This window comes from Apium graveolens, chromosome 7, assembly GCF_009905375.1.
Source record: "Apium graveolens cultivar Ventura chromosome 7, ASM990537v1, whole genome shotgun sequence".
Classification (NCBI taxonomy): domain Eukaryota; kingdom Viridiplantae; phylum Streptophyta; class Magnoliopsida; order Apiales; family Apiaceae; genus Apium; species Apium graveolens.
The window spans coordinates 14179788-14240735 of NC_133653.1; the positions used below are offsets into that span (position 1 = coordinate 14179788).

At 34.8% G+C, this 60948-nt stretch overlaps 4 protein-coding genes across 9 annotated transcripts in view; 2 read left to right on the plus strand and 2 right to left on the minus strand.

Moving 5' to 3' along the window:
- LOC141672208 (LRR receptor-like serine/threonine-protein kinase ER1) overlaps nucleotides 1–3412 on the plus strand; it is a 7806-nt gene extending 4394 nt beyond the window's left edge. The window contains exons 19-27 of the mRNA XM_074478746.1: nucleotides 1–53; nucleotides 145–216; nucleotides 390–458; nucleotides 532–603; nucleotides 752–825; nucleotides 1237–1365; nucleotides 1684–2031; nucleotides 2197–2567; nucleotides 2842–3412. The exon at nucleotides 1–53 is cut by the window's left edge and continues 19 nt beyond it. Coding sequence (XP_074334847.1) covers nucleotides 1–53; nucleotides 145–216; nucleotides 390–458; nucleotides 532–603; nucleotides 752–825; nucleotides 1237–1365; nucleotides 1684–2031; nucleotides 2197–2567; nucleotides 2842–3213 — 1560 coding nt within the window. The 3' untranslated portion in view covers nucleotides 3214–3412. The remainder of the gene's footprint in view (nucleotides 54–144; nucleotides 217–389; nucleotides 459–531; nucleotides 604–751; nucleotides 826–1236; nucleotides 1366–1683; nucleotides 2032–2196; nucleotides 2568–2841) is intronic.
- A 908-nt stretch (nucleotides 3413–4320) lies between these two features.
- On the minus strand, nucleotides 4321–4812 carry LOC141673293 (uncharacterized). Its single transcript, XM_074480029.1, has one exon. The coding sequence runs from the start codon at nucleotides 4810–4812 to the stop codon at nucleotides 4321–4323; it is 492 nt and encodes a 163-aa protein (XP_074336130.1).
- A 25840-nt stretch (nucleotides 4813–30652) lies between these two features.
- On the plus strand, nucleotides 30653–55686 carry LOC141675198 (myosin-15). Of its 2 annotated transcripts, none has more exons than XM_074481911.1 (38): nucleotides 30653–30937; nucleotides 32069–32212; nucleotides 35095–35240; nucleotides 35330–35486; nucleotides 35716–35774; nucleotides 36090–36246; nucleotides 37339–37488; nucleotides 37579–37715; nucleotides 39496–39642; nucleotides 39753–39854; nucleotides 40484–40541; nucleotides 40658–40759; nucleotides 41176–41213; nucleotides 41309–41435; nucleotides 41527–41700; nucleotides 42013–42144; nucleotides 42973–43082; nucleotides 44690–44750; nucleotides 44903–45080; nucleotides 46333–46538; nucleotides 47540–47659; nucleotides 48155–48253; nucleotides 49005–49226; nucleotides 49528–49667; nucleotides 50932–51043; nucleotides 51181–51231; nucleotides 51319–51408; nucleotides 51555–51725; nucleotides 52022–52174; nucleotides 52892–53068; nucleotides 53748–53885; nucleotides 53983–54053; nucleotides 54134–54233; nucleotides 54319–54375; nucleotides 54466–54522; nucleotides 54666–54750; nucleotides 54832–54910; nucleotides 55085–55686. In XM_074481911.1, the coding sequence occupies exons 1-38, from the start codon at nucleotides 30818–30820 to the stop codon at nucleotides 55200–55202; spliced, it is 4545 nt and encodes a 1514-aa protein (XP_074338012.1). In that variant the 5' UTR covers nucleotides 30653–30817; the 3' UTR covers nucleotides 55203–55686. The 2 variants fall into 2 exon arrangements, with proteins under 2 accessions (XP_074338012.1, XP_074338013.1); XM_074481912.1 differs by having other exon boundaries at nucleotides 51184–51231.
- Nucleotides 55687–57441: 1755 nt separating this feature from the next.
- On the minus strand, nucleotides 57442–60236 carry LOC141670520 (uncharacterized). Of its 5 annotated transcripts, XM_074476418.1 has the most exons (3): nucleotides 58773–59948; nucleotides 57963–58032; nucleotides 57442–57737 (listed from the first exon to the last, which is right to left on the minus strand). In XM_074476418.1, the coding sequence occupies exons 1-2, from the start codon at nucleotides 59900–59902 to the stop codon at nucleotides 58002–58004; spliced, it is 1161 nt and encodes a 386-aa protein (XP_074332519.1). In that variant the 5' UTR covers nucleotides 59903–59948; the 3' UTR covers nucleotides 57442–57737; nucleotides 57963–58001. The 5 variants fall into 5 exon arrangements, 3 of the variants coding, with proteins under 3 accessions (XP_074332519.1, XP_074332516.1, XP_074332518.1); XR_012554590.1 differs by lacking the exon at nucleotides 58773–59948 and adding an exon at nucleotides 59966–60236 and having other exon boundaries at nucleotides 57442–58032; XR_012554589.1 differs by lacking the exon at nucleotides 58773–59948 and adding an exon at nucleotides 59955–60236 and having other exon boundaries at nucleotides 57442–58032.
- Between the last annotated feature and the right edge of the window lie 712 nt (nucleotides 60237–60948).

The following is a 60948-nucleotide window of genomic DNA, read 5'->3' on the forward strand; positions in this document are numbered from 1 at the left end:
CTAACTGGACTGATTCCTGTGGAGTTCAGTAATTTAAGGAGTGTCATGGAGATGTAAGAGATTTTTAAATGGCATGATTGTGAATTTATCATATATATTGCGGATTCAGATTTCAATTTTAATTTATAATGTTCTTCATTGTAGAGATCTTTCACACAATAACCTGTCTGGTCCCATCCCTAAAGAACTTGGCCAGCTACAGAACATATTCAGTTTGTAAGTCTATTCTGGCTATGCTAACATTTCAGAACCGGTGCAAATTTAAAGTTTAATTTTTTATTACAACTCTTTCAAATGTTTTCTGCTTTAACACCCTTGTTTTTTAAATTGTGCTAAGACCATTGTGCTGCCAATGATATCTGATTCACATTAGCGTACTGACTTGACAGGAAACTTGAATACAACAATCTAACGGGAGATGTGATGTCTTTAGTCAACTGTCTCAGTCTTACAAATCTGTAAGTGGAAATTTTATGTAAAGAATTAATGCTGTTATTCTCTGATCAAACTGATCTAATTGCATTTTTGCAGAAATGTTTCTTTTAATAACCTAGCTGGGGACATTTCTCAAGGAAATAACTTCTCAGGGTTTTCACCCGATAGGTTCGTTAAGTTTGATGGTTTTATTTGTTTTTCCACACTAAAAAGGAGCAGTACCCCACAAGGGTCATCGTATCGGATATTATCAACATTCGATACATATGCGGATATTTAATTTTGCGATAACTTCTTTATGTAATATTGTTTGCAGTTTCCTAGGAAATCCACATATATGTGGCTCTTGGCTCAGTGCTCCTTGCCATGCATCTCAATCTCCTGGCCGGGGTCAGGCTTAGCTCATTTATTTGTCAATCTTGTTGTGTTTTTCAGTAGGACTGTATTCTCTCTGTTTTAAGCCAAATAATTTCCTAGATCTCCGTTTTCCCTATCGTTACATATCAAAAGGTATATGATCTGTTTCCAATGTGGCTTACCCAAATGAATTGCGGAGAACACATTGATAATATATTTTACTTGGATCATTAAACGAAATAATAGGACAGGTACGTAACGTTGCTGGGGTTATGACTAGACATATGTATAAACACTCTCATGTGGGTAAGTCCTAGATTTAATGAACAATAAAATAATAATATAGCTAAAGACATGCGTTTAGATTTGCTATATCTGAATAAATGATGAACGTACAAGTTTCTCGCTAAGTTCGTAATTTAACAGCATTCATCAATTATGCAGTGACAATTTCTAAAGCAGCTATTTTGGGGATTGCTCTGGGTGCCCTGGTGGTTCTTCTCATGATACTGGTTGCAGCATGCATGCCACATTATCCAGCGCCTTCGTTGGATGGAACGCTTATAAAACCAGGTAATTTATTATATAAAATTATTTGGTGGTAATAAATAGTTGGTAGATGAATGCTCTGGATTATTAGTAGTAAACTAATATATGTCTTCACTAGAAGTGTTGTTGAAGGCCAGGGGTCTAAACTAAGTATATCCTCGATCTTTTGGAATATATCGTATATGAATAACACATACACTTAGCAACTTAATCATTAGATAAATTGTAAATGCTTTTGGTGGTCAAAGTTGTTCTAGATAGGCTTACTTGATTGGTATCAAAAAATAGTCAAGGTTAAATATTGTCACAGCCAACTATTCTTAAAATTTCTTTTATGAACAGTTAAATATTCAGCCCCAAAGCTTGTAGTCCTGCACATGAACATGGCACTGCACAAGTATGAAGATATCATGAGGATGACAGAGAGCCTCAGTGAGAAGTACATGATTGGTTATGGTGCGTCAAGCACTGTATACAAATGTGTTCTCAAAAATTGCAGGCCTGTGGCTGTAAAGAAATTGTATACTCACTATCCGCAGTACCTAAAGGAATTCGAAACGGAGCTTGAGACAGTTGGGAGCATCAAACATCGGAACTTAGTCAGCCTGCAAGGATACTCTCTGTCTCCGTTAGGGAACCTTCTTTTTTATGACTACATGGAAAATGGTAGTCTCTGGGATGTTCTCCATGGTGAGTGTTCCTACCTGTATATGCTTATAAAACGATATGTTCATTTAAGTTTCACTTGTTAAGGTCCGTATGCTTCTTCATAAGAAACATATCATTTGCATGGATGTTGGTGATAATCACTTTACAAACGTACCTTTTTGACTTATTTTTCCCTTTATTTATCAGGCCCTGCGAAGAGCAAAAGGCTTGACTGGGAAACCCGTCTAAAAATAGCACTGGGAGCTGCTCAAGGGCTTTCATATCTGCATCATGATTGCAGCCCTCGCATTATTCATAGGGATGTAAAATCGTCAAACATTCTTTTGGATAAGGACTATGAGGCCCACCTGACGGACTTTGGCATTGCTAAATTTTTATGCACATCAAAATCTCACACGTCTACTTATGTAATGGGAACCATTGGCTATATAGATCCAGAATACGCTCGCACTTCGCGATTGACCGAGAAGTCCGATGTCTATAGCTTTGGGATTGTGCTACTTGAGCTGTTGACTGGAATGAAAGCCGTGGATGATGAGTCCAACCTCCATCACTTGGTTAGTAATTTTTCTTCACTTCATGTTGGTGATTTTATATCTAGCGCCAATTAGAATATTTTTATTAGTATAAATTCAATGTATATTTCCTTGCATAAACAGTGGTGATTATTTTTTCCACTTAATCTAGATTTTAAAAATTGCTAGATTTTCATGTATTTATCTATCTCTAATATTCTACAGAGGTTGCTCATTACACTAATTCACAAGTTTTTGTTGACATTTGGATTTCTTTACTTTCGATCTCCTGATTTTTATTTCCTTTGTGTATCAGATCTTGTCTAAGACGGCTAACAATACCGTCATGGAAACTGTTGATCCGGAAATATCCAACACATGCACCGATCTCGGAGATGTTAAAAAGGTGTTTCAACTCGCTCTTCTATGCAGCAAAAAACAACCATCCGATCGTCCTACAATGCATGAAGTTGTCCGCGTCCTTAATAGCCTATTACCATCCACATCGCCAAAGAAAGGATCAACAGCAACTCTAGCTCCAGCCCCCTCTGCCAAAGTACCCTGTTACATGGATGAGTATGCAAATCTCAAGACTCCTCACTTGGTAAACTGCTCTTCCATGAGCACCTCAGATGCTCAACTCTTCTTGAAATTTGGAGAGGTAATATCTCACAACAGTGAACCATGACTCTGAAATTGAATGTTGGAAATAGTGAAAAATCATCTAAGTAATGCCTAGGTAGGGTAAATCATTCAAGAAAATGGAAATTTTGTAAAAAGGTTGTAGTGCCAATTATTATAGTATTAGTTAGGTAAGACTTGGAACAGAATTTCAGTTACAATTAAAATGTGTACCAAGTTATTTATTTGTGTGTGTGAAGTTGTTAGCTTGGCATTTGGTAATGGGACCACAGCATGTACTCTGCTATGGTAACTTTTGGATCACATCTTGATTCTTGAGGTGGGAACAAAGACTGCATATTTGCCCAGCAATAATGCACTGTACATATCTGCTGCACTGCACTGCACTGCACTGCACAGCAGTTGTGTCTTTTAATGCTATCATGCACTGTAAAAACCATACCACTATTATTGCACATTGTGAAATCCCAGAAAATCAGCACAATTTCATTTACAGATAATCAGATACTTTGGTGTGTGTGCTGTCAAGAAAAAAGATGCTCTGGTGTGTGTAATGGGTAGGTTACTATTATTTGTTTTTTCTTGCAGAGATGTTTTTAATAATTATTTTGAAATGATAGGGTGTTTTGAAAAAAAAAATAGCTTTTATAAAAATACGATTTTACAATTAGGTACAACTTAAAAACAAAATACCAAACTTTGGTGAAATTAAATTTCTATATTTTGCAAGGAAAATTCATAAGGCCGACAGGTGTTTAAAACAATTCAAGATGATCTTTTTGTGTCGAAACACTTCATACAAGTACAGTCATAGTCTCATAGATGTACTTTAAAAATAAAAATTCAGTAAACAATACCCACAGGCCAGAGTCTCCCACAACCTTGTTTCAAACAAGTATTGACTGATTTTTAAAAAAATAAACTTTACTTATTCTTTAGTGACATATACTTTTTTTAAATTAAATGATAATAATTTAATAAAGAAAAGTCATACTACATCTATAAAAATATCGAGTCACAGACATAAAATGAACCAAATCGTGAGTCTTTTATGCAGAAACAATCAAGTATTTATAAGTACCCGCTTGCAGGGGCGAAACCAGTAATCCAACATGGGGGGACCAAAATAAATAAAAGTAGAAAACATACCGATTTATTTGAGATGTGCACGCCTCTCTTTGATCAAATAAAAAGAATCAATGATCTCCTCGGCAGAAATGGTCTCCGCAATCTCCTTTTCAATATACACTATCAAATAATCCCTAAGAAATTCATCTTCCATTCGATTGCGAAGACTTGTTTTCACAATTTTCATAGCAGAAAAAGTTCGTTCAGATGTTGCAGTAGATGCCGAAAGAGTCAAGACAAGGCTTAATAGTCTATCAACTAATGGATACATGTCAGCATTCCCTGTGGTTACCAATCCATGACATAAATCACCAAGAGTAGACAGATTCTTCAAATCTGGATGAACCGGAACATCTAAACCATAATGTTGTAGTTCACACTGTAGATGGATTTTTTCATCTCCCAAAAAATCTTCTGGATAAAACTTTTCAGCTAACTTGCAAATGTTCTTTATGTTGAAAGACCTGTAATCATCCCTAGGATTTAGTGATGCACTTAAAATGAGAAGCTCCGTCATTTGTTCACTGAATCTATTGTTTAGCTCCTGTAATTGTTGATCTATGGCAGCTGTAAAGATTTCTACTCAGTAATGATGTTCCATTGTCACCATTTGCTTTTGTTTTCCTTCTCGACGAAGAGATTTAAGCACATCAAACGAATTGAAATCAATAATTTCATCAGTGTTCTCAGAATCAATACCTTCATTAACAATCTCTGAATTTTGAGGATTTTGCTCGGAGTTTCTGTTTATCCCACCAAAAATCAGAGGCTCAACTCCATCTCCAGTGACTTCAATTGAGGCGGCAGAAGGTTTTTCATCTTCACAAGTAGTTGTTTGCTTATTCTTGGGTTAAAAATATGATGTAATCTCTTTTCTCTTACTCATATTTACGGATTAGAAGCAAAGGTATAGTAGATAAAGAGAGATGATATTAGGGATTGTAATTTTGTAACTCTTATGTATAGCGTGTATTGGGGGTTTTGGGACCGGAGCAGAACAACTGAACAAATATATTCTGTTTTTAGACTTTAGGCATCTTTTTTTTTTGTTTCAAATTGTACTATCTTTATCTTATATGTTTATTTATTAATTATTAAGATTAATGAACAAATTTCATGATTTCCATCTAATCAATATTATTTTGAATGAAATAATTAACAAAATCAATAAAATTTTGTATAATCAATTCTCAATTTCAATTTTTTTTTAAATTTAGGGGGACCAAAAAAAATTTTGATAGTAAATTTTAAAATTTTATATTAAAATTTTGGGGTTATTCCACAGTTGGCGGGGACCGGGGCTCCCTTCGATCCCCCCTTGTTCCTCCCCTGCCCGCTTGATTACGACTCATTTGAGTTATCGACTATAAATGCAATCTCATATTCAAGTAATTCATTAAATGAAAATCAACACTAACAATAAAGGGTGTTAGAACATCTCCAACAAGCTCTTTAAACAAACTCTTAAGTGTAAAAATAAAGAGTATTGTTAAAACTGCAAAAGACTCTTAGAGGCTATTTAAAACTTCTGTCTCTCCTCTCTTTTAAGATTCAACCACTTGTTCTTAACTTATATTTTATTATAAAGTAATTCAACCACTCACTTTCTCTCTCCACTTTGTATTGTACTTCTATTAAATAAAGATATTTTAATATTAAAATATTATTTAAAGAGTAAATATAAAAAGTTTTGTCAGAGATGAATGCAAATTAAGTTGTTAAGAGTCAATATTTTATAATATATTTGAAGAGTGGACTAAGAGACCGTTAGAGATGCTCTTAGGCCCTAAATGTCAATTTGGGGTCCAAAACATCACGTATCTCAATTATGGTCCAAAATATCAGTTCAATATATTACATCGTGTAGAGCTGGGGCAAAAACCCAAAACGCTACGTCATCTAACTTATGATCATTCTACCCTTTTTCTTTTTCTTTTAGGGTGCAAATCGTGAGATGGTATGATGTAACGTTTTTGATGTAGTGTTTTGGCCCAAAACACTAATTCATCTATCATTTTACATATTTAAAAAAAAATCCAAATAAAACATTGTTTGTCCGCAAGGGTTGGTTCGATTGTTTAAAAAGGGGATAACTATTCTCTTGGTCACAGGTTCGAATCTCATGGGAGGAGAATTTATGATTATGTCTCATAAGTCAGAGCATGTCGCTTAAATGCGGTTTGCCTTAGTTCACGTGATTTGCAGGCTATTGCATGAACTCGTAGGGTTTACCCGGTACGCACCCGAAGGGTAGCGGCTGCGGGTTACCTACGATAAAAAAAATTAAAACATTGTTAAACCCTAAAATAATAATAATAATAATAAAATTGTTTCTAATATCCAAAAGGGAATTGGTGAACCATAAAATGTTAAAAATTATTAAACTAAATTATATCCTCAAATTTTAAAATTATTTTTTAAAGTTTAGATTTTTGATTTCTAGGGATTTAAATTAGGATTTAGGGACTAGGACTTACGGTCTTTAGTCTCTAGGGTTTAAATCCTAAATCAGTGTAATATTTATTAATTTCTTTTTTAAATATTTCTAAAATCCGAAAGGGAATTGGTGAATTCCAAAATGTTAAAAAATATTAAATTATATTCAATTTTTTAATATTTCTAAAACCCAAAAGGAGATTATTGAACCTTAAAAAAATAAAAATTGTTAAATTAAGGTACATAATTAAAATTTAATTAAAAATAATTATTGAAAACGTAACATTAAGTGGTGTTTCCAACCCCAAAATGATATATCATGTAGCGTGGTGGGTATTTGTTTAAAAAAATAAAATGGACAAAACGCTCCACTAGCGTTTTCTCCTATTTTCAAAACGCTACGCCATAATTCGCTGTGAATTGATATTTTAGATCATAATTTCCAAAAATAATATTTCGATCCATTTCTCAAAAGAAGTAAACACACACCTAGGGCTGAGCATTCGGTCGGTTCGGTCCGGACCGAACCGAATAGACCGAAAAACTAAATTAACATTTTTTTTACCGGACTGAACGAACCGAAATAATTCGGTCGGTCCGGTTTTGGACCGAACAGACCGAATTTTTTTCAAAAATAAAATTTTATTGAAATTTTAAACCAAAAATTATATAATCTAAAATATGATTAAAGTAAAGAGATATATAGAGTACTAAGAGTGTAGAAATACAATTAAAAATTATAATTATAATTTTTAATATATATGTAATATATATAATATAAAATTTTATAATTTGGTCTAGCCGGTATGGACCGAAATTTTTTTTAAAATAACCGGGCCGAACCGAACTTTATTTCGGTCTACCCGGTCCGGACCGAATAGACCGAATTTCTGAAAAATCAGGACCGAACCGAACCGAATTAGCACGATTCAGTTCGATTTTTCGGTTTCGGTTCATTTTTGCTCAGCCCTAGACGCACCCTCCCACCAAAGAGAGCAAATAAAACTAAAATTACAAACTGAAAATTCAAATAAAACTCTTAAATTTGAAAAATAAAATCATGGTGATAGATAATCGGTCCACTCTTGAATCCAACCCGAATCCAACAAGCTACACTTGAATTGAAGACAGCAAAAAAATTGAACTCCGATGATTTATATCTAAAAAATAAAACAAACACACAAAATGCGTAGAAATCCTTCCTAATCAATATTTTTTAAGTAAATAAAAATAAATTACAAGATTTAAGGATTTTCACCGAGAAAAGAATGAAAAGCCCCGCCGCTTATTAATTACGTATACCTAAAACGTTATTTATTTACAAAATAAGTCATACATTATATAATTAACTAAGATCAACTAATCAGGTCAACTGAGAACCTCAGAATAAATTCGGTTATAACTTATACTCGTCGTATATTGTTAATATTTATCAATTACTCATGTTTATAAAGTTGGATAGTTAAAACTCTTTTTTTCGATGGGTTTCTTTCAATATGGTTTAACTGGTGATCACGTGGTGAATGCCTGCAACATAATATTTGTATTAGAGCTAAATTCCGGCGTCAATATTAAGATTTGTCGATGAGTATTTGCGCCGAGATATAATTTTTTTTGGGTAAGTTGTACAGTGTTTGATGATTTTTCGGATCATTTTTGAAATAACAACATATGATGTTTAAGATGAGATCAAGTATATGTAGTTCGTCATATTTGGGAATCATTTACAAATAAAATTTAAACACAACGCTTTTTATATTATTCAAAAGCAAGTCTTTTATCATTATTTAAACATCATTTATATCATTCTCCTGTTACTAGTACGATGCTTGTATAATAAGATATATTATTTACAATGCCACATTATTTATATTTGTGATGTGTTTACTTGTATGATATAATTTGCATACCTGGAGGTATGTCGAAATAATTCAATTATATTTAGATTTCAGACCCAATAAATAATGTGTAGTTCGCATCACTTTAATACTCACTCGAATGGTAATCAAAATTTATCTTATTTGAATCTTAAAATGCATCATTTTCATATTTTCTTTACTTTTTAAATTCTTCATCATATAAAAGAACATCACCCGTATCATCCAAATTACCAACGTAGTTGATCATACCATTTAAACAATTACAATGATCTCTTCCATATTCATTAAATAATTAACTAAGATCAACTTATCAGGTCAACTGAGAACCTTAAAGTAAAGTCGGTTATAACTTATACTAGCCTATAACCCGTGCGATGCACGAATTGTTTTTAACACTCGATAATTTTTAATAATATATTTTATAAGATGATTTTCAATAGCTGAAAAATAAATTGAAGAACATAATAAGTTATAACAATACATATTTTATAATAGTTTGAGACGTGACTGAAAATAATAAAAATATATTATATAATATGGTGTTCGCGAGATTCGAATCTTAAACATGTAGAAATTGTTAAAAATAAAGAATATAAAAGTTTAAATATAATACGTTGTTGACGGGATTCGAACCCTGGACTTACGAGAGCAGTTTAAATATTAACATAATATTATTTTATTATTATATCTAACGGTTCCCATCTATCTATTTTTAGATCTGACGGTTGTTATTTACCGTACCAAATAATTGCACCGAGTAACCGACCAACTAAATAGAGGGTGTTCTGCTTATAATAGTATAGTATAGACTCGACATATATTGTTAATATTTATCAATTATTCATGTTTATTCATTTAATAACGTTGGATAGTTAAAACTCTTTTTTTCGACGGGTTCCTTTCAATATGGTCTAACTGGTGATCACGTGGTGAATGTCAGCAAAATAATATTTGTATTGGAGCTAAATGTCGGCGCCAATATTAAGATTTATCGAGGAGTATTTGCACCGAGATATAATTTTTTTTGGGTAAGTTGTATAGTGTTTGATGATTTTTCGGATCATTTTTTAAAGAACAACATTTGGTGTTTAAGATGAGATCAAGTCTATGTAGTTCGTTATATTTGGGAATCATTTACAAATAAAATTTAAACACAACGCTTTTTATATTCTTCAGGAGCAAGTCTTTTATCATTATTTAAACATCATTATTTATCAGTGGAAATGTAATTCAAAATAATCAGTTGAGCGGGGTTTTGGGGATAAAGGATCAACATATTGATAGGCCAATAATCTCGCCAGTTAATATAAGAAAGGAAATTATTGTTATAGAAATAAAGAAACGTAAAACAGAAGGACACTCGGAGTTAGACGAGCCAATGAACCTTAATACCGAGATTATGCTGGACTCTGACATTGGCTCTACAGAACTCGCAAGCCCAAAGAATCTGGTCTCAAAAAATGGGGAAGTGGTGGGTACTCAAGAGAGTGCTCGCCTAGTATTATGAGTATCCTTAGTTGGAATTGCCATGGGCTTGGGACCCCATGGGCTTTACAATTCCTTAAGGAGATTGTACTCCAAAAGAGACCCGATTACATTTTTCTATGTGAAATTCTTTGTAAAAATAAAACAGTAGAGAAGGTCGGAAACATGCTTCGATTTGTTGGAATGGTAGTGGTAGAATCTCAAGGTCACAGTGGTGGAGTAGCTATGTTGTGGAGGAATAAAGACGATGTTAGCCTGAACTCTCTCAATAAGAACCATATAGATGTTGATGTTTCCACCAAAGAAGGCCATAAATATAGACTAACTGGTGTCTATGGAGAACCAGATAAGACTAAGCGTCACGAAACCTGGGATCTGATCAGAAGACTTGCTAATAAGAACCCCCTTCCCCGGTGTCTTATAGGGGATTTGAATAATGTTTTGTCCCAGCATGATAAAAATGGTGGCAGACCTTACCCGAAGAGATTGCTACAAGGCTTTCAAGATGTGGTTCAGGATTGTAATCTAATAGATATGGATTTATGCGGTTATCAGTACACTTGGGAACGTGGCTTCGGCACAGATAAGCACATTGAAGTAAGGCTGGATCGTGCACTTGTCACCCAATCCTTTCTTAACATATCCAACGAAGCAAAGCTCACTAATTTAGAGGTTTCGACCTATGATCATTGCCCAATATGGTTGGAACCACAGGTAGTAAATAGACCTGAGAAAACAAAAGTCTTTAGATTCGAGAACGCCTGGCTCCGTGAGCCCATGTGTTATCAAATAGTAGAGGACGTCTGGTCTAATAATCTGGGTATTTCTTTCTATGACAAACTCTCTCAATGTTCTCAGGTTTTGTCAAATTGGGGAAAAGACATCACAGGCAACTTCAAAAACTGCATATTCCACTGCAAAAAAATTCTTCGAATGCTGAAAGGAAGAAGAGATGAGAACTCTATTAAAATAGTAAAAGAAGAAAAGAAAAAGCTCACTGAAATTTACGTTCAGCAGGATGTATTTTGGCGTCAACGGAGCAAGCAATTGTGGTTACATGAAGGTGACCAAAATATCAAATACTTTCATGCTGCTATCAAAACTCGTCGAAAAATAAATCAAATCTCTTCTTTGCAAGACAACAATGGGCGCAAAGTAAAATGGGGAGCAGGACTAGAAGAGACCATGGAAGATTATTTCAGTCGTCTATTCACTGCATCCAATATAAACTGGGAAAGTGTCACCGGTTGCTTATCCAGTAGAGCCACTATGGATCAAAACGCCATCCTTTTGGCAGAGGTTGATGAGAAGGAGATTAAAGCTGCCATCTTCCATATACATCCAAATAAATCGCCGGGCCCTGATGGTATGAGCCCGAGATTTTATCAAAAATGCTGTAAAATTGTTAAGTCAGACATCATTCGGATTGTTCGACATTTTTTCAAATCTGGAGAAATCGACACTGAACTGAAAAATACAAACATTGCTCTCATACCGAAAAAGCAACATCCAGTTTTTATGTCTGATCTTCGTCCTATTTCTTTATGTAACATGGTGTACACGATAATTTCCAAAGTGCTTGCAAATAGACTAAAACAAATCATTGATTCTCTTATATCGAACACCCAAAGCACTTTCATTCCAGGACGTTTGATCACTGCCAATATAATGGTGGCTTTCGAAGTTATGCACTATATGAAAAGGAAAAACAAAGGTAAGACTAACTGGATGGCCTTAAAATTGGACATGTCCAAAGCATACGATCGCGTGGAGTGGAGCTTTTTAGAAGTTGTGTTAACGAAGATGGGCTTTGACAGCAGAGTTACTAAGTTATTCATGGGATGTATGTCTTCCGTCCAATACCAAATTACTCATGCAGGTCATCTTTTTGGCTCCATCATTCCGGAAAAGGGTCTCAGGCAAGGGGACCTCCTTTCGTCATACCTTTTCCTTATTTGTATGGAAGGCCTCACAACTTTACTCTATGATTTTGAAAGAAGAAGTCTGATCCAAGGTGTTAAAGTAGCCCACTCAGCACCATCCATCTCTCACATGTTTTTTGCGGACGATGCATACATTTTTTGCAAAGCTAATGAAGGTAGTACAAATCACATTTTGCAAATTTTAAAGCTCTTTGAAAATACATCAGGCCAACAAATTAATGCTGAGAAATCCTCCGTCTCATTCAGTAGAAACACCACAAACTCGTTGAAAGCTAATCTCTGTCAGAAGCTCCAGTTCTGGGAAGCCAACTCTCAAACTCTTTATTTGGGTCTCCCAAATATAATTGGCCGTAATAAATCAGCTTTGTTTGGTTTTTTAAAGGAGAGGTTGGGAAACCGTATCAAAGGCTGGGACAAGAAGTTTCTTTCGAAGGGTGATAAAGAAATTCTATTGAAAACTTCAGCCCAAACACTTCCAAATTATGCCATGAGAGTCTTCTTACTTCATGTTAGCTTGTGTCAAGAACTGGAAAAATGATGTGCAAATTCTGGTGGCACACTAGTTCATCGAAAGACATGGGTATTCATTGGCTAAGTTGGAGTAATATGAGCAAGAAGAAATCTTTAGGAGGAATGGACTTTCGTAATTTACGGGATTTCAATTTAGCTCTTATTAGTAAACAGGGCTGGAGGTTACTGCAATTCCCAGAGAAACTAGTCAGTTAAGTATAAGGCTCGCTACTATCTTCAGGGGTCTTTTCTCAATGCCAAACTCGGACACAACCCCGGTTATATCCGGAGAAGTGTCATTGAATCTCAGTCTCTTTTAAAACAAGGTATGGGTTGTAGAGTTGGCAACGGTTCATCCATCAATATTATTGAAGACCCGTGGCTCCCGTCGGAACAAAACCCGTAAATCCACACTCAAAATCCAAGATTGCATAATCAGATGGTGTCCTTTCTTCTCGGTACCGATGGAAATTGGGACGTAGATTTAATCAAGGATGTGTTCGATGAGAGAGACGTTAACATAATTTTGACCATTCCTCTAAATAAAGCAGCTCAAGATTCTTGGTACTGGAGACAAGAGAAGATGGGCTCATACTCAGTAAAGAGTGCTTACTATCTACTGCAGGATCTCAAACCGAATCAGAATACAAGTCCCAGTTCAGGGTTCTGGAAAAGACTCTGGAACCTAAAGATCCCTCCCAAAGTGAAAAATTTCCTTTGCAGAGCCTCTACAAATTGCCTTCCAACAAAAGACCTTCTTTGACAAAAAAGAATTACAGTGAACATTCTTTGTCCTATCTGCCATGACACTTCCGAAACAATTCTTCACTCCTTGGTTCTATGTCCTTTTGCTGAGATTTGCTGGACAAGAGTGCACGTCCAACCAATCCACGGAGTGTTCCATTCATTCTGTGAACGACTTCAGTTACTTTTCGAGCAACTAGACAAGAAGGAAGTTCACATTTCTGTGATGGTTTGCTGGATGCTATGGAAACACCGCAACAAACTTGTATGAAACCAACGTAGTTTGGAGATATAGGAGATTTTGGAGTCAACATGTTATATTCTTAACCAGTGGAATAGTGTTCAAGATAAAACTTATGATCGTTTTATGGCTTACATGAACCATAACGACGGAGACGAACACTGGCACACCCCCATGACTAACATAGTTAAGATCAATGTAGACGCCGTTATTTTTGATGACACAAACCACTACAACCATGCTTTTGTTGCTCGTGACCATGAAGGATAGTGTTAGGAATATGTGTATTAGTTTAATGATAAGTTAAACAAAACACTTAAGTAGGAATCTAGTGTTTGTAGCCTCAACGGATAAGACCATCTTGGCTATCCGTTGAAGGAGTAGCTTTACTTAGCAATAAGTTTAGTATTGTAGCACATTTCATTCTCTGGATTCAAGTTATAATTCTTAGATGTTGTAGGAAAGTATCAGTCATGTTTACATTTGTGTTTGAATATATATCTGTCTGCATTAGCTTCAAGCAATTCACACACACTTGCTCTAAAAAACACTTAGCCTTAGAAACTGCTCAAAACTTGAAAAAGTTTTGAGATTTACATTCAACCCCCCTTCTGTAAATCTCATTGTTAGTCCACTGGGAATAACAATTGGTATCAGAGCTAGCTCTTAACTTACAAAGAGTTTAAAGATCTATTCTACTAACATCATGAGTAAGAAGGATATTGGTGTAAAGATTCTAATCTTGGAAAGAGATAACTATCATCACTGGAAAGTGAAGATGCATTTATATCTTCTCTCTCAAGATGAAAGCTACATCAACTGCATTGAAAATGGTCCTCACATCCCTCACAAGGTGGCCACAGCTGCTACTGCAACAGTTGCTGTTAGACAGTCTACTCCCAAGCCAAAGGCAGAATGGACGGTTGAAGATATCGAAGAGGTTCACAAGGACAAGAAAGCCATGAACATTCTGTTTAATGGCCTAGATCAAGATATGTTTGACAATGTCATTAACAGCCAAACTGCTAAGGAAATTTGGGATACTGTGCAGCTTATCTGTGAAGGCACTGAGCAAGTTAGAGAAAACAAAATGCAGCTTCTCATTCAACAGTATGAATATTTTCATTTTGAAGAAGGAGAATCATTGAATGATACCTTCAACAGATTTCAGAAACTGTTGAATGGATTGAAGTTGTATGGCAGAATTTACCAAGTCAAGGACTCCAATTTAAAATTTCTAAGGTCTCTACCAAAGGAATGGAAGCATATGACTGTTTCTCTAAGAAATTCTCAAGATTATAAGGACTTCACACTTGAAAGATTATATGGAATTTTGAAGACATATGAACTTGAGATGGAGCAAGATGAGCTGTTGGAAAAAGGGAAGAGAAAAGGAGGATCAGTTGCACTTGTAGCTGACAGTGAGAAGGTTGAAGCCAGGAATGAGGAGAAGACAATGCCAAGTCTCAAAATTGGCACAAGCAAATCAGAATCAAGCAAGGGTAAAGAGTAAGTAGCTGAGGATGAAAACAATTCCAGTCAGGATGACTCTGATGATGTTGATGAACATCTGGCTTTTCTGTCCAGGAGGTTTGCAAAGATGAAGTTCAGGAAAAATACAAAATTCACTAAGCCAAACAAAAACATGGTGGACAAATCCAAGTTCAAATGTTATAAATGTGGCATTAGTGGACACTTTGCAAGTGAGTGTAGGAAGCCAACCTCTGATAAGAAGAAGTTTGAGCAAGTTGATTACAAAAAGAAGTACTTTGATTAGCTCAAACAAAAGGAAAGAGCTTTTCTCACTCAAGATGATTGGGCAACAGATGGAGTCAATGAAGATGATGATATGGAATATGTCAACCTAGCCCTGATGGCTAATTCTGATGAAAATGAAACTAGTTCATCAAGCAACCAGGTAATTACTACTGATCTCTCTCAACTTTCTAAAAATGAATGCAATGAAGCCATAAATGATATGTCCAATGAATTATATTATTTGCGTATTTCCCTTAAATTACTAGCTAAAGAAAACACTAGGATCAAAGAGAATAATGTGTTTTTAAGTGATAGGAATGCTGTGTTAGAGGATCAGGTAATTGAGCTTGAAAAGATTAAACTTAAATGCTTGATTGTTGAGAGTGAATTAGAAGAAGCTGTTAAGAAAGTAAAAATTCTTTCTAAGCAGTTAGAAAGTGAGCAAGAGGTAATCAAGGCCTGGAAAACATCTAGGGATATTAGTGTTCAGATTTCCAAGGTTCAGGGAATTGAATCATTCTGTGAGGATGCCTGGAAGAAAAACAAAAAGGAGTTAGAATTAATTGATGGATTGTCAACGGATGTGGAATCAACGGATGATGAAAGTTATCCGTTGAAGGAAGAAAAAGAGCATCCGTTGAAGGCTCATCAATTAAAACAGGCAAGTAATTTTAAAAATAAAAATCTCAATAAGAAGGATGATTCAACTTTCAAGAACTTTGTCAAAGAAGGAGCTAGCACATCCAAAGATGCCAGTAAGGTGAATATAGGACACATGACTTTGGATCAGCTGAAAAATAGGCTTAAGTTGGTTGAGGATAAGAAGGAAACTAAAAGAAAATCTAAAAGAAATGGGAGGTAGGGATTAATAAACATAACAATTACACACCTGATAGGTATGCTCCTAGAAAAAGCTGTGTGCATTGTAAAAGTGTTAATCACCTATCTGATAATTGCAAATCTGTTAAAAATGCTCCCATGCCTTCAAATCCCTCCATGCCTAACATGTCTATGTCACCTCTGCATGCCATGCCTGTTATGTCTCATCAGAATCCCCATGCACATTTTGCAAACATGCCATATATTAATAATCCTTATTTTACTGCATTTAGTATGCCTCAAATGCCATACAATATGCCTATATGGAATAACATGTTTGCACAATCGATGCCTTATCAAATTCAATCAAATGTGCTAAATGATTCTGCGACTAACCCTACACTTCAACCAACCACATCTGAGATCAAGGTTGATCCAAAGTTACTTAAGTCAAAAGATGCAGGAGAAAATGAAGTCTAGGAAAAAGACTAACAAGGCTGGACCCAAGGAAACTTGGGTACGAAAATCAACTTGATTGATTTTGTTGTGTGCAGGGAAAAAGAAGGAATCTATGGTACTTGGACAGTGGCTGTTCAAGACACATGACAGGAGATTTCACCCTGCTCACAGAGTTTAAGTAGAGAGCTGGCCCTAGCATAACCTTTGGAGATGACAGCAAAGGATTCACTATGGGATATGGCTTGATTTCAAAAGAAAATGTCATCATTGATGAAGTTGTATTGGTTGATGGTCTCAAACACAACTTATTGAACATCAGTCAACTACGTGACAGAGGGAATATTGTTTTATTTAATTCTGAAGCCTGTATTGTCACAAGTAAGAAGGACAATAAAGTGGTTCTAACCGGAGTTAGAAAAGGGAATGTGTACTTAGTTGACTTCAACTCTACGGATGCAGAATCTATTACTTGTCTTCTCAGCAAAGCAAGCTCAGTTGAAAGTTGGCTATGACACAAGAAGCTGTCCCATTTGAATTTCAAGACAATGAATGATCTAGTCAAAAAGGACTTAGTTAGAGGAATGCCTCTAGTAGAATTCACAAGGGATGGATTGTGTGATGCTTGTCAGAAAGGAAAGTAAAAGAAAGTATCATTCAGTAAGAAGGTTGAATCTGCAATTGATGAACCATTACAACTGCTACACATGGATCTTTTTGGACCAGTCAATGTATTGTCAATTTCAAGGAAAAGATATTGCCTAGTGATTGTAGATGATTTCTCAAAGTTTTCATGGGTTTATTTTCTTGGATCAAAGGATGAAGCTAGTGAAATCATTATCAATCATATCAAGCAAGTCAACAATCATCCTGATTTCAAAGTAAGGAATATTAAGAGTGACAATGGAACTGAGTTCAAGAATTCAACCATGAAGTTGTTCTGTGAAGAAAATGGGATCATACATGAGTTCTCAGCTCCAAGGACCCCACAACAGAATGGTGTGGTGGAAAGGAAAAACATATCACTAATTGAAGCTGCAAGGACAATGCTTGAAGAGTCAAAACTCCCAACTTACTTTTGGGCTGAGGCTGTTAACTGTGCATGTTACACTCAGAATATTTCTCTAATCAATCAGGCAAAAGGCATGACTCCCTATCAATTATTCAAGAGAAGAAAACCAACTTTAAACTTTCTGCATGTCTTTGGTTGTAAATGTTACATCTTAAGGAATCAATCTGATCACAAAGGGAAGTTTGATGCAAAGGCTGATGAAGGAATATTTGTTGGTTATTCTGCTGGAAAATCATATAGGGTCTACAATCTAAGAACCAACATTGTCATGGAATCTGTGCATGTTGTGTTTGATGATAAAAAGATTGATGGACTAACAGATGAGGGACATCATGAAGGACTCAAATTTGATAATATTGAGATATATTGTGATGATAGTGAAGATGAGAATGATGAAGAAGGCATCTCAAGAAGAATTCAAAATCTGCCTTTGGATAATGCACAGAATGCTGCATCCGTTGAAAGTCATAATTCAGCTTCCGTTGAAAGAGGCAATGCAGCATCCGTTGAAAGACAAAGTGCATCATCCGTTGAAGTTCATAATGAAGCATCCGTTGATCACAGTCTGTCAACGGATAATCAATTCACTTCATCAGTTGATAGAGCTCCCAACTCCTTTCAAAGGATCAGCAACTCAGGGGGAGTGTCAACCAATCAACATTCTATATCACATCATGACAATACTGAGGAAATGGACCAAGAATCACCCTTTTGAACTGATCATTGGTGATGCTACATCTAAAGTACAAACTAGAAGGGCTACTCAAGATGAATATCTGTATAGTAGCTTTCTATCACAGGAGGAACCTAAGAGAGTAGAAGAAGCTCTATTGTATCCAGATTGGATTTTAGCAATGCAAGAGGAGCTAAACCAATTTGAGAGGAACAAAGTATGGAAGTTGGTACCCAAGCCAAAGAACAAGAGTTCTATTGACACAAAATGGGTATCAAGAAACAAGATGGATGAAAATGGCATTTCTATAAGGAATAAAGCCATATTGGTTGCTAAAGGCTATTCTCAACAAGAGGGAATAGATTTTGATGAAACATTTGCTCCAGTTGCCAGACTTGAGGCCATCAGAATCTTTCTAGCCTATGCAGCCCATGTCAAATTCAAAGTCTATCAAATGGATGTCAAGAGTGCATTTCTAAATGGGGAATTGGAGGAAGAAGTTTATGTAAGCCAACCTCCAGGGTTTGAAGATCGAACTTTCCAGACTATGTGTATTATCTGTTGAAAGCACTCTATGGACTAAAGCAGGCACCTAGAGCCTGGTATGAGACTTTGTCAAAATTCCTTCTAGATAATCACTTCACAAGAGGTATTATTGACAAAACTCTTTTCTTTAGAAAAGTTAATGGCTCTACAATACTTGTTCAAATTTATGTAGATGATATTATATTTGGATCTACAGATGATAAGCTTTGTAAAAAGTTTGCCAAGTTAATGCAAAGTAAATATGAAATGAGCATGATGGGAGAGCTAACTTATTTTCTTGGTTCACAAGTTAAATAAGTTAGTGGTGGAATTTTCATTAGTCAAACTAAATATATTTATGATCTTTTAAATAAGTTTGACTTAATGGACTGTTCATCTGCAAAAACTTCCATGGCCACTGCCACCAAGCTTGAATTAAACAAGGCTGAAAAGTCTGTGGACATTTCAAGTTATAGAGGCATGGTTGACTCACTTTTATATTTAACTGCTAGTAGACCTGATATAATATTTTCTACATGTCTCTGTGCTAGATTTCAAACTGACCCTAAAGAATCTCACTTAGTGGCTATTAAAAGAATCTTCAGATATCTCAAAGGGACTCCAAATCTAGGAATTTGGTACCCTAGAGATTCTGGTTTTGATCTAATTGGCTACTCAGATGCAGATTATGCAGGCTGCAAAATAGACAGGAAAAGCACAACTGGCACCTGTCAATTTCTAGGGAACAAGCTTGTGTCATGGTTCAGCAAGAAACAAAATTCTGTTTCCACATCAACAGCTGAAGCTGAGTACATTGCTGCTGGTAGTTGCTGTGCACAGATACTATGGATGAGGAATCAACTATTTGACTTTGGACTAACTGTTGACAAAATTCCTATATTCCGTGACAACACAAGTGCCATTGCCATTACTGAAAATCCAGTGCAGCACTCAAGAACCAAGCACATTGACATCAAGTACCACTTCATTAGGGAACATGTGATGAAAGGTACAGTGGAACTTCATTTTGTTCCAAGTGAAAAGCAGATTGCAGACATATTTACCAAGCCACTTGATGAATCAACATTCACAAGATTAGTAAGTGAGCTAGGTATTCTTAATTATTCATAATTTATGTCCTCTATATAATCTGCCTTGAAGCCTGAAATGAATTTGCTGCAAGAACAAAGTTGGCTTTGAGTAAGACTTATTCTATCAACGGATATTCCCTATCCGTTGAAAGCTAAAATTGTTCTATCAACGGATGTTCATTATCCGTTGAAAGACAAATACATTTCTGGTAATTTTATCCCTCAACAGATAAAATAGTGTTGATCATCAACGGATAACTATTTACCTTATACGTTGAAGTGTCACATCAGTTACTTTAAGTGAGTCACAACCGTTGATTCTTTTACTTAACCGTTGATACAGATATACACTGTTGTATATATTTGTATTAAAGGCAGTTTTCAGAATTTCTACAGTTTTCTTTATTCTTAAACGGCTGTAATTTATTTAAAAGTATCATTTAATCATTTTATTTACATTTTAATTCAAGAAAGTATAAAAGCCCATTGAATTCTAATTTTCACTTTACGCTTTCTTGCAATTTTTATTCTCCTTCTCTCCCAAAATTCTCAAGTTTTTCTCTGCAACCTCTACTCACAACAATGGTACCAGTAATCAAAATTATGTCTCAATCTAGATTTGTTAATGAAAAGAATAATTTCGTAGCCTTGGTTGAAAAGAATGAAGCCCATTCTGATTATCACAAGATGATGGACTTCATCAAAAAATGCAAACTAAGCTATGCAATGCTGGAAGCCCCAACCATCTACTATGAGGTGATTGAGGAGATTTGGACAACTGCAGAGTTCAACTCCACAGATATGACTATTGCCTTCTCTTTCAAAGGTAAGGATTATTGCATTAACTGTGATGATATACGGTCTTGCTTTAAGTTACTTGAGAATAATGCCATGACACCACACACTGATAAAGATGTATCTGCTATGTTAGATTCCATTGGCTATGCTTTTGATTCTGCTAGTTTAGGTAGTATTAGAAGGAAGGGCCTTAGGAAAGAATGGAGTTTTCTTGGAGATGCCTTTATCAAGGTTTTCTCTGGGAAGATTAGCAATTTTGATGCCATAACTTCATCTCTTGTTAATATGCTCTATATGCTAGTTTCTGATAGGTACTTTAATTTTAGCAACCGTGTCATGCTAGAATTAGGTTCCAGATTAGGTAATAAAACTAATAGACCACATAACATCTACTATGCTAGATTCTTTATGTTATTGGCTAACCATGTTGCTGAAGGATTGGTTATATCAAATGTGAACAATAAACTCAAATGCTGGGCACAAGAGAAAAGGGTCCTTGCAGACCTTTTGAGAATGAACCTCAACAGCCAGGTGCCATTGGTATATTTGCCAATCATGAATGCACCACAGGTAAGTGAGGTAAACACTTCTATAGCTCCTACTATTTCCAACCCCATTGTTTCTTTGTCTTTCAGTGTGGCAATGGAATCTGTGTCTTTGTCCAAACAGGTTCCTACCAAAGCCACCAAAACTAAAATTTCAAAACACAAGTCAAAGAAAACCACTTATGTTGTCTCTCAAAAGACAACAGTTGTAACAACTACCATAAACCCTGAAGGGAGTAAACAGGGTATGAGTGGTGAGGGGAGGGGTGAACATCAAGAAACCCCCCAGGATAAGGTGGGAGAGGTGAGTGGTGCCCCAGCCAGCCAAGCCACAGTCTCTCAAAAGACTGTGGTGGTTCAAAAGGAGTCAAACACATCTCTAGTTGCATCCTCCCAAAAGGGTGCAACTATTGAAAATAGTCCCCAACCAGGGACACAGAACAAAAGAGGGAGGGACACTGAAGCCACACATTCACCAATCAAAGCCTTTTCAAGGAAGAAGAAGGCCAAGACCCTAGTTTCCACACAAGGGGGACACACAGCACAGATACATCCACCCGTATCTTTGCCTTCTCAAATTCAGCTTGATGTGATTCCAGCAAATGTGGAGTCACAGCCCCATTCTCTCATAATAGAAACACATCGATCATCAAACTCTCCATCACCCTCTCTGGATGTGGATATGATATTCACATCAATTCCTGATTCTCCCTCATTAAAACTCAGGGAGGAGCCCCACTCAAAACCTGATGATCATCATCTTTTAGATGATTTGTTGGATCATCCGCCAATTCTTTCAGATGTAGTTGAAGAATCTGTGTCACCTCGCTTAAAATCAATTCACACAGATTCAACAATTATGTCACTTTCTATATCTACATCTTTTCCTTCTTCAACGGATATCTCTCATCCGTTGACAAGTGGTTGTTCTTCGACGGATAAGCTTAACAGCAGTTATCCGCTGATACCATCAGTTTTCATTTCAACGGATACTCCCTATCCGTTGATGGTCTCTACACATATAACAGAAACAATTCCAACTGTAGAGGACATGGTTATTGTACAATCACTTTTAGGTTTGAGGGAAGGGAGTGATATTTTGAGTGAGAGGCTGGGTTGTTCCCAGGAAAAAGGAGAGGTTGAGAGTCATCAGATGCATGCTATTTCTTCCAGCATGGCAAAAGTGAGCGAGGGGAGTGCCACCTTAGAAGGTGAGGGTGAGGGTGTGAGGGTGTGTGTGAGCCAGGGGGAGCCCCTGATGCAAGAAAATAGAGAAAATGAGAGAAAGGCAAGTACAGAAGCTATAAGGGTGGATCCAGCCATTGCTAGTGAGTCAATGATAGTGGATGATGCAGAAAAGGAAAGACAATTTCAACAACATTACAAAGCTGTAATTGATAACATTTCCTTGGATGCTGAAACTTTTACTCACCCTGTTCCAGCCTATCAATTATTGGCTGCTCAGGGCAATGTGGAGGCAGAACAGACTTTAAACATTGTACACACTTCAGAATCTCTTCTCAGAGACAAAGCTGCTGTTAACAGGTTGCCTTCTCAAGCTGGTGAGCCATCTGAAGAATTTGGAGTAAATTCTAATGATGATGACTCTGATTCTTTGGATGAGAGCATGAACTTAGGGGGAGAAGCAGGCCCAAGTTCTGTTCCAGATCTCCCTGATTGGGCATGGGCAAAAGCATCTACACCAGGAGAGTTTGGTGTCATTTTGGTCAGGCAAGTAATGACTATTCAGAAGGCCCTTCAAGAGACTACAGATGCTGGTACCAAGGCAATTCTTCAAGCTCATCTGGACTCTCTGCATCTCTTGCAGTTGCAGCATTTCAAACAGAATCTAAGTGTGGATGAACTCAAATAGGACATTGCTGATCTGAAATCCTATAATGCTGAGAAGTTGGATTCAGTCATGCCTTATGGTACTATACAAGATTTGTTGGGGAGACTGAGGAAAGCATCTGATGCTGACAAGAGGCTGGCCAGGTTGGAAGACAGAGTTCAGATCATTGAAGACTATATGGTCACCATTCTTCAGAATCAACAAACTCAGACAAATCTACTAATGCAGCTGGCAAAAGCAAAGGCTTGACCCCTACCCTTGATGATAACAAAAAGGGGGAGAATAAAAGGGAAGGGAAAGGAGAGCCATCATCAACAGTTCAAATATCTCAAGTGCTAGTTCCTGCCATCACCACTTCTCCAACTATTCAAATCAAAGGAAAGCTTGATGGAATTGATCTAATCCAGATAACAGCAGCTGAATTGCAAGTCAAAGAGCAAGAGAGGAAAATTGATGAAAAGATGCAACAAATTTTTGGTTCTACAACTTCTAAATCACAATCTGTGAAGCATAGCACAAAGGTGGAACCAATTATTATGGAGCTCAAGCCAGTAAGGAGGAATAAGGTTGGAGAGACTTCTTCCAAGAATCTGAAACCTATGGTTCTCAAGCCCAGCAACAGATCCAATAAGGACTCTACAAAGAATCCTCTAAGCCTTGCTCAAATGAAAGAAGTGGATTTTCCTCTTCCAAAGCCTGATGAAAACAAGGTTTTGGGTAGAAGTATCATAAAGCACAAAGAGACCATGGATGTGGCTGTAAGGAGGAACATGGCTATGATCTTCAGAGAGGGAAAGAGCATATGTGTGATGCAAGGACATCCCGAATTCTCAATAGTCAAGAAGGAAGAAACCAGAAGGTTGAAGGAAGAAGCCAAAAAGCTAAAGGCTGACAAAAGAGCACAAGCAAAGCTTGAAAAATAGCTAAAGTCAAGTCAAGCTGAAGAAAAGAAAGAAATTGAAGACAAAAGTGAAGATGAAGGTATGGGGGACATGGTTGATAATGATATGGAAGAAAGAAGTAAGGAAAGAGAGGAATGGCAGAAAGGGAACAAAAAGAAGGTCAATGCAAAGAGAAAGATGGTAGATGAGACTGAAGAAACCCAATCAAAATCCAAACCACTACCTTCTATTCCTGAACCCATTATGCCTGACCCTTTCATAAACATTCATGGTGAAACAATCATTCCTAAGGAGGAACCAATTGATTGGGACACCATCAAATTGCCCACCTTCTTAACCTCTTCTCCACCATCAAAGAAGCAGAAAAGAAGAATCAAATCAACACCCTCTAAAACCTCAATCAAATTCACTCAGAAGCCTAAGCCTAAGCCTCAAGCCTCTAAGGATGATTATGTTCACATTTGTGACATAAAAGAATTTTCAGACATTGAACTCTATCTGGATGAGCTGGAGGAAGTAAGGGGAATAGCTGCCTACAGACAGCTACCAGAAAGACTAGTGTTCAAATACAAAGGAAGTGGAGAAAGAACTTGGCCTCTCTACAGGATTCTGAATGAAGGCTACTCTACCTTGGTTAGAGTCTACTCAGCCATACAAAGGGATTCTGGCTTTACCAGGACTGCCAAGACTGAGATTCTCAACAAGATTGCCAACATAAGGAAAACTTGGTGGGAGCCCAATGCCTTGCCTAGAACATTACTCATTCAAGAAAGAGGAATTACAGTTCACAAATCACCTCATTGGTTGATGGAGTTCAGAGACAACAAAGGAGTCAGAAGATTTTTCAGACTTGAAGATCAGCTCAAGTTTGCCAGTAATGAAACTCTCAAGGATATGCAATTTAAGTTGGACATCAATGAAGAAGATGAAGTTGAGTTCTACAGACAACTTCAACTTCAAATAGAGGAGAATGACAGGAGGCTAGGAAAGAAAACAAGGGATCAAAGGAAAATAAATTAATCTGCCCAAGCTAAAGGAGCACCCTTGGAAACAATGTAATTCTTCAATTCCATCTCAGCATACACATTTTTGCAGCACTTTTGAATTTCTGCTTTATTACAGTTAATATATTTGTCAAGTGTTTTGTTATCATCAAGCTAAACCCAAATTTATGCCTACAGTTCTGGTAGACATAAATAGGGGGAGATTTTTAGGAATATGTGTATTAGTTTGATGATAAATTAAACAAAACACTTAAGTAGAAATCTAGTGTTTGTAGCCTCAACGGATAAGACCATCTTGGCTATCCGTTGAAGGAGTAGCTTTACTTACAATAAGTTTAGTATTGTAGCACATTTCATTCTCTGGATTCAAGTTGTAATTCTTAGATGTTGTAGGAAAGTATCAGTCATGTTGACTACTAGTGGATATGCAAATAGGAGGGCTAATTGTAAATATTTCATGCCTTGTAATTTTGTATAAGTGAAGAAGTATCAACTGATATTGAAGACCTTCAACGGATAAGAAACAAAGCTTCAACGGATGTCTCTAATACTTCAACGGATAATATCCATCAACGGATAAGTGCTTCAACGGATAAAGACTTTAACTGATAATGCATCAACGAATAAAGCTTCAACGGATAAAGCCTCAACGGATAAGGCATCAACGGATGAAAGCTTCAACGGATGCTTAGTTCATTAGCAGTTGATGGTGACAATTCATAAGCTGACAGAGGCACATGGGTTGACAGAGACAAACTGGAATGTGGAAGCCTCTAGGAGGAATCAAGGAAATGCAGCATTTCCATTCTGGTGCAAACAAGGAAGTATTCAAAGATCAACAGCTAAGCCTAAATTGCATTGGATAGAGAAATGAAGAAGAAACATGTGAAGAGCCTTTTTAATTGTATTTTACAGTTTTGTCTTCACTTGTAAACTTGGTGATATATAAACCAAGTAGCAGCTAGTAATTAGATGTGAATTTTCCAGAGTTGTTTAGAAAAATCCAGAGAGAAAATCATCTAGTTTGTACTAGGAAGCAGCTGTGATTTAATTCTTTGAATCACAGATTTTCTGAAATAACACATCTCTGGTGGAACAACAAATCCACCAGAAAAGTTTTTAAGTTCTCTGTGTTCTTTACATTTGTGTTTGAATATATATCTGTCTGCATTAGCTTCAAGCAATTCACACACACTTGCTCTTAAAAACACTTAGCCTTAGAAACTGCTCAAAACTTGAAAAAGTTTTGAGATTTACATTCAACCCCCCTTCTGTAAATCTCATTGTTAGTCCACTGGGATAAACAGATAGTTAGTTGAAGCTCGCTTGAAATGCTTGAGAGGACGCCCCAGTCCAGACTTGGCAGAAGCCTTGAGTATTAGGGAAGCTTTAAGCTGGGTTAAAGGTAATAATCACAGGGACGTGATAGTGGAATCTGATTGTTTACAAGTAGTTCAAGCCATACGCAGCTCAATTTCCAGTTTTTCATATCTGGGAAGAGTTGTGCAGGAGTGCCGAGACTTACTAGCAAGCTTAAGTAGTAAAAATGTTTGTTTTAGATTTGTCAAACGATTCGCGAACAAGTTAGCTCACTTCTTTGAAAGAAACCATTGTTCAGGAGCTAATCGTATTTGGAGAGTTGGAGATGCCCACTCGGAATTTATCCATGTAATGTTGGATGACTTGCGGTTTTAATAAAATCGTTTCATTTTTTCGGCAAAAAAAAGATATATAAGTTCTTTACAATGCCACGTTATTTATATTTGTGTTGTGTTTACTTGTATGATATAATTTGCATACATGGAGGTATGTCAAAATAATTCAATTATATTTCGATTTCAAACCCAATAAGTAATGTGTAGTTCACATCACTTTAGTACTCACTCGAATGGTAATCAGATTTTATCTTATTTTGAATCTTAAAATGCATCACTTTCACATGTTCTTTACTTTTTTAATTCTTTAGAATATAAAAGAACATCACCCGTATCATCCAAATTACCCACGTGGTTGATCATGCCATTTAAACAATTATAATGATCTCTTCCATATTCTTCTATCTCGATTTTGAACAAATCAATCTTGTGAAACTGTTTCTCAAAAATTTCACGACTGCTCCATAGTGCAATGACCAACTATCACACCGCACCTAGTGTTGTTAAACGCGAGATGTGCACTGAAGTGCAAAGACTTTCTGGAGCATAAGCGAGAAGCGTAACGCGAGAAGCGTAACGCGAGAAGCGTAACGCGAAAAGCGCGTTTTTTGGAAAAAAATTTGCAATAGCTTGAAAAAATGTATAACGATAAATTTAACATATAATGAGCAAATTAGTTTGCCATAAAATATGTTAATAATATCCAAATTCAAATTTAGGGCAAAAACATTTAGTCTTTGTAATAAAATAAATTTAGAGGATCAACTAAAAGTTCCATAAAGTAGTCCTGGACTTCTTAATAGTTAATAACTTGATAAAAACTAAGGATCATCATTAACATAAACTAAAAATCATCATCATCAGGCTCTTCATCTTCTTGAATATTTTCAAAATCTTCATTTTTACTGCCATGGTCAAGATCTTTACCCCCTCTTCGAATTCAATTTCAACTTCATCGTCTTCACTTTCATCAACTAAATGCCTTTTAGATGACGATTCAATGGTTTTTTTCCCATTTTTGTTTCCATTAGAGGTATTTGACCTATGATAATGATAATATAAGTACACAATACTTAAATAATAGATATGTAAATTAATTATTTAAGTATTAATTATCAGTTTTTTAATTATTTTACCTACAATTATAAGGAGGCTATGTTGTGTGTATATACAAGAATCAGTACTATGTACTAAGAAATCAGGACTCAGTATGTGTATGTGTGTGTATGTGTATATGTAAGAAAGAAGATGATTACCAGAAGGGAGATAATCCAACACATATCTTTTACAATCGTTGTGTGTATTGTTTGTATTGTTCGTCAGTGTCGGTCTCTTTTAGGGTTTTTATTACTTTTTTTCCTTAAAAAAATCTCGATCAAAGGCCCAGTCAATAACCCAGTCAATAAATTTAAAAAGTGCGCTTTTTTTGCGCTTCTTGCATATCGTTTAAGCGCAAGAAGCGTACCAAAAAGCGCGATTCAGGAAACTTGCATCACATAATTGAATCGAAGCGCTCCAGCCTCGCATCGCATCTCACTTAAGCGAGCGCTTAAGCGTACTTTTAACCACACTGACCTCACCTAACTTTGTTTCCTCCCACGTTAGTAATATTCTTGTCAACAAATCTATTATCGTAGTCCGCCATACAAATTAAAATCTCGAGCTTTCCTCCCATGCCTCATGCTACTCGGGTCAGAGCATAAGCTAATAATGCTTTTGACTATTGGACTCCAATTTCATCCATCACAAAATTTGTATTATGATGCCACTTGTTGGACTCATGCCTTAATTTCACATTAATATGATGTTGTTTGCTCTGGGCTAAACCCGTAAAAATTTGGCTTAAACACAACCCAAAAGGCCTTATACTAATGAGCTAACTAACTGCTTATTAACTATCAAATTGCCCCTCCCATAAATGATCTGTGACAACTCCCAACAACCCCACACTTCACATGCGAGGCTCGACATGCCTCATTTAGTGTAACCAAACTCCCTTCTTAAGTCCATTTAAAATTGTTATGAACTGTTATGGCCTAGATCTGAAACCACTTGTTATGAGAAAATACTCACAAATATACGTGATTTAGTTAACCAATGTCACACACAAAACAAGTGATATCAAAAAGCCACATCTCTAACTTGTACTATTATTCCAAATAATAATCTATAATATAATCAATTGCGGATACCTAAATCCAACAGTACTTAAGAATACACTCTTGAGCGATACTTAAATCTACATCTTAAGCATTCCTCATATATATATATATAACAAAATGACCATGTATGTAAGTCATACCAAACTTCGCCATTGAAATTTACCATACTTCTTTGCCTTCGAATCCTAATACTTAGTTACCAAACTTTGTGATTCAAACACTATAAAATAATTTTCAACACATATCACCGGTATCCAGCCCATATATGTCTTGGATACCGAAACCCACGCTAACGGTTTTGGGTTGAAACCTAAAACGTGACGACTCGAGTCAAATTGCGAGTTTATTTTTTCAAAAATCGACTAAAGTTCCAATTTGAAGTCCGAAATAAAGTAAGGCTAGAAGCATACATATCCAGATGCAACCAATTTGAGTAATTTTCAAGTGCCTCACGGATCTCCGAAATAACAAGATTTGTAAGTTCACTTAATAGTTGTACTTTATCTTCAAAATAATTATTCGATAAGTAAAACCCGTTGATTGTATATAAGGAATGTTACAATATTAGATATTGCGCAAGTTATGATTGATTCGCATTTGATATATTAAAAAAGTGACATTTAAGAAATCAAACACCGGGATGCTCAACGCTCTTCGTGTCGGTTATAACTTTAAGGGTTATTGCATACACCGTCCGCATAAGACATTATTTTTCATACTATTCATTCTTATATTTGACAGTCAAATCAGTTATGAGCAATTAACAACGAAGATCAACGTGGATAAAGAATAACCTTCCATTTTGGGCAATCGATTTTGGGAACTATAACTTATTGATTATTGGTTTTCGAGACTGCCTTGATTATTTTTGAATTATTTCCTAAAAAAGATTAAAGTTGCGGGATTAAAACTTGCTTTATACCTTTATTTGATTCTTCTGATAATGTTCATACTTTACGCCATCATAACGAATAAAGGAATTACACATGCTATTTCTTGAAACTGTACAAAGAGTTTAGACTTGGGGATTTGAATCGGTTGTGGTAAATGATAAAATAAAGAGCTCTTTGGTTGACATCCATGTTTGTTCTCGTATTTGCGGTGTTCAAACTGCCTAGGAATTTAATTAATGTCCATTATCACCATTTTCAGTTATTTCTCAAAATCGGGTTTAATGTAGGATTTACAAGATCAAGCGGACTCTGATGAAGATATCAACACATGGTTTAAGAATACTGGAGTTAAGCCGATTTGAAACATGCGGTGTTGTGAATTTGGACTAGTTAGATCGTCTATTATTTGATAGGCGTTAATCGTAAAAATGCATTTCATTTGAGATAAGACATGTGTAAATAAAATTACGAGCTAAAATATCGTCTCGAATTTATTGCACACACTATTTTATGAATCGTCCACTAAATCGTGGGTTTTCGTAAAAATAGTCTCCCACTTTTTGGTACCGGCATTCTGTGTACATTTACTGCCCGCTCTAAGCAATACATTTGGTTTAAAAATGTCGTTTGAAGAGATTATTTGAAATTTTATCCTTCCTATGTTTTTTTAAATTTTTTTTCCGCAAGTAATGTAAATTACAAGTTGCTTAAAAAGAAAAATAGTTCTAAGAAAAATGGAAGCGATTCAAAAATTGATTTGAAATTGCAGCACTCTCCCCGTATGTGTTAAAACTTAATTAAAATGACCCGATTGCAATCCTCGACCCAAACCGACATAAAAAACACTAATCTTGACATGCAAAAGACAAACCCAAATTTGCCTAGGGCGGGAATACGACACCCCCAAAATAAATTCTATTTTTTGATTTCGTGTGAGACAAAAACAAATACATACAAATCTCTCTCTTATCTCTCTCCTCTTCCCCCTTTTCTCTCTCTAGGGTTTCTTTAAATTCAAATTTAGGCGTTTTAAATCTCGCCATGCAAAATTGAAGAGAGGATAGAGAGAAAGAGAAGGATGAGTCTACGTAAAGGTTCCAAAGTTTGGGTCCAGGATAGAGACTCCGCTTGGATTGCCGCTGAGGTCACCGATTTCGTCGGAAAACAAGTTCAACTTCTCACTGAATTTAACAAAAAGGTATACTCTAATCTCTCTCTCTCTCTCTCTCTCTCTCTCTCTCTCCCCCTCTCCCTCTCCCTCGATATCCCCCCTCTCCCCCCGGTGTGTCACATAAAGTGTGATGCTGGTGGAATTTGATGATTTTAATAACTTTTTCTAACTGATTTCTGTTTATAACTATGTAGATATGTATGTACAATGTATTGAATTTAACAAAAAAGTATAATTAATCTCTCTCCCCCCCCTTTCTCTCTCTTTGTGTCTAATGGAATTGGCGTTTAGTGAAGTGATGCGATAAAAAATGATTTATATTGATGAGGAGTTATTGCATAAGCCTGATGCTAGTGGGATTTGATGATTTTAATGAACTTTTCAAACTGGTTTCTGTGTATATGTAGATATGTGTGTGAAATGTATTGAATTGGTGTTTGTTTAACTGCATTTGTTGCGGAGTGGAATTGATGAAGTGGAGTGCTGGTGGAATTTGATGTTTGATCTGACCTCTGTGTATAACTATGTATCTGTAGTTATAATTTATTGAATTGTAGTTTAGTGGAACGATGTAATTTGATCGGTATGTTGCGGATGGAAATGATGAAGTGGAACACCGGCAGAGTTTGGTGTTTTCCAAGCTTATTTTAATCTATGTGTTTTGACTTTATATTTGTAATTCATTAGTGTTTATTGAACTGTACCGGTTTGTTGTTTTTTAATGCAAAATGAAACAATGAAGTGGAATACAGATGGAAATTGATGTTTTGTAAACAAGTTTCCTTGTTTAGCTATATATTTATATGATGTGTTCAATTAGTGTTTATTGAATTGATTTGATGGTTGTTGATGCAAAATGAATCAATGAAGTGGAATACCGATTGAATTTGTTGTTTTATAAACTTTTATAAACCAATCTCTGTGGATAGCTATAGATAACTCATATTTATAAATATTTAAAATGTTCGGAATTAGTGTTACTGAATTGATATGATGATATTCAGTGTGTAAAAAACTGATGAAGTGGAGTACTTAATTGAAATTCAATAACTTTATATATTTATAATGTATTGAATTGGCGTTTATTGTACTGATTTATTGAGATTAGTTGTGAAGTGTTTTGATAAAGTGGAATACTGGTGGAATTTGATGATATAGGTATTGGTTTTGCCGGAGAAGTTGTTTTTAAGAGATGAAGAGGCGGATCATGGCGGAGTTGATGATATGACTAAATTGACGTATTTGAATGAACCTGGCGTGCTTGATAATTTGAAGAGGAGATATGCTTTGAATGAAATTTATGTGAGTTTTCGTGCTTTTGTTTGTTTATGGATAATAAAGTTCGTCATTATGGTTTTAATCTTGTGTCTGCTTTAGAGAATGGATTATTTTTAAGGATGGGCTTGATTTTGTTATTACTCCTTTCTTCGTAATATATTCTTTATTTGTTTGTGTATGTAAACTCTTATTTTGTAAAACGTTTTTACTCTATTGTATTGTATATTTGTGTATATAAGAACAGAGTTTTTAATGTCCACTTTATTAATTTCTAAATTTCACTCTAGGTAATTCTTTACTAGTAATTGTGTGTTTTGATAGTTTATTAGATAATTTAATTACAGGAATGTAAAAGGTGTGCCTAGAGACAACTTGAAAGGCCTGCCATGAGGCCCATTTCAACCTATTATAGATATGATTTGTGGGCCAACCCGATTCCTAACATCCTGGAATTATTGCGATTACCTTCTACTTTTCTTTTTCTTTAGGCCATATGCAAATTTTAATTTGGATCCCTTGTTTTCTTTGCAGGATTAGATATCCTTACACACTATAAATTAATTTGAATAGAAACTATGTATTGTCGTTTTGGTCCTTCTGATGTGGTCACTAGACACGACAATTTAGTACACGACTTGAAAGTTTAGTGTTTGTGTTTAAATTTTGAGTTAACGAAATGAAAGTACACGAAAGGATTTAGTGTCGTGTTTTTATTTACCCATCAAGTACATGACACGACACGAAAGTGCAAGACATAATTAGTTAAATAGAATATTTATTTATAATATATATATTATAATAACACAATTAATAATATACAATTTGATGTTAATTATAGAATTTTATAAATAAAAGAAGTATAATATCAATTAATATCTATAATATTAATATTTAAAAATTATAAAGCATAAATTAATATTTTATATTTTCCTATTCGTGTACATCTGGCGTGTATATCGTGCACTTTTATGTTGTGTATTTTGTGTACATGAGAAATTTATGTACTCTCATGGCGCTTCGTTTTTTCTCAAGTCGTGTTGGTGTTTATGTTTTGTTTGTAAAAATTAAGGCAATATTCCAGTTTTTATGTATCTCAATATATGACAACATTTAGTTATTTGCATTTCTCAAAACAAGTAGCGTAAAGTAAATGCATTAATAAATACATGATTTGACGAGGATATTGCTGGTTGACTTGGGAAGTGCTGGGCTACCTTAGTACGTGGTATGTTCTAATTTGTGATTATGGATTCTTTCAAGGATGATTGAAAATGGCAGATAAATAATATTAAAGGCCATAGTTATATTAGTTATATTAAGGCCATAATTATATTAAACCAAGGTTATATTTCTTTTGATAAGCTTTGACTATAATTATATAATTGTTTGAGGAATATGAGCACAAATTTAAGGTACAATTAGGTTCGAAAGAAAACCAAGTTGTAATTATATTCACCATAGTACATTGTATATATATGTGTGTACTATAATAATATGTAATTAGTTTCCAGATGTGCTAAAATTTAAAAACCTTGAAACATCCATTGTACCTCTTGAGGAGAGTCGGGTCTAATATGCGAGTTGTGCGTGCATTTTAAGGTGCTAGGCCTTTTTCTAATACATATGCATATTTATATATTTTTAAATTGAAAATTAAAAATATATAATTTAATTCTTAAGTTAAAAAATTAAAAAAATAAAAGATGTTATTGAGCCCAAATTTAATTTTAAACCCACAAACACACTTGTATTGAGCCCTAATTACATTCCAGCGGCTACGAGTAACGAGAGACCAAAATCACAATCAGACTTCATCATAACCTTCTTCTTCTACCTGGTATTTATATTTTTCTTTCCCTTCTCTTCTTTCACACCCACACACCCACACATATATATGTATGTATTATGTATAGTTGTATACATACTTACATAGTATATGTAAGTATATACACACGCACACAAAATATGTATTTAGTATTTTATTTTATGCATTTATTATATTAATAATAATTATATTAATACGATTTTATTAATAATAAATTATTATTAATATAATAATATACTAGTAATAATGTCTTATTTTTTTTAGTAGACTAGTCTACACTAGTTGACTAGCCCAGATCCATCGACTCGCCGCCTTGACAACCATGCTCTTGAAGAGCCTTAAATCTTAATTTTATTACTTGCAATAATTATGTAGGAAGACTTTTAATTATTAGATTTATTACATAATATCTGTTTGGGTGATATAAGCTTAATAGCACCTAATTTTTGGGTCAACATACTTTTAATTAGGTTTAATCATACCTAAGAATAAGAGGACAAACATGGATACATTGCATCGTACATGATACATCCATTGTTATCACTAGTCGACACGAAGCTACTCAGGCGCCGGGAGTCTCCAAGCTCGACTTGTCGTCGACTAGTTGACGTGAAGGTCATCCAAGAGTCGTAGCCCGACTTGGGGGCTTCATAACCATAATTGTGATCTATATTTTGAACTTATTATTCTATTACTTTTGATCTAAATTATAAAACTAACGTGTTCAATTATATTATATATTGAATCTAGTAATTATATGTATAATGAACACTTTGTCGACTTTTTACGACTAGTCGGGCGACTTGTCGACTAGTCTTCACGAAGGTACTCGGGCGTCGAGGGTCGACTTGGCGCCGTGATAACCTTGGATACATCATATATAGAAAGGCTCGTGGTTTGCTAGAAAAGTACTTAAATTAGTGGTCACACAGTTACAATTGAATGTATACAGCAGAAACATGGAATTGGGAATAGCCTTGTCTTAGTGCTAATGTTCTCACTCTTTATTGATCCTTTTACTTTTTTGCTTCACACTATAAATTTGTTGACAAGTTGATTTCTACTTAATTGTTGGTGATAGACTTATACCGGAAGCATCTTAATTGCTGTAAATCCATTTACCAAGCTTCCACATTTATATAATGTGCACATGATGGAGCAATATAGGGGAGCCCCTTTTGGCGAGTTAAGTCCCCATGTTTTTGCCGTTGCTGATGCATCTTACAGGTTTTTCAAAACTCATTATTTTTTTCTTTTTCCCCCTTGTTATGCTTTATGGCAAAAGCGTTTTGATTGGGTTGTTTTTCTCTTGTCAGAGCAATGATGAGTGATTCTCAGAGCCAGTCGATATTAGTTAGTGGAGAAAGTGGAGCTGGGAAAACTGAGACAACAAAATTGATAATGCAGTATCTTACTTTTGTTGGTGGTCGTGCTGCCAGTGATGATAGGACAGTGGAACAGCAAGTCCTAGAAGTATACCATTCTGTTCTGTTAAATTTTTATATAATTGTCTCTAGTACATAAATGATAATCATAACGTTTGGCCTTCCTGGAATTTTCATGTTTCTACCTGTGGTCTCATTGTAGATTAGTATTTATCTTCATCTGGCACTTAAACTGTTCTAGCGACTTTGTTTTCTTCATTTAGCGGGTTTGTGTCTTAGACAGATCCACTGACCTTGTTAATTTCCACTTGATTCAGTCGAATCCACTGTTGGAGGCATTTGGTAATGCTCGAACCTCTAGAAATGATAATTCAAGGTTAGTCTGGATGGTGTTAGGTTTTACTTGTGCTTCAATTTTTTGGTTACTGCCTTATGTTATGGATGGTAACAGAATATTGTTCTCTTTGTCAAAACATAATTTGTGATCTTCATGGTTTGCCTGAAATGGAATTTGCCATGTATATGTTAGCTGCTTTCTTGCCCCTTCTATCTAAAGAAGAAGCCATACCCCAAATTAAGTTTCTTCGGAATATGTTTCTTTCTTCCTGAATTTGGAGAACATGATTGTTTGTTGGTAAGGTATCGTATCCATCAATTTCTAGTAATTCATTCTGTTTTTCATTCGTTGCAGTCGTTTCGGAAAATTTGTGGAGATTCAGTTTGATAAAAATGGTAGAATATCGGGAGCTGCAATTAGAACTTATCTTCTGGAAAGGTCTCGTGTGGTTCAAATAACTGATCCAGAAAGGAACTACCATTGCTTTTACCAGCTTTGTGCTTCTGGAAGGGTAATCTTTTTCTATTATCAGCTGTTCCGTTGAGACTTGTGTTTACAATGTTAAAATCATTGGGTTTGTGCTTTTTTCCATTTGCAAATCATGCTACAATGAATACGGTTATTTATAATTCTGAGTTGTTGGTAACCCGTCAAATGTTGGTTGTAGGTATTTGTTTCTTAAGAATAGCCACATAGTATACATGACACTTGTGGAATGTGCACTGTTATGGTATTCTATGCAAGTAGAAGTAGGGGGTGAAAACAGCGGGCATGACAGGAAAATTTTTCTGTACACTAGTCAACATAAAGCCTTAAAAACTAAATTATTTGAGAAACGAAGAATAGTCTTTTGCCCAAAATTTTACTTAGTTTGAAAAAGAATCCAATAGATCGAGTATGATTGGCTTTCCGCTTCCACAGAAAAATAAGAAATGAAAAAACAAAGATAAGCACAACAAATCTAGACATCTAGGATCTGTGCTTTAGAGGGTGTTTGTTTTCGCTTAAAAATGGCAATTTGGCTTATAATCCCGCAAACCTTCTGTTTGGCGAATAAGTTAAAAGCAACTTTTTATATCTTATAACTGTAAGTAGATATGGTGGTACATTCTTAAGTTTGTAGTTTGACTTGATAAAAATCAATAAGATTGTCGTTCCATCGAACTTCTCCTACTCCCGTGTCCTATAGTTATTGGTCTATTAATACTGTGTATTATCAATAAAATAATTCAAGCAGATAACGATCTACAAGAAAAAATAATTGTAAAATTTCCAATTTAGCCTAGAGAGTTGAACCTTTTTCAGGAGAGGTAATTCTGCAAGGAGTTGTGTTTCTATTCACAATGCTTCTTTTGAACACGAAATAAATGGGAAAAAAGTTGAGTTTGTTTTTTCAACAATATATGGGACTATACAAAAAATTACAAACAATAGATTAAGATTATGAATTGAGGAGCATGTGTAGTTTATTTTAATTGATGCATTCATCATTTCATCTAAATTTCTTAGAAACCCTTCTCGGTTCTTAATTTTTTTTTTCTATTGTAATTGTGGACTGTTCTGAATCAACTTGCTTATTTTTTGAGCCTGTCTCATGCTATAGGTTGCAGATTCATACAAGCTGGCCCATCCAAGCAACTTCCACTACTTAAATCAAAGTAGTGTTTATGAGCTTGATGGAATAAGTAGTGCCGAGGAATACATGCGGACGAGAAGGGCTATGGATATTGTTGGTATCAGCCACGAAGAACAGGTTTCAAGCATTTGTAAAGCATTAGTCATGCATTAACTAGAATTTTTTGGCTATTGTATCCTGGTCTTCACTTTAATTTTCCTTTATTAGGAAGCGATATTTCGGACTCTAGCTGCAATTCTGCATCTTGGGAACGTTGAGTTTGCTCCAGGAAAAGAGCATGACTCATCAGTTGTTAAGGATCAAAATTCCAATTTCCACTTGCAGATGGCAGCTAATCTTTTCATGTAGGTGAATCTGTTACAATTTTTTTCCTTGTCAGGGTGACCTTTACAAAGATTAAAATTTTTTGTACGTTTTTTCCGGTACATTTTGATATCAAAACACTCAGCTTGATGTTCTACTGTATTAGGATTCTTTCCCTTTTTGTGAATATATATGGAGGATTTCCTTAATGCGTGTGAGCGCCTTCCTTTTTACCTAATAAATTTTGCGGATTTCTTCCTTGTCAAATAATTAGTATACTAATGTATATGACTTGTGCTATGTGTTTGTCACAACTTCAGCCATCTTCAGGAATCCTAGGTCAGGTGGACTACATCGAATCCTAAAAAAGATGCTAATTACATCCTACAAAAAAGCCTGTGTAATGTGGTTTCCAAAAGTCATGTTTCAGTGGATATAGTATTTTATAACTTTTTATTGCCGTAAAGTAAGCACTGAGTTGTATTGCACACTACAGAAATATAATTTATTTTTTATGTAATTTGCAAATGTGACCATTTCGTCTAAAATCTAAATGACCCAGACCAGTGTAAGAAAAACAAATTGAAATAAATACAAAGCTGTGAAGTTGTTGGATTCATTGTATGTATAGGGATCAATAACTAACGAGATGTGAAATTGTTAAAAAAAATAAATAAATGATTGACTAATGTAAGAAGGTACTAAAAGCAATTACTACATGCCGCGGTAAACAAGAAGTCTCTGTTTATGATTCATGGAATCCATTTAAAATTCATTTTAATGAATCCTGACCAATATTTCTTTAGTAAATTGTAATCAAAGATAAATATGGAGGGGTATAGAGATTAGACCATGTATGCCCCGTCTTTACTACCCTTGTTCTTCCCTTACTCGATTATGGTTCTTGGAAACACTTAATCCCCCAAATTTTTGTTCTCAGGGATTTATATCAAATTCGTAAAGTCAGGGCAAGTAAAATGTTTATTTATATATATTTTGTAGAATACACGTTTCAGGTTTTTTCTCATCATTTTTATTGACATATCATGTAAATTTATATGTTTGTCTCTTGCCAAAATGATCTTGTGTTCAGATTGTATTGTAATCTTCTCATTATGAAAAAATATTACAAACGAATCTTTTTAAGGTATAAAAATAAAGTCTACTGTCTACTCCAGGAACACTTATAAGGTAACAGGAATATCACAATATTAGCAAATAAGAATGAAATAGATGGTCGTAATTGTTTTGCCAAACACCCTGTAGTCGGAATAAGAGCTTTTGATTTTATTTCTTTTTAGCAATATTCACAGTCATAGATGTCATAAAAACAATAACTAAAGCCATGGAAAACCAAGGCGTCTGATTACATGCTAAAAAACCTTATTCTGTTTCAGCAAATTCTAACCAATTTACATTGCTAGTTATAATCTGCAGGCAAGTAAGATTTTTGTCATATTTTTATGTATTTTTCCTGGGTACATTACATGCTTATTTCTGTAATTGTTTTTAGTTTATTATTTTATCTCCTTTAGAGGTGATATTATATGCAGATTGCAAGCTATGACAGTGATGTCCTTTACTTCACAAACACATTTCTATGGTTTTAGTTACCTAAATGGTAATATAAAAGAAATTACCACATTTTTGGCTTATAGTAATTTTTATTGGCACATATTTCTGTGCACATACTAAGTGACATGCTTTTTTTTTAAAATTTTAAGAGCTTAAATTTGTAGCAGCACAGAAAACGATCTTGATTATATCATTGAGGTTTATTTTGTGATTTTTTTTAATGGTATGAACTTGCATTGTTTTTAGGTGTGACTTGAACCTTTTGATTGCAACACTCTCCACCCGGTCAATTCAGACCCGTGAAGGAAATATTGTTAAGGCTCTTGACTGTAATGCTGCTGTTGCAAGCCGTGATACTTTGGCAAAGACTGTTTATGCTAGGCTGTTTGATTGGTATGCTGGCTACTGCCAATATCACTGATATTATATATATATATATGTATTTTTGGATGAATGTCTTTTATGATAGTAAATTTGTTTTCTGGTAATGTTCTGTGCTGCAGGCTGGTTGAGAAGATCAATAGATCAGTTGGGCAAGATGTTAATTCTCGGATGCAAATAGGGGTCTTGGACATTTATGGATTTGAATGCTTTAGGCAAAACAGGTCTTCTCACTTTATAAGTGATTATTTTCTCTTTATTTGTTGTTAATTAGTAAATAGTTTTACTGGCATATAATATAAACTTCTATGTGTTGGATAACTGGCGGACACTTTTGTGTGAAATGAAGAAAATAATATTTTTAAGTTGAGATGATAAGTTTATAGTCAAGTCACTATTAAACAATACCAGAGAAATATAGAATCTTAATGTAGGTTAAGAACAAATGAAGTGAGGCCAAAAACATGTAATGAATTTTGTTCATTTGCAAATGAATTTTGCAATGTAGCGTATATTTGATTTTGCCACAATAATTTTTTTTTGCTTTTTTTTAATAGATGAAGTTTTGTTGGTACCTCTCTTGGTAGACTGCTAAATGCTCTAAAGGCACCTCGCAGAAGCTAACATACTGCCTCTGTGGGACATCTTGGATAATCCAACTTATTTGAAAAAACTGTTTACCCAAGAACTTAAAAGCATAACATAATATAAAGCACATAACTTGTGTGTCTACTGTCCTTGAGTGTTTGCTAGTTGTAAGATTGACAGAGTTTTAAATATTTGTGGAATGAAAATTATTCATTAGGTAGATATTCCTCCTGCTATTGATCAGTGAAAGTTTTTTTTCCCTCAGTTTTGAGCAGTTCTGCATAAATTTTGCAAATGAGAAGCTTCAGCAGCATTTCAATGAGGTCCATACCAACTATTCATTATTTTTAATACACCATCATTCGAATTATTTAATGCTGTTTGCAGAAAGTGAAACAAGGTTTGACTTGTTAATACTGTGCATTTTTGGATCTTTCAGCATGTATTCAAGATGGAGCAGGAAGAATATCGCAAGGAAGAAATCAATTGGAGCTATATTGAATTTATTGATAACCAAGATGTCCTGGATCTGATAGAGAAGGTTCCCCCTTAAGTTGGACTGATTTCAGACTACTGATTATATGTATTTGTATATTTGTCTACCATGTTTGTACTGTTAAATGCGTTTGTTGTAGCTTGTATGAAATAAACTAGTATCTCTTATCAACGTATTTAGGACTTGTAGAGCCTACGCTTCTGCAGGAAAAATCATTCTTGTTTTCTTACTAATAAATAATAATTGATATGATAGATGTGATCATTAATTTTCTTACTATATCATATTTTAAATGTCGAGTCTGTCATTAGTCAACAGATGAAACTCTTTGACACACTTTGCTTTTTATATTTCTTTACTTGTCACATTGCTCAATGCCATACTGCATTTTTCCGATTATTTGTTGGTTTGATGTCACATATTATTTACAACCTAAAGTGTGCTTTCAACATGATTTGCAGAAGCCTATAGGGATAATTGGTCTTCTGGATGAAGCTTGGTACAATATTAGTTCTCTACTATGAATTGGTGCGTGTTAATTTTCTGTAATAGTTCGTCACAGTCTTTTCTTATCCTGATTTCCTGATTATGCAGCATGTTTCCTAAATCGACTCATGAAACATTTTCAAACAAGCTCTTCCGCAATTGTGGCAGCCACCCTAGATTGGACAAGGCAAAATTTTGTGAAACAGATTTCACTCTCTCCCATTATGCTGGCAAGGTACCATAATAGCTACTTGCATAATGCACATAAGGATTTGATTTATTTGAAGAACATTAATCATGATAGAAAATTCTTTATGATTCTGAAGGTCACATATCAGACGGATACATTTCTGGACAAAAATCGTGACTATATCGTGGTTGAACACCACAATCTTTTATCTTCCTCGAAATGCTCCTTTGTTTCTGGTCTTTTTCCTTCTGTAGCCGAGGAAACGTCAAGATCTTCATACAAGTTCTCTTCAGTGGCGTCTCGATTCAAGGTATATGCAGTTATATGACTTTCAATTGATTCTGTCTACTTCGACTACATGGGTGGCTATGCGAAAAAATACGTAAAACAAATGCAATAGACTATGATGTGTACATGAGTACTTTCATTAGGTAGCATTTACTCGGGATAAAATTCTAGCATAAATACTCTCTTGTGTTGTCTTAGAGTTGAGACTTTTTTGTTTGTGTGAAGGTTTTTCATGGTAGTAAGCATTCATATTATTCTTCAAAAACCTATATATGATGCAACTAATCTCATCTTTTTTTAATTGTTTTTTGCTAAGCTAGCTTTTTAATTGTAGCAACAACTTCAAGCTCTCATGGAGACCCTCAGTGCAACAGAGCCTCACTATATTCGATGCGTCAAGCCAAACTCTTTGAACAGGCCTCAAAAATTTGAAAATCAAAGTATTTTACATCAGTTACGCTGTGGGGTTAGTATCATTTTCCCTTTTTAAGTGAACAATTTTTTGCTGATAAAACTCCGTTAAAATTTATATTCTGATCAGTTGATTTTCTTGTCTCTTATCCTTCTCTAGTTGGTACTTCTGTTAGTTATCTTCTTAAAGCACGAAAGACAGTCATGTACCAACTTCACAAATGCTTTTGACACCTTTGTTGAAGTTTTCTTAATTTTGTTTGTGAAGAAGAATTTTAGATAATAATCAGCATTAGATCATATGATTGGTCTTCTCATAAAGTCAAATGTCATAATAATTTTATCATAGATGGATGCCCCATCAAATAATTTTAACACAAAAGCATTTCTCGTCATTAAAAGTTAAGAAAAACTGAGTGTACCAGTAGCTGATTTCAGTCACTTGTTTGATACTGTTTTCAGATCAGTGACCAAATTGATATATTAAGCCTTCTTTAGTGACTCACTTGATAATATACCCGATTGTGTTGAATACAAGATCTCTCTCTTTCTCTGTGTGTGTGTGGGTGTGTATGTATTTATAAGGCTAAATTTTTTATTTTCTGAGTTCCAGTTTGGAATACCCGTGTCTTGTTGATATGAGAATGTCGTATACCCTTAGCAAGTTAGCAGCAAGTCTTATATCCTCTTGCTACTCTCATATGGGGGCATGTGAAGCCTTTGTCTTCTTTCATTTTTTATTATTTTCACTTCAACTTGTATGATTGATTAGTGATTTCCTTTGCACTTAGTTTGCTCTATTGATGGTAAGTAGATCTCATATGGGTTGCTCACTCAAAAGTAAGTATTATACGGTTTAATGGTGAATATTGACATTGAACAGGGAGTTTTAGAGGCTGTTCGGATTAGTCTAGCAGGTTATCCCACTCGGAAGACATATCATGAATTTGTAGATCGTTTTGGGCTACTTGCTATGGAAATAATGGAGGGAAGGTCAGTTTCTTATTTTTCTGCTCGTGGTACTAAATTGTTATACCATAATCTGCTAATATCCCAGTGGTCCGGTCTTTCCCTGATTATGTTGAGTTCTTTTAATGCAAGTGAAATGCTTACAACGAATAAATAATCTTGCACATGCTATTTACTAATGTACAGTGTTAAAGCTAAATGGGTGTTCATCTCTTGCCTAAATATACAGTGTGAAATATGTGTTTGCTTCTTAGTGAGGGTATTAAAATACTAATGCACAGTGGCAGAGCCAGACTAAGATTTTAAGGCGGGCCAAAATACGTGCTATGCAAAAAAGTTGAATAAAAACGAAAAGAAGACTAAATTGAGGAACTTTCTTTCTGCAAACAGCATCAAATTTGAACCGAAAACAGTGTTAAACCTCTAGGACATTATTTCAGTAGTACTAGCATATAGTTATTTAATTAATGTAAGTATCATTTTAAAGATTTCTAGCTTGATTTAGGTAGAATGCCAACAGAAAAAAATAAGATATGTAAGTTAAATGAAAATATGTTATAATCATTGTAATTTGGAGATTTAAGGGAGGGAGCTGATAAAAGGTAATCCTTCTTATTGGGCTTTATTGTGGATGAGTTGCTGGGCTACACTTAAAAAAAGCTCGATTTTCAGATTTCAGGGTATGCTACCACTGATGTTTGGGATACTGACCCTCCTGCCTTGCTAATGTGTATATGTTGAAAATTTAGGAATGTTCAGGAAACTTGGCAATTTAATAGCTATTTATGCTTAATATAAGTTTTGGTTTTGTTTGAAATGATCATTGGCGTTCATTATGTAATATCTTATCGGGTGAGTCAGTTGTATCGACTATAATATCAATTTATCAAGTAGTTCTTCTAGACTCTATGTGTTCCCACTGGAAATATTCGTCCATACTTTTAGGAAAATTGTGCCTTTTGTTTTAGCAGTTGTTTGTAGATTTGAAATTTTTAGCCCATTTTTTGAAAGACCCGGCGTACATGATTTTAGGAACTACTTGCATATATATTAGGTGACCACTTGTCCTTCATGATATCAAACAATTAATTGATGCAAGATGTTTTCTGGATAACATTTTTCTGAAATAGTTGGGGCTTCTGTTGGCGTCAGCTTTCCTGACCCTTGAGATTCAGTTTAATGGAAATAGAGTAGGTTGTACTTGTCAGTTATTGTCAGTTCTAACTTAAATAAACAATGTACAGCTCTAGCCTCTAGTCATATTTGAAGCCTGTAGATGACAATGTCGACGTATCAATGGCCCGTAGATGATTATGTCAATGTATTAATGTTGGAGTGAGAAGCTGAGTAGTTTTTTTATGCAGTAATGATATGGCTGCTTCATTTGTTTACTTAATGACATTTATGTGCACACTACACAGTATGCTTATATGCTCGTTTGGAGTTTCAATATTGTTGTGGGTAGAGCATGTTCATCTATAATGGTTCTATGTAGGCATTATTTATGAGCAGCTCATCTCAAAGTTTACTTCATTAGAATTGCTTGTGCTGTCCTTTTTGATGCCTAATAAATTTGTTGCTTAAATAATGTTCTTCAGCTTCTCATGTTTTCTATTTAATAACTGTTGCAGTTATGATGAAAAATCCATGACTGAGAAAATACTAAGGAAGTTGAAGCTTGAGAATTTTCAGGTATTCACTCTGCATGTTGTATGCTGAACGGTTTAAATTTTTAGTTTGGTTAATATAAGCTCTTGTATATTTAGAAGATTCCTTCTCTGAACATACTCCGTTGAAGTTTCACTTAATATTGGAAACTTGGTTTGCTTCTTTTCCATGTTCAGTTGGGGAAGACCAAAGTTTTTCTCAGGGCTGGCCAGATTGGTATCTTAGACTCACAACGCGCAGAGGTCTTGGATGTTGCTGCAAAGCATATCCAAGGCCGATTAAAGACATTTATTGCATGCAGGGAATTCATTGCGAATCGGACTTCTGCCATTTCTCTACAAGCATATTGCAGAGGTTTCTAATTTTTCCTTGTCTTAATATTAAGTGTTAATCATCTTGTTCAACTGCTATCTAGGTTATTTATTATCGCATATGCTGTCATTCATTTCGTAAATTTTAAAACTTAATTAGCCATCAAAGAACAAAATATAAAGGGTATGAAATAATTAGCAATTATAAAGCATATGAAAGATGCATGAGAAGTATAATGTTATTTTAGTGAAATTGTTGTCAGATATGGTGCTACTGGTTTCTGTTGCATATGATGATTGGTGATATTGCAACTTATAGCCATAGGCAGCAATCTTTATGTTCTTGTAGCAGCTAGGGTTTGTGCATCAGCATTGTTGAATTTATCGTGTGCCCCCCCTTCATTTTGCATGTAGATGTCCCTCCATAGTGTATTTTGAAGTAGTTTCTTGTGTGTTAAATGAAAAACAAAAAAAGATATCTTTCCATGTAGTTTCTGAAGCCTGGTTTAAACAAGCACATGTTGATATGACAATCTAGAATCTAATTCCATTACTGAAGCAAAATCCATCAGATCCTGAAAGTATAAGCTTGACAGCTGGAACCTTTATTTTCAATTTCAAGTTTGTGTCATGCTTAAATTTATAGTCTAATGCTTGGAAAATTCACAAGGAACTTTCACTGCATCGGCTATTGCTGCTTACTACGTTCTAATATTGACTAATATCTATTAATTCATCTGAGAAAACATATTGATTACAAATAGCTATTCACAGGTATATCAGCCCGAACAAGCAATATTTATACATTGTACGTAGATATTTTTGTTTGATGGTCGAGGCTGTGTAGCAATTTATATTTTTATTTGATGGTCAAGGCTGTTGAACAATTTTTTTTTGTTTGATGGTCGAGGCTGTTGAGCAATTCATTGGGTCAATATTACTTTCTGGTATGGACTAATATATTAATACATCTGAGGTTGATTGCAAATGGCTATTCACAAGTTTCCTGAACAAGCAACAGTAATACATTTTACATATTTTTTTCTTGATGGTAGAGGCTGTTGAGCAATACATTGGGTCCACAGTACTTTCTTTTCAACACAGATCAAATACATTTCTACTCATATATGTTCGTCTTGCTATGCCAGTTGTGGTCTAAGCTATGATGGCTATTTTCTTTGGTACAAGGCACAAGCTGCATATTTTTCTCTCTGTGCTACACTCTAGGACTTGCGTTGCTTGAGATGTGATGCAGTTTAAAAGCTATTTTACATTAAAATAATGTCACTCTGCAGGTCATCTTGCTCGTAAAACATATGCTGCGATAAGAGAGGCAACAGCTGCCATTATAATACAGAAATATGGCAGGAGATGGCTGCTCAAGCATGCCTATATGCAGCTCCGTTCCTCTGCCATGCTTATGCAAGCATGCATACATGGTTTCTTGACTCGTCAGAGATTTTTGTGTAGGAAAAGGAATAGGGCTGCTACCATTATTCAGGTGAACGATCTCATTTCTGTTGCATGTTTAATTTTCTTTTCTCATATGTAACAATACTTCACTAAGTAGCAGATACAGTCATATAAAGGCACATTGAGACAGTTGAGTGACTTTTATCCTAAATATAAGTTTACTTGATTGATAGAAGCTGCTTGAATGGCAATTAAATACAGGTTTATATAATTAAATGGCGTTAATCAACAAAAGACTAGTTGATTGTTATATAACTGACATCGACAGAAGTTACCATAGAATTCTGTTCTGCATTTCGACTGTTGCTGTGGGCGCCCTACCTGTAGTATGTGGAGGGTTTATATGTTTTTTGTCATTTGTGATAGTGTAGATGGCATGTCATCCCAATGTGTTTCTTATCTAGTTTAATATATCCTGCTAATTGACATACATATGCCGGAAAACGATATCAACTTGTACGTCCGTTCTATGGAAGAGTTACAAATTAGTGGTTATTTGTATCGATGCGATTACCAAGCATATACTTATGCCTCCTCTCAATGCATGTTCCTCTTGGGCTACGTACATTTTTCTAGCGTATTTGATATTATATCTTTTGGTTCAAGGATTGTCACTTTTGTAGTTTCTCAACTAAACTTCAAAATTGTAAGCTGAACTAAAACTTAGCTCCCAATACCGTATGCTATTCTAAGCTGTATGTTATCGCGTGATCATATACCTATATATATGTCTGCCACAGTAACTAGAATCAGTAGCTGCTAGTATTTCCAATGGTATGAGGTATATCGATTTAGATAATCAGCTGCTTACCATTGGTAAAACATCCATGTTCATTGCATATACTGTGTACTTGTTGTACGAAGACTGACATTGATCTGTCTATCAAAATACAATTCAGGGACTGTGAATTCGGTATCTTATTACCAATATCCTTCAAATGCTATTTTGCTCTCTCACTCTTACTGAAGTGTTCATTCTGATGGTCAATGTTATTTATGCATGACCTCATTTGTTTCTCAAATTTACAGTCTCAATGGCGAATGCGTAAGGTGCGTGCTGCTTATAGTCATCGACAATCTAATATAATAGCAATTCAGTGCCTATGGAGGCGAAAGTTGGCAAGAAGAGAGCTTCGGAAACTGAAAAAGGTGAACAAGTTTTTTGAATGTACATAAATGATTGTTTCATTTTTTCAAGTTGATGGATTCTTGTTTCCTTGATGCTAATGGCATGTCCCATCTATTTATGCGATGCAAAATCGTGTTATCTAGAAGGCAGAAGCGTATGTTACTTGTTTCTCTCTCTCTCTCTCTCTCCTCAATATTAGATGATACTATTGACATTTCAGTAGTCGATAAGTTTAACTGATCATCTCAACAACTCTTGGAGTTTTTTGTTTGGTTTTATAATCTGATTACTTTTGTTCTATGGGATATTCAGTTGAATGGTTTTGTTTTATAACCAACTTCGGTTGCGAATGTATAAACTTGTCCTTATAATATCCCCATGTGTTGTTACAAGTTGTTCTAAACATGTTTTGGTGTTGTGTTTTTGCCGAACACCTATTCTTTCTCCCCTTTCTTGATTATATTGCTTTTGTTTCTCTGGTGGCATGTTATGTATCAATTTTTTTTGCTTAACAGGAGGCTAATGAGGCTGGTGCTCTTCGCCTTGCAAAAACAAAGCTTGAGAGGCAGCTGGATGATCTTACATGGCGGTTGCAGTTGGAAAAAAGATTGCGGGTAGGTTTTTCTGTTTTTCATTATATACTTGATGTTTTGACTTGTGAGTACCACCATAAAAGTTTTTTATACCTGGATTGTTCTGTTCTTAATTAGTCTATCAAAGTCCTTGATCTTGTCCCACAGTTTTTATACCTGGATTGTTCTGTTCTTAGTTACTCCACCAAAGTCCTTGATGTTGTCCTTGAATTCGGGACATATCCCGTCCCTTGTGTGAGCGATAAGCAATCATCATGTAGCGAAAATATAAAATGATCAATTCCCATGACTTAACAATGTTTTGAGGTGAAATACCTTTACACTTGGTCTGTTACAATTTAGGAAACACATGGGGTTAAGATGAATCTGCAGAAATAATATTTTTCAAGTGTATCTTTGATATATATATATATATATATTTAACATATAACATGCTAATAAATTGAGAGGTTAATGAAACGCTCTGTCTTACCTCAAGAAGAAGTACAAATTGCCACCCTAACATCCTAGTCAAATCATCTCTCAACTACTAAATGTAGATATCTAGCACATTTAGATATAGCACGTCATTTTGTTAATTTTTGATGGAGCAATCAGATAAAGAGTCATCAAGACTTTTGGGATGTAGCCCATGTCTATCTTAATCGGCATTTTTATCTTCTCACGCAATTAGTAAGTTTATCTCATGTATTGTTGTGTCGTTTAGTTGTCTAAGATTTTTTTTACCAAGTATCCACTTTAATGTTAACAATCTCGATTATTTTGGTCACAGGTGTCAAATGAAGAAGTAAAGGGAGTGGAAATCGCAAAACTTCAGAAGACAGTGCAATCTCTAAGTCTTGAATTGGATGCTGCTAAGTTGGCCACAGTTAATGAATGCAACAAGAACGCTGTGCTGCAAAATCAGCTGATATTGTCAATGAAGGAAAAAACATCTCTGGAAAGAGAACTTACTACATTGGCTGATCTAAGAAATGAAAATGCAGTTTTAAAGGTAACTATGTTCACATATATTACAGTCATGCCCTAGAAGAATATGTATATCTGAATTTTGAGATGGACAATTTACGTAGTGCGTTTGCTTGACGAATGCATATAGTTTTTGTATTTTCATAATTTGTTCGTAGTCACTGTGACTCAAACATTTCCAATGGGCTGAGAGTATTTACAGTATGACTATTGCTAATATTTCTATTTCCTCGTCGAGGTTTGTTAGGTCACTAGGATTTTCAGATTAAAGTGTTTTGTAACTGTAGTATGATTTAGGAGTAAGACTATCTTAATTTTGCTTGCAGAATTCCTTAAACACCTTTCAGGCAAAGAATTTGGCTCTCGAACGAGATCTTGTGAAAGCTAAACAAGATACTGACGATACTGTTAAGAAGTTGAGGGAAGTTGAACAAACATGCTCCCAACTGCAGAAGGATTTGCGAAGGTCTATCCCATCACTTAATTATTCTTTACCATACTCTACTGTCACACTGACTTTTATATAATCTTTTTATTCTGCTAAGCTTCACCACTTGAAGTTCAAATATTTATATTAAACTTAAAGTTATAAGAATAAACTTTCAGGTTTATAATTGTCATCATGAACCTCTAAACTAATCTGAGGCAGCAACGAGAATTGAGGATATTATTGCACACTTGAATTTATAATAAATAGTAATTTACGTAATAAAGTGTCAATATCAGTGCCTGATTTCTGATTCTGTCCTCGTCGTCGTGATCATATACTAAATCCATAATAAATATTGCAAGATACTTTAACTGCGTGTGTAACAACTAATGACAAAATGATGTAGGACAAGGTGTGGAGTGGTTAAACAGGGATAAAAACGTATCTGTGTAAAGAATTGGCAATAAACACAATAAATCCGCATATTCAGCTCACATAATTCAACTCTAATGAATAATGACGATTACGATTGTATAGAAAGATATTCTAATACTTGGAGAGCAAGTAAGATCCTAAATAATACTCCCTCCGTCCCGTTCATTTCTATACAGTTTATTAATGCTCGACACGCATTTTAAGAAAAAGTAATTAAAATAATTGATAAAAATTATGTTATAAAGGAGCGTTAAAATGCGTGCCGAGTCCCCGTCCCCCAATGTATAGATCCTAAAAAAACAGAGGGAGTAGCAACCTGACCCTTATTAATATATGATAATCACTACCTAAAAAGCCTCCTTTATTTAATAGAGCTAATAATTATCTAATTCTAAAGAAATTACTAAACTAATCGCAACTAATTTTTTCTTTACAAAGAAATATAAAATTATAAACAGTTCTGGACCACATAATGCACCAATGCTCTTATGTACTTGATATATGTTCCGCGTCCTACTTGCATCTGCTTTGTCCTATAACAAGCTACAATTATTTATGGCTGGAATATGTCTATTTAAACTAATAGCGTCTATGCTTCAAAAAAATAAATAAAATAATAATGTTTATTTAATCTAGCTCGTCTTCCAACATGTTGTATCTGATAATTAAAGATCATTGTTTGTTGTGTTTTGTAGTATCTGTTATGTGGCTGATTCTTAGTTTCTTACAGTTTTATTTATAAATTATTTTCTTTAGTTCTGTAGAAATATTGCATCATTACTTGAGTTTTTTGTAGATGCAAGGTCGTGGTATTATTTATATCAAAGATTTGCTTTCTTTTTATATTTATGTTCTGCGATAACAGTTTGGAGGAGAAACTCTCAAACTTAGATGGTGAGAATCTTGTTCTGCGGCAAAAAACATTGACTTCAACTCCAAAAAGCAACTTGCCTGGCTTTCCTAAGCCATTTATGGATGTAAGTAAGCCCACCTAGATTCTCTTGGTACTAACTAATCAGCTTGTAAAATAAATTCAAAGAATTTACGTGATAGTTAAATCTGTTAATTACTTAAGTTTCTGAATGCTTGTTGATAATTTTAAATATTGAAACAGAAGTTCTCTGGTGCACTTTCTCTTCCGTCCATTGATCAGAGATCTGCATTTGTAAGTTCCCATCCATTTCTATATGTTTACAAGAATGGAAATTTTGGCTGCCTTATCTTTATTAATGCATTTCATTGTTTCTCAAAGGAATCACCTACACCCACAAAAATTATTCAACCACCTTCACAAGGTCAATCTGATTCACGGCGTGCAAAGCTAACTTTGGAGAAGCATCAGGTTCTTGTCTTAATTTGAATGTAGATTATGTAACATTTGGATCAGGGAGTTGCTATGTACAAGCGACTTCTTTGAGTTTTGGCAATTTTATTTTCCTTGCAAAATGAAGGCTTCATATTATGTATTCTTGATACAATTTGTTGCAGGAGAATTACGAAATCCTTTCACGATGCATACGAGAAAATTTGGGATTCAAAGATGGTAAACCAGTCGCTGCTTGTGTTATTTACAAATGCCTTCTAAATTGGCACGCCTTTGAGACAGAGAGAACTGCTATCTTTGACCATATCATTGAGGAAATCAATACTGTTCTGAAGGTGATAAATTAAATAACTAGTTTTAGGTGTGTATGAATACCTAAACATCGATTAATAATATGGACATACCGACCCTATTAGTTCGGCAAATGTTTCAGTTGTGACCCTTCTCAGCCAAAAGACGTGGAAGCCAAATGTTTCAATAGTGAAGCAATTTTTGGCCAGAGAAGGATCAATTGAGAGTTGAGACACTTATCAAGTAAAGAGGGTTGGGATGTACCATTTGTGGATTGGTATGGCCATTGCAACATTATGTTTAGTTGATCATTTGATATGTTTTTTTGGCTGTTTTTCAGGTGGAGGACGAGAATTCCATTTTGCCTTACTGGCTGTCGAATGCATCGGCGCTTCTGTGCCTCCTGCAGAGAAATATACGTTCTAATGGGTTCTTGTCTGCAAGTTCTAAGCGTTCTGCTGGTTCCACTGGGCTAAATGGGAGGATTGCACAAGTAAGTTTTGCAATTTCTCTTCTTCATTTCTCGGATAGCTTTGCTTACACTAGCAATCATCCACTAGCAAATCTAGGAGTGTTGTATAGACTTTAATGTCGTGAATCAATGAAGTAACTGGTTTAATAATACATATGATTTAGCCTGTAGGTCTTAAAAGCATGTAATCTAATACGGGAGACGAGAAGTGTCTGATGGTTATAAAGAATTGGCGGCTTGGTTGCACAACCATCTAACTAACAGCTTCTTCTGCTAATTATGTAAAACGAATAAGAAAATTCAATGTATAACAAAATTGTTCCTAATAAATATCTGTATTTTCTTGCAAAAAGAACTACCGTGGTTAAAATGATTTGTGATAATCTACTTTAAAGTTATATTAAACTATGCAATCAATTACATCAAAAGAACGACCCCCAAATGGATATATTTTTTTGGTCGATGTTCTAACTCCATAGCTCTGCATTACTAGTCCTTGAGCTTTCCGATTTTCATACTGCAAGTTTTTTCCTAAGTACTTGTATAATCCTTCAGCATAGCCAAACAATTGTACCACTATTATTAACATACTTAACTTAAATGGACGTTAGTATTTTGTAATTAGAAGGCACTAAGCTTTGAGTAAGTTCTACACTCTGTTTCTGCTGTCGGTAACTAAAAATACAATTCTTTCTACAGAAAGACGTGTTATATACTTTACTTTTTTGCTGTTCTTAGGGCCTTAAATCTCCTTTCAAATATATTGGTTATGAGGATGGCTTATCGCATACGGAGGCCAGATATCCTGCTATTTTATTTAAACAACAGTTGACTGCCTGTGTGGAGAAGATTTTTGGCCTGATTCGTGATAATCTGAAGAAGGAAATATCGCCGTTGTTGGGTCTCTGCATCCAGGTTTGTATTAATTTCTTTTAATGAATTAATTTTAGATGTTTCAAGTTTCTGTAAATTCGCCATGTAAATTAAAGAGAAAACAATTCTGAAAGCCACCTGGCTGCTGTTTATCAGTGAGCTGAAGGCTTCAATCAGTCAGCATGGCGCACAAAAAACTTACAAAGCCAACAGTAGCTCTTGTGTTCTATAAGCATGATCCCCCCAAGATGGGGTGTAATGTTCTTGTTATTAAGTTTTATGGATCTGATTGTACTTCGAAGCCCTTTCATTATCTTCAAATTCGTGACTAGAAATTTGATCTGAAAATCTACAATGATAAAAGTTTGCAATGAATTGTACATAAATACTAAATAATATTCTTTAGTGAATTGACTAGAACTGAAAGGCAAACCAATATGGATTTTGCCCAGCAAAGTAACTTTTCGGAACTCAATATAAATTATATTTTTAATTTTGTAATATTCAACCCTTGTAGCTAAGCTGGCTACTGGAAAAGGCTTTATTGACCCTTGAATCAGAGGTTACCACTTTAAAATATCCGAGAGGCTTATATAAAAGTTAAAACCTCTAATGCTTTTGATAGGATTTTTTTTTTCTAATTATTTTTGTTGACAAGTTTTCGTATTGCAATTGGAGTGCATTAAGTCCTTGATTCATGTAATTTTTTGGCTTGTCAAAGGCACCCAAGATTCAACGAGTTCACGGTGGAAAGTCATCGAGATCTCCTGGAAATGCTCCTCAACAATCACCTGGTAGTCAATGGGATAGCATTATCAAATTTTTGGATTCTCTTATGAATCGTCTACGTTCAAATCATGTATGTTAAAATTTCACAAAGAAAAAATATTTTACGCTCGGATTGTGCATTTCTACTACGTTTTGTGTACTTGTAAACTAATGCTTCTCTTTTGCAGGTTCCCTCATTCTTCATTCGTAAATTGGCGACCCAGGTTTTCTCGTTTATTAATATTTCACTCTTTAATAGGTAATTCCTATGATGGTTTTTATTTTCACTCGATCGTTAAATAATTTTCTGGCTTAATGTGATTGAAACTTCGTTGCTAGTCTTCTATTGCGGAGAGAGTGTTGCACGTTTACAAACGGGGAATATGTAAAATCTGGTCTAGCAGAATTAGAGAAATGGATTGTCAATGCAAAAGATGAGGTGTAATTTATTTTTTAATTACTTTGTGCTTCTATGATGGAATTAAATTTTTAAAGACTGGGCGTTAAATTATTGCCAATTGTAGTTTGCAGGAACCTCCTGGCATGAACTAAATTATATACGACAAGCTGTTGGTTTTCTGGTATGACTAACCGAGCTGCAGCTGCTATAAGATGTGTATTTGTTTGCCTTGTTGGCATGTTTATATATTGTCATCTGTAATCTTGTTCAGGTAATCCACCAAAAGAGAAAAAAATCTCTTGAAGAGATAAGGCAAGATCTTTGTCCGGTATGGCCTTCTGTGTTCAGTCATTTTGAATCAGCATGATATCTCCCTTATGCTTGCTTCTAAATTTTCAGGCGAGTATATACCAGTAAGACTGTAAGGGTAAGAATATTAATGGTTAATTATCTTGTTTGGGACTTTTGCAGGCGTTGACTGTGAGACAAATTTATCGGATAAGTACAATGTACTGGGATGACAAGTATGGAACTCAGAGTGTCTCAAATGAGGCAAGTTCATTAATTGTTTCTTAATTGAGTGTGAATGAAGTCATAATCCCTGTATGTCAAGTAATGTGTATGATGTTTCAGGTAGTCAGTGAAATGAGAGAAATTTTGAACAAAGATTCTCAGAATTTAACATCAAATTCGTTTCTACTGGACGATGATCTGAGGTGAATGCATGAGCTCCTTACTTTATGTGGCGTGTGTTATTACTTTATATGTGGATGTAGTCTGTCATTATTCATATCGTTACTTCTCTATGTTGAAGCTGCTATAACACCATGATAAAGTATTTTGACATCAGATGGTTTTATTGATGTTTTCATTTTTACCTATTTTTGCAGTATTCCGTTTTCAACTGAAGACATATATATGGCGATTCCTGCAATAGATCCTTCTGATATGGAAGTTCCACCAGTTTTGTCTAAAAATCCGTCTGTACAGTTTTTGCTGAGCAAGTAGAGTAGTGTTGTGCAGCATCCTTGGTTTATTTGGATGTGTCCAGCTTTGTCCTTGGAAGAATGCACAATTAATATACAGAAAAACCCGTCTTAGATTGGCGGTATATGATTTAGTGCACAAATGACGAGATATCATGCACAGCCACAATCCGGTAAATTGGGTAATTTATACCTGGGAATCGGATACATGCTGGAAATTGGATGATGCTAAAGAATGTGATGTCTGGCAAGTGTTGTATATATTAAGTAGTTGCTGTTAACATGTCTCACGTAGAGCTCCTCACTTTAGGCCATATTCTTAAGTAGGTAGGTGTAAACCCATGTCTTTGATGTTGTAAATTTATTTTTAGGTTCCAGAGGTAGGTAGGTAGATGCCTTGGCCAATGTTCTCAACAATTTCCTTCTAGCTGCAATACTGTTCTAGCCAAGACATAAGAATTTAATTAACTTAATTTAATGTATATTTAATAGTTTTTTTGTACCCATTATTAGATTTTTTGGAATTTGGTTTGTACTTCAGGTTCAGTATGCCTTGGAGAAACTTGTTCATTTATAATATTTATTTTAATGTTTACAACTTATGATTCAGTCGCTGGTTCAGCATCCTGCGGTAATTAGAGCATCTTACCATGATATCCTGTTAGCTAAAAATTCTATGTGGCACTCAGATATAGATATTAGGTAAAAAAACATCACTCCAACCACATCACCTGTTAGCAAAAAATTTAGATATTCTTCATTTTGTTTTCTATATTTGTTGAATCTGTAGGTGTTAGCTATATCTTCCACGTCAAATATATTTCATGTTTTCATGTTTTAACCTAAATCTACACATTACTACGTACACATACACTTTAATGCATGCATATATTTATATAATATTTAATATATAAATATTAAAATTATTATTTTATATATAATATTTTTAATTTATATAATATTGAGTGTGAAAATATTGTTCTCTTATTAACAAAATTTATTAATTATTTTTAACAAACAATATATATATAATACAATATATATTAGTAATTTTTTATTTAAAATATTTTTGTAATATTTATATGTTATTATATTTTCAGTTGTAATAATTATTAACTTACAATTATATATTTTATTCATATATTGAATTAAGTATTAACTAAATTTATTTTATTATATAAAGTTTATATATATATATACAAATCTGAAAAATAGGAATAAAATAATATTTTTGAATATAGTTAATGATTATAGCTACTACCACTGGAATGCATGGTCTTACAGGTTCAATAAAATTTTACATATTCCTGATTTGGCTAACCATTTTAGCTATCATGGTTGGAGATACTTTTAGTTCCTTTGTCACCATTTTGTTAAAATGTTTTCCGGTATAAAAAAAGTAGAAATGAATCACAATGTTTTAGAGTTGGGGGTTGTTTTAGGGTGAAGTAGGGTCTTAGAGTGTTTTTTGTAGACAGAGATAAGAATACGGGTAATGTCAAGTGTGTTTTGTGCAATTAAGCAACACAAATAAAACTAACGATTTTACATGAAATGAGATATAAGATACGAGTTGTACAAAAAAAAAATCAAAACGAGCAATTGTCCAGAACTCTAGATTTCACGCAACAATATCGAATTGAACAATTAACCCGGTAAATCTTAAAATAAGTAACTTATAATTTAAAATAAATAAGTGTTAAATAAGTGATAAATTGATAAATACTTATAAGTTCTATAAGTGTTTGGATAAACTTACTTATAAGTCAGATTTTTTTTATTTAAATGGATTAAAATAAATAATTATTAAATACAATTAACTTAATTCATGAATTTTAAATTAAAAAATATTTTAAAATTTTATTTTAAATTCAATTTTTAAAGTAAAAAAATATAAATAAGTTGGAAAAAAGTATGTGCTAACATTCAACTTATCAGCTTATAAATTGTAAATTTAACTTATAAGTTGGGTTCACAAACACTCGTCGATAAGTTGTTGCGGACTTACAAGCCAATAAGTTAGAATCCCCAAACAGACCCTACATTGTCGAAGTTTACAATTGAATTTGTCGAAGTTTAACAATTGAATTTTGCAATCGCAAGTATATAAACTCAAATCAACCACTGGTAAACCAGACAACCATTTCCCCTATCCCCAACAACTGCACAAACTCGAGACCAGACTGCGAAATTCTTTAGACAAACATAAGGTAAAATAATAGAATAACGGTTTGAAAGATGAACTACAATACCGATAATGATACGGAAAAGATAGTGGCACCATCGTATTTGATTCAACTATCCATCATGATCACATGATACCCTCAAACTGATAAAAGTTTCATACAAAGCTAAATTTTGATGTCAATTGAGACAAACTAGATGTCCACTTCAATGTCATTTACACATGGACCAGAAGTAATATCATAAAAGAAGCATTACACAACAAAGGTTTACGGTTCTCTAGTGGCTTCACTTCCTGCCTGCACCGCCCATCTAGCAGCAGGTTAGTTAAAGATGTAACGCAGATTCAAATTCTTTGGACAAGAATTCGGTCCTGCAAGGGAAAATTAATATATGCATACAGGCGTTACAGTGGAAGGACTGAAAACAGCTGCGTACACACAGTAGTATGACATGCCATGTAAGGAAATGTTGGCAGGAAAATTGTTAATAAAAATATGTGCACCTAACCTATAACCTATTAGCAGTAGAACAAAAGATGGTAAGACTGTTAGATGTATTTAAGATGACAAATGTTGCAAGGGAACAATAAAAGAACCTCAGTCCATGTACATGGGCATTTCATAGAACAGGATAATTAGGCACTTCTATAGAAGCATCTCCATCCCCTACACAAAATTTATGTCAGTAGAAAAAAAAGAGCAACACTATCGATCACATCATATGACAAGGATGGTTAGACGCAATCAATTTTTATTTGCAGAAAGGCCAGATATGGAACTATGTGTATGCAGCCAGAGCACAAATTGGACTGAAAGTTTCATAAGTATGACTGAGTCTAGATATAACACGATGTGATTAATAGGTTATGAGAATCGAATTAGTTACTGCCAAAATAATGCACAGCTTTCTCAAACTAGAGCAGGGCAATACTATAGAGAACAAGTCCACTACTAGTACTTGTAACAAGCTACAGTCTACTACTTTAGAAACATGAAATATCCTATATGTTTTTTGTAATTTCCTACTTCTCCAGCTGTAGAGTACGCCAGGGTATCAATATGTGTCCAACAAAAAACTAGATCCTATGACATTGTAATGCTGAGCATGGCACTACAAGGGCTTGTATTTTGTGCATCTCAATACAAATCCTACATGGCATGCTTTCAAATTCCCCAGCTATGCCATGCTTTGATTAATGGCGCACTTTAAAACTGAACTAGAGTTTAATACAGCATTCCAAAACGTAACGTTATACTCTCTAGACCAAATTTTTGTAGTTCATTTACTGTGATTTATTATGCTCTAACTCTAAAACCATCTAGCCCGCTGAGCACAGATAGATTTATGACAATCATAAAGCACAGTATGAACACATAACAAAATCAAAGCTCATGAATGCAAATACCAGTTCTTCATCTTAGGATTAGTCTTTTTCTCTATGTGCTCCTTCCCAATCTGTATCATTCCCTTAACCCATACTAGGCTTTCCACGTGATTGTAGGACTCGAACCAATACGGATTTAACGCCTCAATTTCTTTGTTTAGGAATATAAGACCAGTTTTAGGGTCACAGATATAACGATCAACACAATCAACAATATTCCTATCCTGTGTCCACGTCTCAAGTACAATCTCGCCCGTGCTAAAGGACTGAGGAATTCGTAAATGTTCAAATGCACGACCAGAACTGAGTGGCCCAATACTATACATCTTTGCCCATTTAGAAGTGTTCTCGTTCAGCAGCACATACAAATCAATCATTTGAATCGGATACTCACCAGGGGATTGAATTAAAACAGCAACTGAATCTTTCCATTTTACAGGATTCACCTTAGCACTCTTATTTTTGACATGGGAAGGATACATGACTTTCTTATACAACCCTGTAAGAGGATCAATTCTCCCCAAAACAGATGACTTCGCAACTTCCTCTTGTACATCAACCCCCATCCAATACGGAACACCATTGATTATAAAATTACAATGTCGCAAATTAACATTGGGCCAAAAAGGAATAATGCCCTTTCCATCAACATTTTCCCAAGAACCTTGATTAGTCGAGTAGATCTCAACCCGAGACCATCCAAAGTTATTAACTCGACTTTCAGAAACAATGCATATAACTTTGTAATCACTTTTCACGGCATCAAATCCAAACCCAACTGACATATTGACCCAAGACTTATTCTCTACAAGAGCAATCGGATTCCAATAATTAGTACCCGGGTTCCATAACGCAACAAAACGCCCCGACATTTCCTCATAATGAGCTAAACAAACAATGCCATTAATCGAACCACAAAGAGTCATTCTCTTTGAATAATCAGGGAAATTAATTTTCTTAGGGTAATTAGGCCTATCTGTAAAATGTCTATCAACACGAAGTAGCGGAATGGGAGGACCGGTTACGCCTAACAAAGCAATGAGTTTACTACTATAATCACCAGAAGGACTATTTTTTAGTGCTGACTTATCATCACAGCAAATATTACATATAAGTAGTTTGTTTCTTAAAGTGTTAAACTCAAGGTGCATTTGTATAAATGTAGGATGATCAAGAAGAGCAAACCAAGATTTAGAAACACACCTGAATCTTACCAGAGACTTAACAGGGGTCCTGTAGAGTATTTCAAGAACAAGATGAGCTGGAAGTGTCTTTACACTGATGGGTTTGTTTTCTTGAGCTGCTGGTGAGCTTGAGTGATGATGGGGTTTAGTGGGCTTGTGATATTTTCTCTTTGTTTTCCCATTTTTCACCATTTTTAAGCTCGGCAGAGCTCTAGGGTTTAAGGGGGTTTATTTTCAGACAGATGAAATGGGAGTTTATGTTCTGTCCAAAAAGTCAAGGGGTCGGTTGGTTAAGAGCAGATGCTGCTATGCTCGTATACAAAACTGAACACGCTATAAAATAACACTATTAATTAATATTTGTCTTCGAAAATTTGGTACACAAACACGAATGTATATACACGGAACGAAAGTATATATAATAAATAAATAATTAAAATTTTAAAAATATATAATATACATATATATATTTAATACCAAATGTGTATTTTACCTATTCTAAATAACATATATATAACTGTAAATAGTAAAATATACTATATTTTATTGTTTCTTGACTACGTGAGTGAAAACTTCACTATTTAATTATCTATTACAATTTTTAACAATTAATATTTTCCGTATATAATCCGTATACTTTAGTGTACTAAAGCGGGTAAACACGAATATATTAGTTTCCAAATTAGTGTCACCAAATTGGTAAACGAATGCAAATCCGGGTCGGATTCGGGTTTAAGGCTTGGTATACGAAAACACGAAAGTACACGGAACGTTTGTACACGACACAGAACATTTAGTTAAGAGAACGGTATGAGTTTGAAATAAGGAATCGGGTTAGGTTGACACGGGGTTGAAGAATTATTCCTGATATCATTTGTTTGGTTCGGTGCTGGAATGAAGTATGTTTCATTTAAATATTTTTGATTTATTAATTGAATTAACTTTTATATATTGCATATGTCGAATTTAAGTTGTATTACAACTTACAAACAAAAAACAATTAAATATAAGTG

Excerpts from the sequence above, each read along its gene's own strand:
- LOC141675198 (XM_074481911.1), top strand. The coding sequence starts at position 30,818 with ATGAGTCTACGTAAAGGTTCCAAAGTTTGGGTCCAGGATAGAGACTCC. Across the intron at positions 37,489-37,578 it reads GTATCAGCCACGAAGAACAG|GAAGCGATATTTCGGACTCT; the intron begins GTTTCAAGCATT and ends TTCCTTTATTAG. Across the intron at positions 51,726-52,021 it reads AAATCAATACTGTTCTGAAG|GTGGAGGACGAGAATTCCAT; the intron begins GTGATAAATTAA and ends GCTGTTTTTCAG.
- LOC141673293 (XM_074480029.1), bottom strand. The coding sequence starts at position 4,812 with ATGACGGAGCTTCTCATTTTAAGTGCATCACTAAATCCTAGGGATGAT.
- LOC141670520 (XM_074476415.1), bottom strand. The coding sequence starts at position 59,902 with ATGCACCTTGAGTTTAACACTTTAAGAAACAAACTACTTATATGTAAT. Across the intron at positions 57,738-58,772 it reads AATCCTAAGATGAAGAACTG|GACCGAATTCTTGTCCAAAG; the intron begins GTATTTGCATTC and ends TTTCCCTTGCAG.